We start from the raw sequence: 57743 nt of genomic DNA, 5'->3' as shown, positions 1-57743 counted from the left end.
CTCTCTCTCCTCATAATTTTCTCTCCATCTCTGTGCCCTTGTCTGTCTCTCTGGTGAACGGCAAGGAAGTCCTCTTCTCTAGCCCCTGCTGACTTAAGGAGAACCCCCAGGACATGCCCTGGGATGGGGTGCCCCTGAGCAGCAGGAAGCGCAGGATTGGGGGGCCCGTGCAGCACCACCCCTAACATGAGCCCCCAGCATCTTCCTGTGTGCAGGGAGCCAGGGTGTGAAATGTCACCACCGGGTCCCAAGCTGGTCGTTGTGGTGGACAGATGTGGGTGCAGTGTGCTTGCACCTGTGTCCCTGAGGAAGGGTGTGGGCCGGAGCACCTTAGATTTGGGAGATCTGAGAGGACACCTGGCCCAACCCCTTCATTTTTACATAAAGAAATGACGGCAGTAAGCACTTTGACACACCAGGCAGTACTTGTCTGCTTAACTCTCACACTCTAGGAAATGGGTCTCCTCTTCATCCCCATTCTACAGAAGGGGAAGCTGAGGAACTGAGGCACCTGACCAAGGTCTGGGATTAGAACCAAGGCCATCTGGCTCCAGTATGTTTCCTGAACTGCTGCCCACAGGTCAGCAGAAGCCAAGTCCCCTGCCAGGTTCAGGCCCCTCCCCATCCTTCAGTTCCTGAAAGCCACCTTCAGGCAATGGGTGCAGACCATCTGGCCATGGGTTTTGGAGGCCAGGGAGGTGCCACCTGCCCACTCTCTCCTTGAGTAATGGACAGGGCCCGAGCCTGGGAGGGGTGAGCCTCCCCTTCCCTCAGATGTGTCACCCTCAGGCCGCCCTTCCCTGTTCTGTGTCGCCCCTGACCCTCCATCTCTCTGTTCCAGCGCTGTGTGTCTTGCTGATTCTGTTGGAAGATGGACCCCAGAACACCAGGGGTGAGTCTGCTGGGAGTAACTCAGTCCCCAGCCAGAGTCCCAACCCCCATCTGCACCTCTCAGCCCAGGCAGAGAAAGCCCTGTTGCAGGAGGAAGCTCAGGGTTGCCCTTCTCAACACCCCTCCCCAGCCTCTGGCTCAGCTCTTATCTTCTGACCATGGTCTCCATCCCACAGCCTCTGCCTGTCCCCAGCAGTGCCCTCCATATTCCTCATGTGTCAATGGCACTGCCTGTTACTGTGATCCAGGATTCGAAACTCCATTTGGAAAGAAGAAAGTCAACCACGGGGAGATTTGTGAAGGTACAGAGCCTTGGGGTGGTGGAGGGCTACATGGAGATGGAATGGTGGTTGGTGGCCTCAGCCTTGTTCTCAGATCGTCATGAAGGACAGAGAAAAGAGAAAGAAAAAGATATGAAGGTGTAAAATGAGAAGTGAATAAACATGGCTTCATACAGAGGGAAGAGCTGGGTTTCCAGGACCCTGGAACTGTGGTATCACTAATCAGCGAGCTGGACAAGACACCTTAATGAGCCAATTAGTTAGGAGTCATCTTTATTGTGCGCAGGTGCAGAGCAGATAACCTCTGTCAAATTCTAAACACCCAAGAGAGGAAGCATTCTCTTTTTATATTTTCTCAGGTCCTCGTGTAAGTTATTTTTGCAGACAGCTTGTGACCTTGAGTATATCTCATATCTAGCAAACACCAGTCATATCTGTACAGACACCTGTAATCCTGGGTACATATCTATACCATACCTGGCATCAGTATCAGCGTATCAGTCCCTTATGTTAGATGGCTAACTTATAAGGTTAGACAATTAAGTTTATCTTTTCTATTATTCAAACTAAAATAGTTATTTTTACAGAATAAGAGACCATCTAAAAATAACATAGTTGACTTATAGAGCAAGGGACTATCTAAAAATAGCAGAAAATTTCAAACAGCAGTTTTTCCAAAGGAGGGATCATTACTATGCTTCAGAACCTATGCCTCAGTTTACTCTTCCAGGACTGGGGAGTGGGATACTGAGCTTCCACCCACCCATCACTTTAGCACCTCCTCCTGTATCCAAATCCAGGTGACAGACAGAAAGCTGAGCAGGACAGAGCTGATTTAGTGGGTTTCAGGAATGACTTGCTCCAGCCACATCAGTGCTGCCTGAGAGTCTGAATATTTCCTAAAAGACACTGATTGAGCATCAGGCTTCATGCTAGGTATGGAACCAGGCTCTCTGACCCTTTACCCTATTTTATTCCAGACACTGACGAATGTAAACAACGGGTGATAGTGACCTGTGGAAAAGACGCACGCTGCCATAACACGAAGGGGAGCTACTACTGCACATGCAGACCAGGATATAGGCCTGGTTCTGGGGCAACAAAGTTTAATAATGCAAGTGAGAACACATGTCAAGGTAAGAATGACCTGCATCTTCCATCTCCCCGTCTATGAGGTTTGGAGTCACCAGAGCCATTCCTGCAGTATAGAGGGTGCCAGGCCCTGGATATAGGTGCAGCACCAGGTCTGAGCGGGACAAGTGTGCCTGTGCCTATCCCACTAAAACAGAGAGGTGAGGTGGCCTTTGAGCCAGGATCCAGGTCCTGGTTCTGCACTTTGACAGCTGGGTATGCAACACCAGCCAGGACACTTATTCAGAAACTAGAGGCCTGGTGCATGAATTCGTGCACCAGTGGGGTACCTCGCCCCCTAGCCTGTGGGATTGTGCCAAAACCAGCTCTCTAATATCCCTGACGGGTCCCGGATTATGAGAGGGTGCAGGCCAGACCGAGGGACCCCACCAGTGCACTATTGGGGTCGGGGAGGACACAGGAGGTTGGCCAGCTGGGAAAGGAACAAGGGAGGGCTCCAGGGCGTGTCCAGCCCATCTTCCTCAGTCCCGATCGGCCGGACCACAAGAGCAAGCTCACCTACCAGTTGGAGCATCTGCCCCTGGTGGTCAGTGCACATCATTGCAAGCAGTTGAGGGGCCTTAACATATCATTAGCATATTATGCTTTGATTGGTTGAACAGCCTACTGGTCGACCGGACACTTAGGCTTTTATTATATAGAACTAGAGGCCCGGTGCACAAAAATTTGTGCACTCGGGGGGGGGGGGGGTCCCCCAGCCAGGCCTGTGCCCTCTCGCAGTCTGAGACCCCTTGGGAGATAACAACCTGCTGGCTTAGGCCTGCTCCCGGGTGGCAGAGGGCACGCCCAATCCCTAGGTGCAGCCCCTGGTCAGGCTCGGAGCAGGACTGATTGGGGAGTTGGGGCGCCGCCCCTTGTCATGCACAGAGCAGGGCGGATCGGGAGGTTGCGATGCCACCCTCAGTCACGCTCAGGGTAGGGCTGATTGGGGGGTTGGGGCACCGCCCCCTGTCACACTCAAGGCAGGGTCGATGGGGAGGTTGCAGCGCCACCCCTTGTCATGCACAGAGCAGGGTCGATCAGGGGGTTGGGGCGCTGCCCCCTGTCACTCACAGAGCAGGGCCAATCAGGGGGTTGGGGCACTGCCCCCTGTCACTCACAGAGCAGGGCCCATCAGGGGGGTTGGGGCTCCGTACCCTGTCTCACACAGAGCAGGGTCAATCAGGGGGTTGGGGAGCTCCCCCCCGTCACTCACAGAGTAGGGCCGATAGGGGAGTTGGGGCACCGCCCCCTGTCAGACACAGAGCAGGGCGGATCAGGGGGTTGGGGCGCTGCACCCTGTCACACTCAGGGCAGGGCCAATGGGGAGGTTATTTCTCTACCCTGTCACACACAGAGCAAGGTCCGTGGAGGGGGGTTGGGGCGACACCCTCTATCACCCACAGAGCAGGGCCAATCAGGGGGTTGGGGCACCGCCACTGTCACACTCAGGGCAGGGCCGATGGAGAGGTTATGGCTCTACACTGTCACACACAGAGCAGGGCCCGTTGGGGGTGGGAGGGTTGGGGCGCTGCACCCTGTCACACACAGAGCAGGGCCAATCAGGGGGTTGGTGCACCGCACCCTGTCAAACACAGAGCCGCAGGGCAATCAGGGGATTGGAGAGCTCCCCCCTATCAGGCACAGAGCAGGGCTGATCAGGGGATTGGGGCGCCTTCCCCTGTCATGAACAGAGCAGGGCAGATAGGGAGGTTGTGGCCCCACCCCCTGTCACACACAGAGCCTCAGGGCGATCAGGGGGTTTGATCGCTGCCCCCTGTCACGCTGATCCCAGTTCTGGGAGGCATATTACCCTTTTACTATATAGAATAGAGGCCTGGTGCATGAGTGGGGGCCGGCTGGTTTGCCCTGAAGGGTGTCCTGGATCAGGGTGGGGGTCCCCACTCGGGTGCCTGGCCAGGCTGGGTGAGGGGCTGAGGGCCGTTTTCAGGCTGGCGGGTGACTGAAGCTCCCAACCGCTCCTTTTTTTCTTTTTTTTTTTTTTTTTTCTGGGCCAGCTTTAGCTCTGAGGCCTCGCTGCTGAAAGCAGGTTTCTGGCCTTTACCTTCTGTATTTGATACAATGTTGCGGTCCAGCTGGCTGAAGACCGGCTGACTGAAAGCCGGTTTCTAGGATTTTGTTTAGCTTCTATATTTGCAACATAGTTGCTTAGAGTTGCAGCTGAGAGGCCGGCAAGTGAGGCAGGGAACGTTGGAGTCCGCAGTCACTGGAGCAAGCAAGCCTCCCTGTTCACTTCAGTGCATGGCTGCCGGCCGCCATCTTGGCTGACAGTTAATTTGCATAAGGATATGCTGATTAGCCAATGGGAAGGGTAGCGGTCGTACGCTAATTACCATGTTTCTCTTTTATTAGTGCAGATTACTGGTAATGGTGACATGTGATATTACTGTGATTATGTGTGTGTGTGTGTGTGTGTGTGTGTGTGTGTTTTTTAAAAGAGCACCTAACTTTTACAGATAAAACCAAAAGTAGCTATACCTTTTGTTAACTGTATGACCTTGGACATGTTCTTTACCACTCTGTGCCTCAGTTTACCCATCTGTAAAAGGGAGTGACAATGGTGCTTACCTCCCAAAAATGCTGGGAAAGTATATGTGATCATAGAGCACAACATAGTGGTTTTTAGACTATACTCATTCTTTCTCTTTACTTTTTATCTTTATTGCTGAAAGTATTAACATAAGTCTTATTTTTTCGTCATTAACCTCTACCAGCCCGCACCTGCCTTGCTCCCTCAGGTCCTCACCACCTCATGGTCTGTGTCCACAGGCTATGCATAAGTTCATTGGTTGATCTCTTCCCACCCACCCTCCCCTGCCTTCCTTCTGAGGTTCAACAGTCCATTCCATGCTTCTATATCTCTGAGTCTATTTTTGTTCATTAGCTTTTTTACTTTTGTTTCTCTGACTGGCTTATTTCCCTTAGCACAATACTTTCCAGGTCAATCCATGCTGCTGCAAATGGTAAGAGTTCTTTTTTTCATACAGCCACGTAGTATTCCATTGTGTAAATCAAGCATGTCAAACTCAAAGGCTAACAGCGGCCAAATAAATGAGACAATGCAGCCTGCAGGCCACAAATTGGACAAGATTGGTGTTAATGTACCTAAGTTTTTTTATCCACTCATCTGTTGATGGGCACTTAAGCTGTTTTCAAATCTTAATTATTATAAATTACATTGCTATGAACATAAGATTGCATATATTCTTTCTGATGTGTGTTTTGATTTTCTTAGGATATTTTCCTAGAAGTGGGATCACTGGGTCAAATGGGAGTTCCATTTTTAATTTTTTGAGGAAGCTCCATGCTGTTTTCCACAATGGCTGCAGCAGTCTGCATTCCCCTGAGCAGTGTACTAGGGCTCCCTTTTTCCCTCATCCTCACCAACACTTGGCATTTGTTGATTTGTTGATAATAGCCATTCTGCCAGGTGTGAGGTGACATCTCATTGTCATTTTGATTAGCATCTCTCTGATGATTAGTGATTTTAAGCATTTTTTCATATGTCCTTTGGGTTTCTGTATGTCCACTTTGGAGAAGTATCTATTTACATCCTTTGCCCAATTTAATTGAACTGTTTATCTTCCTTTTGTTAAGTTGCACGAGTTCTCTGTATATTTTGGATATTAACATCTTATCAGATGTGTCATTGGCAAATGTGTTTTCCCATGCAGTGGGCTCTCTTGTTGTTTTGTTGATGGTTTCTTTTGCTCTGCAGAAGCTTTGTATTTTGATATAGTCCCATTTGTTTATTTTCTCCTTAGTCTCCATTGTCCTAGGAGATGTATTGGCAAACATATTGCTACAAGAGATATCTGAGATTTTGATGCCTATAGTTTCTTCTAGGATTTTTATGGTTTCACATCTTGCATTTAAGTATTTTATCCATTTTTAGTTTATTCTTGTGTATGGTGTAAGTTGGTGGTCTAGTTTCTTTTATTACAAGTACGTGTTCAATTTTCCCAACACTATTTATTTTTTTTAAAATATATTTTTATTGATTTCAGAGAGGAAGGAAGAGGGAGAGAGAGAAACATCCATGATGAGAGAGAATCATGGATTGCCTGCTTCCTTCAAGTCTCCCACTGGGGATTGAGCCCACAACCCAGGTATGTGCCCTTGATCAGAATCAAACCTGGGACTTTTCAATTTGCAGGCCAATGCTCTATCCACTGAGCCAAAGTGGTTAGGGCCCAACACTATTTATGAAAGAGACAGTTTTTCCTCCATTGTATTTTCTTACCTCCTCTGTCTAATATTAATTGAGCATAATGGCTTGGGTTGACTTCTGGTTTCTCTGTCTGTTCCATTGATCTATATGCCTGTTCTTGTGCCAGGAACAGGCTGTTTTGAGTATGGTGGCTTTGTAGTATAACCTGATATCTGCTCTTGTGATCCCTCCAACATTGTTCTTTTTTCTCAAGATTGCTGCAGCTATTTTGGGTCTTTTTTGGTTCCATATAAATTTTTGGAGTGTTTGTCCTAGGTCTGTGAAATATGCTGTTGGTATTTTAATAAGCATTGCATTGAATCTATAGATTGCCTTGGGTAGTATGGACATTTTAATGATGTTGATTCTACCAATCCATGAACATGGTAAATTCTTCCACTTGTTTGTTTACATCTTTCTCTAGCTCTTTTTTCAACATCCTGTACTTTTCTGAGTATAGGTCTTTCACCTCCTTGGTTACATTTATTTCTATGTATCTTAATGCTTTTGTTGCTGTAGTAAATGGGTTTATTTTTTTTAGTTTCTCTTTATCAGAGTTCATTATTAGTGTATAAAAAATGCCATGGATTTTGGGATGTTAATTTTGTATTCTGCTACATTTTTTAATTCATTTATTAGATCTAGTAGCTTTTTTGGTGGAGGCTTTAGGGTTTTCTATGTACAGTATTTTGTCATCTGTGAATAATCAGAGTTTTACTACCTCCTTTACAAGTTGGCTGCCTTGTATTTCTTCTTCTTTTCTGATCACTATGGTTAGGACTTCCAGTATTATTTTGAATAAGAGTGGTGAAAGCAGTCATCCCTGTCTTATTCCTATTCTTAGGGGAAATGCTTTTAGTTCTGGCCCCTTGAATATGATGTTGGCTGTAAGTTTGTCATACATGCCTTTTATTATCCTGAGGTATGATCCCTCTATTCCCACATTGCTGAAAGTTTTTATCAAAAAAGGGTGTTGCCGAAACTGGTTTGGCTCAGTGGATAAAGCGTTGGCCTGGTGACTGAAGGGTCCCGGGTTCGATTCCGGTCAAGGGCGTGTGCTTGGGTTGCGGGCACATCCCCAGTGGGAGATGTGCGGGAGGCGGCTGATTGATGTTTCTCTCTCATCGATGTTTCTAATTCTCTATCTCTCTCCTTTCCTCTCTGTAAAAAATCAATAAAATATATTTTTTTTAAAAAAGGGGTGTTGTATTTTGTCAAATGCTTTTCTGCATCAATTGATATAATCATGTGATTTTTGTCTTGCAATCTGTTTATGTGCTGCATGACATTTATATATCTGTGAATACTGTACTGGCCTTGCATTACTGGAATAAATTCTACTGGGTCATGGTGTATGATCTTTTTAATGTATTGCTGAATCTGATACGGAAAAAATTTGTTGAGGATTTTAACCTCTATGTTCATCAGTGAAATTGGCCAGTAATTCTCTTTCTTTGTAGTGTCTTTATCTGGTTTTGGTATTAGGATAATGTTAGCCTCATCAAAAGAGCTTAGAAATGTTCTTTCCTCTTGGATTTTTTGGAATAGTTTGAGGAGTATAGGTGTTATTTCTGCTTTGAACATTGGGAAAACTCCCCTGTGAAACTGTTTCGACCAGCACGTTTGTTTGCTGAAAATTGTTATTGTTATTATTATTTTTGCTTCAATTTCAGAAGTAGTTATCGGCCTATTAAAAATACAACCTTCCTGCCCTAACCGATTTGGCTCAGTGGATAGAGCGTCAGCCTGTGGACTGAAAGGTCCCAGGTTCAATTCCGGCCAAGGGCATGTACCTTGGTTTCGGGCACATCCCCAGTGGGAAGTGTGCAAGAGGCAGCTGATCGATGTTTCTCTCTCATCGATGTTTCCAACTCTCTATCCCTCTCTCTTCTTCTCTGTAAAAAATCAATAAAACATATTTTTTTAAAAAAATACAACATTCCTGATTGAGTTTTGGAAGGTTGTATTTTTCTAGAAATATGTCTATTTCTTCTAGGTTGTCCAGTTAATTGAAATAAAGCCGTTCATAGTGTTTTGTTTTGTTTTACAATCCTATGTATTTTTGTGGGGTCAGTTGTTACTTCATCTCTTTCACTTCTGATTTCGGGTTCTCTCTGTTTCCTGGTGAGTCTGCCTAGAGGTTCATTAGTCTTGTTTTTCCTTTCAAAGAGCCAGCTTTTGGTCTTATTGGTCTTTTGTATTGTTTTTTTGTTTGTTTTACTCTATGTCATTTATTTCCTACTTTCTATTTACTCTCGACTTTTCTTGTTGTTCTCTTTCTAATTCCTTAAGTTGTAGTGTTAGATAACTTATTATGAGCTTTTCTTCTTTGAGAGGTAGGCTTGTAGTGCTATGAACTTTCCTCTCAGTACTTCTTTCACTGTGCCTCATAGATTTTGGATTGTTGTGTGTTCATTTTCATTTGTTTCTAGGATATCTTTCAATTTCTTCTTTGGTAACCAATTCATTGTTTAATAACATGCTGTGTAGCCTGCATGTCTTTGATTGTTTTTTAGTGCTTTTCTGGTAACTGATTTCTAATTTCATGTCATTGTGGTATGAGAAGTTGCTTGATATGATTTTAATCTTCTTGAATTTGTAGAGACTTAGCTTGTGTCCTAACATGTGGTCTACCTTTGAAAATGTCCCTTGTTGCACTTGGGAAGGATGTATATGCTGTAGCTTTGGGGTGGAATGTTCTGAAGATGTCAATTACTCTTATCTGATCGAGTGTGTAACTTAGGATTGCTGTTTTATTGTTGATTATTTTGCCTAGAAGATTTATCAAGTTGTGTCAGTGAGATATTAAAGTTCCCTACTATGATTGTATTGCTGTGATATCTCCCTTGATATCCTCCATAAGTATTTTTAATATATTTGGATGCTCCTGTATTGAGTATATATATGTTTACCAGAGTTATATCCTCTTGTAGTATCAATCCTTTTAGTATTACGAGGTGACTTTACTTATCTCCTGTGATGGGATTCACTTTGAGGTCTCTTTTATCAGATATAAGTATTGCTACCACAGCTTTCTTTTCATTTGCATTTGCCTGAAAAATACTTTTCCATCCCTTCACTTTCAGACTTCATGAATCCTTTGTTCTGAGGTGAGTCTCTTGTAAACAGTGTATATATAGGTCATGTTTTCTTATCCATTCAGCTAACCTTGCCTTCTGATTGGAGCATTTAATCCATTTACATTTAAGGTTATTATTGATAGGTACTCCTTTGTTGCCATTTTTATTCTTTATGCCTGTGTTCCTCCCTCCTTTTCTACTTCTTCTTTTTACAACAGTCCCTTTAGCATTTTGTCTATTGTTAGTTTGATGGTAATAAACTCCTTTAGCCTTTTTTGTCTGGGAAGCTAATAACTTCACCTTCAATTTTGAATGATAGCCTTGCTGATAGAGTGTTCTTGGATTCAGTACCTTGGTTTTTATCACTTAGTATACTTCATGCCATTATCTTCTGGCCTTATGTGTTTCTATTGAGAAATCCATTGATAGTCTAATGGGAGATCCCTTGTAGGTAACTTTCTATTTCTCTCTTTCAGTCTTTAAGATTCTTTTTCTGTCTTTTATATTTGCCCATTTAATTATGATGTGTCTTGAAGTAGGTCGTTTTGGGTTCATTTTGATTGGCACTCTCTGTGCTTCTTGGACTTGTGTGACTTTTTTTCCCAAGTAAGAGATGTTTTCTGTCATTATTTCTTCAAACAGGTTTTCTATTTCATGCTCAGCTTCCTCGCCTTTTGGCACCCCTATTATGCAGATGTTGTTGTTTTTTCATGTTGTCCCAAAGCTTGCTTAAAGTCTCCTGCTTTTTAGTGTAGTATTTTTTTCCAGTTGCTGCTCTGCTTGGGTGTTTTTTTCTACCTTGTCTTCTAACTCACTGATTCTGTCCACAGCTTCTTCTAGTCTACAGTTGAAACCTCCAGGGTGTTCTTTATTGCACTATGTCATTTTTCATTTCCTTTTAATTCTTATTCATGTTGATGTATTTCTCGTTCAGCTCCTTATACTTCTCATTGAGTTGCTAGTAATTCTCATTCAGATAACTGAGCATCCTTATAAACATTACTTTGAATTCTTTATCTGACAAATTACTTGCCTCCATTTAATTTAGTTCCTTTTCTGGTGATCCCTCCTTTTCTTTCATTTAAGGGTTGTTTCCTTGTCTCTACACTTTTTGTGTGTTCATTTATTTCTATGTATTACTAATAAGTCAAACTGCTATACCACCCAGATTTTTTGAGTTGGTCTTATTTAATAGGTGCTTTGTGGGTCCCTGTGGTGCAGTCTCAGGTCTCCTGGGCTGGATGTTCTAGGAAGGCCCCCTAATTTAGGTATTTGAATTCTCCTGTTCTTTTTGAGTCTTGAATGTTATTGTCCCATTCGTGAATAAAGTCTCCTTCCAGGGTGTCTGATTTTGTGACTTACGCCTGACCACATTGTGCCAGCCATTTCGGAGGTGCTGACTGAACAGCACAAAATACAACAAAAGAACAGCACAAAATACAGCATAACACAGGAGAAACAGAACAAGAATGTACACAAGTCCCCTATAGCTCCCAACCAAAGTGACCACCAGAGAAAAGAGAATTTGGAAAGAGAAAATAGAGCATGAGTGATAGAAAAAAAAGAAAGAAAGAAATATGGGGAGAAAACACAACACAACAAACAAAAAACACCAAGAAATGGGTAGAAGTCTCTGTAAATACAGAGCTTAAATAAAGAAATAAGAATAAAGAATTAGAGGAATAGGGGAAGGAAATGGTTTAGAATAAAGGAGGGAGAAAAGAAATGAGAAGACAAGAAAAAAAAATTTGAAAAAGGAAAGAGAGAAGATAGACCTAAATTTAGGAAGTGAAACAATAAATTAGGAGAAAAAGAAAGAGAAAGAGATTTTAAAAAATGAATAGTGAATAAAAAGAAAAGAGAAAGGAAATTGAATAGGAACACGGAAGAGGAAAATTAGATATATGAACAAAACAACAGAGACTAGAATAATAACAAATCCATAAGGAAAAATAAGGAAGATAAATTTTAAAAGAAAGGCAAGAGAAAAACTAAAAAGAATCAAGGAGAATAAAAACAGGAGTAAAAAAGAGAAAAGACGAAGGAAAAAGTTGAGGGTGGGAAGTGAAGTGTCGTTCATTTCAGCTGAGTTTTAATACCGCATGGGAACTGGCTTAGGACCCTACTTTTTTGTTCTGTCTGCCAATACTGGGTTCCTGTTAGGTACTTAGGTGCTAACTATTATCAGGTAGGGTACTGTCTGTTGGCTTTTAGGAACCTGCTTGAAGCTCCAAGCAATGCACCTGTCCACCGATTGTGTCTGTCTCCACAGGCCTTGACTGTAAGCAGGAGGGGCCAATCTGCCCTCTAGAGTAATTTTGTTAGACGCCCAAAGCCGGAGCTGATTCAGCACACTTTCCCTCGATTCCCTGAGTTCCACCTCTTCCCACCTTGGCCTGTCAGCCAGCTGTCAATCTTAATCACTCTAAAGTCTGTTTTTGACAGCGCTTTAGGTGGGGTAGGTGCTCTTTTGCTTTCAGGGAATATGATGAGTGCATTGTCCTGTCCCAGAGCTGCTCTTCCATGAGTGGCCTAAAATATTACTCTGCCCTTGGGACCCTAGAGTCTTTATCATTGTGGTTCCTAGAATAGTGGGGCAGATGGCCCCTCCTCCCATCAGCTTGCTGAGTGCTCCTCAAGACTGTTCTACCCTTAAACTTGACCTCTGCCTTCGCTCCCTCAGTAAAGCTCAAAATTCGGGATGTGGCAGGCTGTACCACGTAGGGCAGGGTTTATTTCTTTACCTGCTCTTTGGGTGTTGGGAGCAGTTAGCTCCTCACAGAAAAAAAAAATGGCCATTTGGAGGTGTATGAATGACCCAATGTAGAACTCCTGGCTACTTTTTTTTAAATCTCCCCGCATTGCTTCCCACCCCAGCTCTCCTCAGGCACCTCAAGGTCTTGCCTCCCTCCCTGTGCCAATGCCTCAGATATGTGGTTGCAAATGAAAACTCCTGTGCTCTGGGTTTAGAGATTTAAAAAAAAAAAAGGCAACCAAACTGCTGCAATCTCTCCCACTAGCTCTGGTCTGCTGGGCCTGGACTCTGCTACTGCCAGCAGCCTTGCTACCTTTCATAGCTGATTGGATGATATGTGTGCCGCAGGTCACGCCACAGGTGTGTGGATCCCAGCCTGTGCTCCCAGCATCTATTTTCTGAGGGAACAGTTCTCCCCATAGCACAATTCTCCCTCCTCTCTCAGCTCCTCTCCACTTGCAACCTCCCCCTTTCTACCTGTCTCCAGGTGTTTACTGTTTTTCCTTGTTATAAGTCACATCCTCAGCTGGACCTCAGTTGGTAATTGCAGGTGAATGTTCTCTAATTTAATTGTATTTCCAGACCAGCCCTGGAATGAGGTGCCCAATGGGTCTGCCTATCCAGCTGCCATTTTCTCCTCCCCTCTCGACTAACACCATCTCTGGGTTGGACATCCCAGGGGACCATACCCCAGGGGTGGCTGCTCAGAGAACAGCTGGCCTGGCCGATCCTCTCACCAGAGACACAGGAGGAGCCAGGCCTCCACACATCACCAGGCTTTGCTCGCTTTCCAGGGGAGCAGGGAAGGGGCTTCAGGCATTCGCAGGGGCAGATGGAGCCAGCAGTGGTCAGGCAGAAGCCTCGACTCACTCAGATAGAGGGGTTAGTGCAGAATACAGAGAGGGGGGGAGGGGGCTGAGCCGGGGTTCCTAGAGGCTCTGAGCAGGGTCCACAGACCCACCCTGCTGAGGACAGAAGAGCCTGAAACCAGGTGTCATCAGAGACCATTGCCCAAGGCTCAGTCCTCTCCCGAGAAGATCAGCCCCCATGCCATGGGGGCCCATACCACTGGGGGACAGAAGACAGAGGTTGAGCCCCTCCTGGCCAGGCACACAAGTCTGTGTCCCTGGTGGGAGAAAAAGGAACCAGATGACAGAAACACCTGCCACTCTTCACCCATCAGCCGCTGCTCCCCGCTCCAAGCACCCAGCCCTTGACGACCACTGGCCAAGCTCACATGTGGATTCTCATCACTCCCTGCCAGTCCAGGGGATGCCTTCAGGGAGATCAGAAGGGGCACCTTCACACCCCAAGACTGCATGGCTGGATGTCAGCCCCACTGCCCTCATGGCCTGGCACCCACTGTCCAGGTGGCCCTGGCCTATCTGGCATCATTTTCACATTCTGGGCCCGGCCTAAAAGCCTTGTCTGCAAGGGGTCAGGCTCAGGGTGGTTCTCGGTCCATCTCCATGGGCTGGAGTCTCAGAAGTCGTGTGGATGGGAGAGCGCTGTCTCAGCAGAGTCACCAGGATTCCAAGGAGAGCTCAGCCCACAGCACCAGCCGGGGGAGTCAGGACAAAGGCCACCAAAACGAGCCTGCTCAGGGCCTGCAGCACTTCTCCCGCACTTGGTTCCAGGAAGGCCCACCCTGGCCTTTGCCCAAGTCCTCAGACTGGGACACAGGTGGCAGTGATGTCCCTGCCCAAGCTGGGAGCTGCCCGGAGATGGGTTGGGATGGGGTGGGTTGTGGAGGGAGTCAGAGGGAGGACTTGGGCTGCTTCTGGCCACATCTGGACAACAGAACATCTAGGCCACTATGCTTACCCATAGGACTCCTCCATATGAATTAGAAAAGGCACCACACACTTGGCAGAAGGCAGTGGGACCTTCCAGATGCTTCCATGGCAGGAAAAGTGGCTGACTCCCAGGCTTGAAGGCTGCCCACGGCTGTAGGAATCCACGACCCTCTCCTTCCCCTTGCAAGTATTGACGAAAGGCAGCCGAACCAAAGAATCTGTAAAAGCTGAAGCAACTGTGTCAACACCCATGGCAGCTACACCTGCACGTGCCTGGCCAGATTTGAGCTCAACCCGCAGGACCTGAAGCTGTGGAAAGGTAGATGCCCGGCAGGATGCTGTGAGAATGGACTGGATGGAGCTGGGAAATGAGCCAACACAGGTCTTGTAGCCCCAGGAGGAAGGAGAAGACTCTCAGGTTTCAAAAATGCCAAGGGCCTGATAACGCTCTGCCTAAGGATTCGCCTCCCCAAAAAGTCCTGCCACAGAGCAGGGCAGTGGCAGGGCCCTCTGGGCCTGGGGTTTCCTTCTGGAGCCCCTGTGAGCACCCCCAGACCCTTCCCTTTCCTCAACTTTCCTTGGGGTGATGACGGTGCCCTTCCTGATCCCCCTGAAGGCATCCCCTGGACTGGCAGGAAATGATAACAATTCCCATGTGAGTTGGGCCAGAGCTGTGACTTCTGGTTCCCAGAAGGAGACCTGGTCCAGCAGTCAGGAAGACGTAGGCAAGAGTTCTTGGTCAGGAAGTTCTGCCCTCATGACTCAGTTTCCCTCCTGGATTTGCCACTTATAAACTGGAGACTATGGTCCCTGCCATGTCCATCTTGTAGGAGGCCACCGTAATGTGCTTTGAGGGTGAAGTTGAAGGTCACCAGGTGGTGGCATGTGTACTAACGGTGGGATCCTCAGGCAATGAGAAGTGGGTGGGGGGAGGGCCTGATGCTCTGGCTTTGTCCTCAGATGTGAATGAATGTACCTCAGGGCAAAAACCCCTGCCACAAGCCTGGCTGGTGTGGCTCAGTAGTTGAATGTAGATCCATGAACCAAGAGGTCAGTGGTTTGATTCCTGGTCAGGGCTCATGACCGGATTGTGGGCTCCATCCCAATAGGGGGTGTGCAGGAGGTTACCAATCAATGTTTCTACTTCTCTATCCCTCTCCCTTCCTCTCTCCCTAAAATCAATAAAAACATATTTTTAAAACACACACACACAAAGAACAGTGCCACAAAACGACCCACTGCCACACACGGAGGGCAGCTATGAGTGCCGCTGCCGCCCAAACTGGAAGCCGATTCCTGGGTCCCCCAATGGCCCACACATCACCGTCTATGAAGGTTCGGAGTTCAGATCCCATAAATGAACCACATCATTTTTCCTTTGCTGAGCCATCTGAAAGAAAGCTGCCATAAGGAGCTTTGACAGGGAAGGGGCAGCACTTTCAGCAATGGTGTGTGCCCAGTGCAGGCAGTGAGGAGAGGGCACCTGGGCCGGGCAGGGCTGAGCATCAGATTCCGTTCCAATAATGGCATGAGCTCAGCTCAGTGCACAGCGGTGCCACAGCCCACAGACTCAGCGCATGGGAGCTATCAGACTGGCAGCCTCCCTGGTTATAAGTCCATCACCGGTCCTCCCCCAGTCCCTTCTGCCCCACAGGTGGGGGCACAGCTTTGGGATGACACTTGCACATGCACAGTCCTGTCCTGTCCACCTTGCAGGAGCGCTCTGAGCTTATGGTGCTTTTACAGTGGAAAATGTCATCACAAGTTTGTATACTGTCGGACTACATGGCTGTTAAGCAGGGTGTAGTGGGGGGTGTCCTCAGTGTACTTTGAGAGAAGGGGCAGGAAGGTTTTGTGTAGGGAGTAGAAGGAGGGCCTGACACTCTCTCTGGTTTATCCTCAGATGTGGATGATTGTCAACCAGGGCAAAACTCCTGCCACAAATCCACCCAATGCCACAACACCAAGGGCAGCTATGACTGCCTCTGCCGCCCTGGCTGGAAGCCGGTTCCTGGGTCCCCCAATGGCCCACACAACACCGTCTGTGAACAAGGTTCGGAGCTAAGATCCCATATTCCCAAAGACACACAGCTGAAGTCACCTGATCACATATTCATGGGGAGCCACACGAACCCAGTGCAATGAATGCTGGGGGTGCCCTGCTGGGCCAGGCATCCATTCTTTGAGACTAAATGGAAGAAGATCTGGGGGTCCTGCAGAACGAGCTGGGGTACCAAGGGAAAGGCTCCTGGGGGCCCCCAGGCAGCAGCTAATTACAAACTGGGACAAAGGTATCTAATATCTCACAACCTGTACCTCTGTGCGGGGCTGACCTGCTGTGGGTCAGGCCTCTGCACACTTCCCATAACCCCTGGGTCTGCCACTCAGGGATGTGCCGTCAGCAGGTGTCATCACCTCCAGCCAAGGCGTGGGGGCGGGGGAGGACTGGACACAGGAAGGGGGTGAGGCATGGAGAGGAGAGGGGCCCTGATTCCTTAATAAACAAAGGACTACTCAGTGTGAAAGTAGGGCCTGACCCTAGATTCTGCCTTCAACACACACACTCACACACACACACACACACACACACACACACTCACACACCTAATGACCTGCTGTTCTGTCCCCTGCAGATATCTCCTTCCCCACCTGGACCTCACCCCCTGAAATCAAGAGCCAGGTGAGTGACTCCAGCTGGGACCAGAAGGCAGGGTCCCTCCACTCAGCCCACCGTCCACCCATTTCCTCACGCTCCCCGACCCATGCATGAAGCCCTCTAAGGCCTCATCTCCTTTCCCCCAGAGTCTCTCTCGCTTCTTTGAAAAAGTCCAGGACCTACACCGAGACTTTAAGTCTGCTTCAGTCCAGGACACCATCCAGGTAAGGACAGGACCCAGGGGAGGCAGGTGGAGGCATCCCATAGAGACCCAAGGAAGCCTTGGTCTGGAAGGAGACCGACCCCAACACAATGGCACCCTGCTCTGAGGCCCCACTGTCCCAGGGTGGGTGGGAAGAGCAGAGCAAGTATTTGTACTCACTGTTAGACTCACGTACACCTACTAACACCTTTCCTCTTGTTCTGGTCACTGAGCTTGCATTGTCCTTGGTAGTCATGACCAGGGGTTGACCTCTGAGTGGCAGATTGCACTAGCAAAGACCCAGGGAATCCCATCTGGTACCAGCTTTGTCCCCAGATAGACAGGCACTAGGGTCTGTTCTCAGAAGCTGAGTGGGCAGGGTCCTCCTGAAGCTTCTCTGGCACAAGATCCACTGGTTCTGTGTCTCCATCCCCCCAGGACATCATAGAGGAGGTGGATAATCTGCTGGAGACCCCGGGGGACCTGATTACCCTACCTCGTTCAGAGAAGTACAGTGTGGCCACTAACCTGCTCACTGGCCAGGAGCAAGTCCTAAGAGAACTGAGCAAGGCCCTGCCCAATGAGACACTGACCTTCAGGACAGCTGCAGGAACAGGCAAGTAACCCTGCCTGCCCTCAGGCTCTGCTCTGTCTGCTCCTCACCTCATTCCTCTTCCCATTGCACTAGAGCTGCGTGATCACACTTGTACCTCCTTGTTACTCTCGTAAACATCTACTTATATAAAAACCATGGGTGGTGTTCATCACATACAGATGAACAGCCGTGACTGACCAGAAGGAAGTCAGTCCTACAGGGGTTGTCTTGGCAAGGGCTGCGCCCTTCCCCAAGCTGTTTCCCGGAGCTGTTTCCTATAAGGGCGGAGTTTGAGGCAGGAACCTGCCCTGGGAGCGTGGAGGCAGATCTTTCTAAAGTGTGCGGGTGCCAGCATGGGGTGAACCTGAGTGGGGCAGCTGAAAGGCTTAGAAAAGACAGACAAGAGAATGAAAGCTGGGTCTGGGTCGGACGCTGCTTCTCTGAGAGACAGCGACCACGCCCATAGCCATGCCTTTATTTTATAGCAGATGCTATGAGGCAAAGTAAGGTCGGGACCAAGATGTTTACAAACATTCTCCTGGGTTTCAATCCTACTCAACTACATGCACCTGAACTCTATCAAGCCCACATCACTCAGGCACTTGGGGCCATGTGTTCGGACTATAGGTTCAAGCTTATAACTATAGCTGTTGGCTATAATTGTGCTGGGAGGGCCCTGCCCTCCAAGCTGGGACTTGCACGTGGCAATGAGAGGGCTGTGCCCTCTCATCAGTCCAAGGCTTGAACCTGTCCAAAACACTGTAGCGGCTCCCCACAATAAAGTTTTAATTCTGTTTCTTTGTTACTAATGTTGTGGCCCCACCCCATAACAAAGAAACAAAGGAAAATTTCCCCATCGAATTTCTGAATAGTATTACTCCTTTGGGAATGCCGTGTCATAAATTAAAATTGAAAGTGGGTGTAATCATCATGCTATTGAGAAATCTCAATAGTAAATGGGGTCTTTGTAATGGTACCAGATTTATTATCAAAAGATTACGACCTAACATCATCAAAGCTGAAGTATTAACAGGATCTGCAGAGAGAGAGGTTGTTCTGATTCCAAGAATTAATTTGTCCCCATCTGACACTGGCCTCCCATTTAAATTGATTCGACAATGGTTTCCTGTGATGCTAGCATTTGTGATGACTATTAATAAATCACAAAGACAAACTCTAGACAGGGTAGGCATGTTCCTACCTGAACCCATTTTTGCACATAGTCAGTTATATGTTGCTTTCTCTCGAGTTTGAAGAGCATGTGATGTTTTAGTTAAAGTTCTAAGTACTTCATCACAAGGGAAATTAATCAAGCACTCTGAAAGTGTTTTCACTCTTAATGTGGTGTACAGGGAGATATTAGAATAAGTTTAATCACTTTATCAGTCATTGTTTGCATCACTGTTGTTTTTATATCATGTTTTTGTTGTTTTCATATCTTGTTTTTGTCGTTTTTATATCATGCCTGTTGTTATATCATTTTGTTACTGTTTATTTACTAATAAATTTATATATGATTTTCATATACATTTTATTAATTTCCTTTCATCTCTCATACTTCTATTATAGAGAAAGGGCAAATAGCAATATTAAAATATCTCTGCTAATTAATTCCCTTTTTAAAAAAATATATATTTTATTGATTTTTTACAGAGAGGAAGGGAGAGGGATAGAGAGTTAGAAACATCGATGAGAGGGAAACATCGATCAGCTGCCTCCTGCACACTCACCACTGGGGATGTGCCTGCAACCAAGGTACATGCCCTTGACCAGAATCGAACCTGGGACCCTTGAGTCCACAGGCCGATGCTCTATCCACTGAGCCAAACTGGTTAGGGCAATTAATTCCCTTTTAATGTGCATGAATTTCATGCACCGGTCTATTAGTATTAAGATAAAAGATCAAAAGAAAATGAAAAAAATTATCAATACTACACATTTTCATTGTAATATAAATTATCAACAGATGAAATAATTATCCTATATAATAAAGAGGTAATATGCAAATTAACCATCACACCCTTGCACAAGATGGCCACCCCCACATCATCACAAGATGGCCACCATAAGATGGCCAGCAGGGAAGGGCAGTTGGGGACAACCAGGCCAGCAGGGGAAGGCAGTTGGGGGCAACCAAGGCTGCAGAGGAGGGAGGGCAGTTGGGGAGGACCAGGCCTGCAGCAGAGGGCAGTTAGTGGTGACTGTGCCAGCAGGGGAGGGCAGTTGGGAGCCATCGGGCTGACAGAGGAGGGCAGTTGGGGGCCATCGGGCTGGCAGGGGAGGGCAGTTGGGAGCCATCAGACTGGCAGAGGAGGGCAGTTGGGAGCCATCAGGCTGACAGAGGACGGCAGTTGGGGGCCATCGGACTGGCAGGGGAGGGCAGTTGGGGGCCATCAGGCCAGCAGGATATCAGTTAGAGGTCAATCAGGCTGGCAGAAAAGCAGTTACCGGGTGATCAGGCAGGTAGGCAGGTGAGTAGTTAGGAGCCAGAAGTCCCAGATTGTGAGAGGGATGTCTGACTGCCGGTTTCGGCCTGATACCACAGGCAGTCGGACATCCCCCAGATTGGAGAGGGTGCAGGCTGGGCTGAGGGATCCCCCACGACCCCAGTGCATGAATTTCATGCACCAGGCCTCTAGTAATAAATAAATTAAGATAAAATAGAAATGGCCTCAAAAGAAAACAAATTATTAAATTTGGAGGAATGCATTTTCATATTATCTGATATTTAAGTGATTTGTTTTTTGAGGTGAATTTCACATAACATAAAATCCACCATTTTAATCAAAGTGTACAATTCAGTTGCATTTAATACATTCAGAGTTATACAGCCATCACCTCTATTTCTTTTCTTCTTAATATGTTTTTGTTGATTTCAGAGAGAGGTAGAGGGAGAAGGAGAGAGAGATAGAAACATCAATGATGAGATAAACCAAAGAACCTATATACTTATATGCATAGCCCATGAGGGTAAGAGCTGGGAGGAGGGGGGTAAAGGAGGGGAAAATGGGAGATATCTGTAATACTCTCAATAATAAAAAGAATATATTTTAAAAAATATATTTTAGCCCTAGCTGGTTACGCTCAGTGGATAGAGTGTTGGCGTGTGGACTGAAGGGTTCCAGGTTTGATTCCAGTCAAGGGCACATGCCTGGTTTGTGGACTTGATCCCCAGTGAGGGTCATGCAGGAGGCAGCCGATCAATGATTCTCTCTCATGGTTGATGATTCTGACTCTCTCTCCCTCTCCTTTCCTCTCTGAAATCAATAAAAATATATTTTGAAAATATATATGTATTTTAATAGTGACTGCCTCCTTTACACCCCATACTGGGGATCGAGCCAGAAAGCTAGGCATGTGCCCTGATCTGGAATCCATCTGTGACCTCCTGGTTCATGGGTTGATGCTCAACCACTGAGCCACACCAGCCAGGCCATCACCTCTATTTCTAAAGTGTTTTTATCACCCCAAAAGTGAACACTGTACCCACTAAGCAGTTACTTCTCATTTTTCCCTCCCCCAGCCCTCAGCAAGCATTTATCTGTTATTTGTCTCTATAATTTAGCTGATTCTGTACATTTTATATAAATAGAATCACACAATACATGACCTTATAGTCTAGCTTCTTTCACCTAGCATAGTTTTCAAGGTCATCCACGTGGTAGCATATATCATATGGTAGAATTCTATTCCATTGCATGTGTACACCACCTTTGGTTTATCCATTCATCCACTTATGGACATTGAATTGTTGCCACCCTTTGACTATTGTGAATAGAGTTACTATGATATTGGTGTGTAAGTTACAAGTTTGAATAACTGTTTCAGTTCTTTGGGTCCATATGTAGGAGTGGAATTGCTGAGTGATATGCTAATTATATGTTCAACATTTAGGAGCCACCAAACTGTTTTCCAAAATGGCTGTGTCCCTCACTCCCAGCAATGTGCGATGATTTTATTCTTTACATGCCCAGCATAACATCTTACTTCCATTTTTTTTTGGTTTTAGTAAAGCCTTCCTAGTGTGTCAGGTGACATCTCATAGGGCAAGCATGTCAAACTCGCGGCCCACAGGCCACCAGTGGCCCACAATGAATATTTTTGCAGCCCAGCCAATATAGTTGTACATAAGACTACAACGTTCGCTAAAGACTGATTACTATAATCATGTTGCATTCATTTCCCTTACGCACCTTGCATGCAGGTGCACCATTTCTCTCCGCTAATACCAGCACCAAATATTTTAGCAGCCGATTGCCAAGTCATTAGTCTTGGACTCACTTGTTTGGTGTGTGCAACAGGAAATATTTCATTTTCAGAGAACAAGAAAAATAGGTTTATTTGCTTTACGCCTATTAATTTGTGCAGTTATTCAATGTCTGGTAAGTTATGTTCAAGGAAAAATATTAATTTTTATTAAATTGTTCTATTATTTTATGTTAATGATTACTCATTTATTACAGCCCTTTGTATTCAGCATGTCCCTATCAAAATGAAGTGATAGTGAAAATAAATGAAAAATTGGTGACAAACATCAAAATTTCCAAGAAAAGTGGGAATTGGAATATTTTTTCTCTGGAGTAAAAATAATCTGCTTGATATGTAATAGTGCTATTATACATTGAAAATTGAAGCTTTTGGTGTGTTTTTTTCAGCCCATATAAACTTAAACCTTGTTTATTTGGCCCGTGTTAGCCTTTGAGTTTGACATGCTTGCATTAGGGTTTTGCTTGCATTTTCCTAATAACTAGTGATATTTAATATCTTTTCAAGGGATTGTTGAACATTTGTGTATCTTTTTGGGGTAAATGTTTATTCAAGTCCTTTGCCTATTTTTTAATTGGGCTGTTTGGCTTTTCGTTGTTTTGTTTTAAGTGTTCTATATATATTTGCTAGTAGACCCTTATGAGATATGTGATTTGCTAATATGTTTTTCCATCCTATAGATTCTTTTCACTTTCTTCATAGTCTTTTTACTTTAATAAATAGATGCGTGAAATTTTGATAAAGCCCATTTTATTTATTATTTTCAATTGTTGTACATTTTGTGTCATATCTAAGTATTGATTGCCAAATCCCAGGTCATGGAGGTTTACTCCTGTGTGTTCTATTAATTTCTATTTTTATTTTGGTTTTAATATTTTTATTGATTTTTTTAGAGCGAGAGGAAAGGAGAGAGATAGAGAGATAGAAACATCAATGAGAGAGAAACATAATTGATTGGCTACCTCCTGCACACATGCCACAGGAGATAGAACCTGCAACCCAGGCATGTGCCCTGTCCCGGAATCGAACAGGAGGGGGAGGAGGGTGCCTCTTGGTTCCTGGGCCGATGCTCAATCACTGAACTACAGGGGCTGTGCCTGACTGCTCTATTTTTAGCTCTTAAATGTAGGTCTTTGACCCATTTTGACCCGATTTTTGTGTATTGTGTGAGGTGTGAGTCCATCTTCCTTTTTTCACTTGTGCAGAGCCAGATGTCCCAGCACCATTTATGGGAGAGACTATTCTTTCCCTCATTGAAGGATTCTGTTGAAAATCGGTTAACCATAAATAAATGGGTTCATTTCTGGAATCTCAGTTTTATTTTGAGGGTATACTTGTCTACACATACGGCAGTACCATACTGCTCTGGTTACTGTATACCAGTAATAAATTTTGAAATCAGAAAGTGTGAGTTCTCCAACTTTGTTTTTCATTTTGTTTGGGTATTGGGGCCTCTTGCAATACCATATGAATTTTGGGATGAGCTTTTCCATTTTTTAAAAAATATATATGCTTTTGGAATATTGTTAGTATTGCATTGAGTCTTTAGATCACTTTTGGGAATATTGCCATGTTTAGAATAGTAAACCTTCCAATTCATTATCACAGGATACCTTTCCATTTATTTAGGGTTTTTTATTTAGCAATATTTTATAGTTTTCAGTGGATAAGTCTTGAACCTTCTTGGATAACTTTATTCCTGTTATTTTGTTGAAGATTTTTCCTTATATGTTCATAAGAGTTAATGGTCTATACTTTTTTTTTCCTTTTGACGTCTTTTTCTAGTTTGGTTTTTAGAGTAATTGTGGCCTCATAAAATTATTCAATTATCCTTTTCATTCTATCTTTTCGGAGTGTACAAGAATTTGTGTTAACTCTTCCTTAAGTGGTTAGTAGAATTCAGTCCGAACGTTTCATTTAGAAAGTTTTGATTAGAGATTCGATCTCCTTACTTGTGACCAGTCTGTTCACACTCTAGATCTTCAGTTACTTTTATAGTTTATGGGTCTGTGGGAATTTGTTTATTTCATTCAGGTTATATAATTTGTCGTTACTCTGATAATCCTTTGAAAATTCAGATTGGTTTATATATATATATAATTCTTATGTATACAAAATATGTGTCTTATTATAACATATATATGGCATTATTTGGTATACCTATAATAATATTACAAATAACATTTGGTATATAGTGTAACATCCTATCTAATAATAGACAAACATGGTAATTGACCATACCTTCACTATGCCTCCCATTGGCTAATCAGGGTAATATGCAAATTAACCTCCAGCCTGCCCCAGAGCGGGATACAGGCCTGCCGTGTGTGGCCCAGGGCATGGGGCAGTGCGATCCCAAGCAACCGCCCGCCCCAGCGCAGGATCCGGGCCTGCCCTTTGCAGGCCGGGGTGGGGGGTGGGCGACCCAGCACAAGATCTGGGCCTCCCATCTTCAACCAGGGGAGACAGGGCAGACACCAGGGTATTGGGCGTGCAATCTGCCACCAGGGGAGCGGGCCTAACCCAGCAGGTGGTTATTTCCTGAGGGGTCCCAGACTGTGACAGGGCACAGGTTGGGCTGAGGGACCCCCGCCCTGCCAGTGCACAAATTTTTGTGCACCGGGCTTCTAGTAATATATATAAAAAATATCTATACATTAAAATGGAATTATAGCTATAAGTGCTGGCACAGTTACTAATCTCACTCCCTTATATAACTCCCACAACTCATAGAACTGTCCCTGGAGGTGAAGAAGAAAGGAGACAAGAATGTCACCCTGAGCATTAATCAGGCAAAGATGCTGGTGAACTGGGATGTGGTGCAGGACTCAGGTGGCTCAGGTAACGACTGATACGGAGAGAAGGTCAATGAGGCTTTAGAGTGGAACAAGACACCCAAGGATGTAACAAACAGAGAGATAAATATTAAAGGGAAGTATGGGCTGTGGTGGTTCAAAGGAGAAAATGCATCACAGAAGGAAGGGGGCCTTTGGGACAGCCTAAGATTTCAACCTTGTCCTTGTCCTGTAGGCCCTGCTGTGGTGGGCCTTGTCTCCTCTCCAGGGATGGGCAAGTTGCTGGTTGAGGCCCCCCTGTTCCTGGAAACTGAGAAGAAGTCAGTTCTGAATGAGACACACAAGGGCCTGCTGCAGGAAGTCTCCCCTATCCTGCTCTCAGATGTCATATCCGCCTTTGTGAGCAATACGGACACTCAGAACCTCAGCTCCCCAGTCACCTTTGTCTTCAAGCATGTGAGTGCTGGTGAAACGGGCTGTGGGTGTGGAGGAGGCCTGAGTCCTGGACACAGTCTTGGCGTTCAGGGGCTCTCCCATGGGTGCATCATCTCCCCAGGAAAGCCCATCACAAGCAGAATTTGGGTCAGCATTTCTGAGCACCAGAACCACCAACTTACACCTTGCCCTGTTCCTACAGACAGTGACCCCGAGGCCAAGGCAGAAGGTGTTCTGTGTCTTCTGGGAGCCTGGCCAGAATGGAAGTGGTCATTGGTCCACCAAAGGCTGCTGGATGGTGGGCACCGGAGACACCAGCACCACCTGCCAATGCAGCCACCTCAGCAGCTTTGCCGTGCTCATGGCCCACTATGATGTGCAGGTGAGAGCCTTGAGAAGGGACTTTGTTCGGTGTCTATTGCTATGTAATAAACTCCCATGCATGTTGCACCTAAAATAACATAATTTATTATTCTGAAATTTATGTGAGTCAATAAATAAACATGGTGCACCTGGGTTGTCCCATCAGGGTCATACACAAGCATCTCATCTGAGGATTGCTGTCCTCCATTTCCTTTATCATATTCACATTTCTGTTTTTCTCTCTCCCCATCCCTCATTTTCTCTCACACATATTTACACTAAAATTAATTTTTTAAGTTCTCTGTATGGACTTAAGATGATTTGAAAAAACAGGCAGGAAAAAATTTAATCTTTAAAAAAGAAGAGCTCTAGCCAGTTTGGCTCAGAGGATGGAGCATCAGCATGCAGACTGAAAGGTCCGGGGTTTGATTCTGATCAAGGGCACAAGCCCGTATTACAGGAGCAATCCCTGGTAGGGGTTGTGCAGGAGGCAGCGATCAATGATTCTCCCTCATCATTGATGTTTCTATCTCTCTCTCTCTCCCTCTCCCTTCCTTAAAATCAATACAAATACATATTTTAAAATAAATAATAAAAATTAGGCTGGAAATATTCATTTTAAGCTACCACCATCATCAGTACTACTCTTTCTTTAACCAAGGATCTAAATCAGTAAGAAACAGGTGTTGCAGGGATGAGGTGAGTAAGTCCAATGTGGGGAGTTGATCCCTGGACATCGAGTCTCCGGATACAGACTCTGTCACACAGTATCACATCATGAGGATGGAGGATGGTGCTCAACAGGGAACCGTGTGTCTCTGTGACTGTCACATGATAACCTACAAGCTTAGTCATGAAGGAAAATCAACCCTATGATTTCCAGGGCTTGGTCCTGAATGAGGACTCTCTTATCCCTCAATGTTTACAGGATCTGAATGAATCAGTCCAGAACCCCCTAGAATTCTAACAGTGTCCATAAACATCACAAATTTACCTGGCTCCTCCACTCCAAATTTTGTTGAACTCTGCCCAAACTGAAATGGTAGAAGAGTGATTAACCCAGATTAGGAGAGTGTGACTGCTCTCTCCTCTTTGCTGGGTCCCAGGATGATGATCCTGCCCTGGCTGTGATCACCTACGTGGGGCTGAGCCTCTCTCTGCTGTGCCTCCTCCTGGCGGCCCTCACCTTCCTGCTGTGCAAAGCCATCCAGAACACCAGCACCTCACTCCACCTGCATCTCTCGGTCTGCCTCTTCCTGGCCCACCTGCTCTTCCTCACGGCCATCGACAGAACTGAGCCTAAGGTACTGACACTGTCCCAAAGGAAGCATGCCCTGACCATGGAATGAGGAGTACACTTGCATTGGACACCTTAATAAAATGACTTTGGGTTTGGGGAAGGTTAGAGGGGTAAGTAGCCAATTTCCCATTGACTGACCCAACTAGAAATCACACCTTCTTTTGACAATTCCTTCATATACAGCAGAGTTCTCCCAAATGCCAAGGTATAGGAGAGGTCCTGGGGCCATGCTCCACCCTGACAATCCCACCTGGTGACTCACTCCTCCCCAGGTGCTGTGCGCCATCATCGCGGGTGCCTTACACTATCTCTACCTGGCCTCCTTCACCTGGATGCTGCTGGAGGGCCTGCACCTCTTTCTCACCACACGCAACCTGACCGTGGTCAACTACTCTAGTGTGAGCAGGTTCATGAAGAAGTTCATGCTTCTTGTGGGCTATGGAGTCCCAGCTGTGATTGTGGCCATTTCTGCAGCATCCAGGCCTCACCTTTATGGAACAAATACTCGGTAAGGGCAAATTCCCGTGTGTTTTTTTTCTTCTTCCCCATGAGCGTGGCTTTGTGGAACCAACATAGCATTCTGATTATGACAGATCATATGAATAGAGACAATAAGTGATGAATCTTAGGGCATCTTTCTGATGCCTATATAATAAAAGGCTAATATGTAAATCAACCAAACAGTGGGGCTACCAGTAGCTATGATGCACACTGACCACCAGGAGGCAGATGCTCAATACAGGAGCTGCACCCTGGTGGTCAATGCACTCCCACTGACCTCTCCTGCCTTCATGGCAGCACAAAGGACCCCTCAGGAGATGTCCGACTGACGGCTTAGGGGAGTGGGCCTAAACCAGCAGTCAGTCGTCCCCTGAGTGCTCCCGGACTGTGAGTGACCCCCCTCCTCCAGTGCACAAATGTCATGCACTGGGCCTCTAGTTTATAATAATGAAGAAGAATGTCTCTAAAACTCTCCTTGAAATAACAAAGGTGTCATGAAAAAGGTGCTTAGGACAACATTATAAACAATTTAATCTACCTCATATAGTACAGGTTGTCCCTAATTTATGTTTGGAAAAACAGAACTGATTTAAATAATCTGAACTATAGATTGTAACATAGTTGAGATCTACATGGTGCTTACTCTCTGCCAGACACTTTTTAAAATATTTATTTCAGAGAGAAAGGGAGAGGGAGAGAGAGAAACATCAATGATGACAGAGAAACATCAATCATTGATTGCCTGCCTCCTGCACACCCCACACTGGGAATTGAGCCCACAAACCGAGAATCGAACTGTGACCTTCTGACTGGTAATCAAACCATGACCTTCTGGTTTATAGGTTGATGCTCAACCACTGAGCCATGCTGGCTGGACTGAGCCAGGCACTTTTGTATCTCTTTTTAAAAAAATATGTTTCTATTGATTTTTAGAGACAGAGGAAGGGAAAGAGAGAGATAGAAACATGGATGGGCTTCCTCCTGTGTGCCCCATACTGGGAATGGAGTCCACAACCCAGGCATATGTCCTGACTAGGAATCAAACCAGCAACCTCTCAGTGCATAGGATGATGTTCAATCCACTGAGCCATACCAGCCAGGCTGTGCCAGGCATTTTTCTAACCATTTTTATCTTAGTTAATGCAATTCATCTTCACACCAATACTGTGAACTAGACACTGTGATTTGACCCATTTTACACATAAGTCAATCGAGGCACAAAGAATTTAAAAAAATGCCCAAAGGGGCACAGCTAGTAAGTAGCAGAGCTGGGATTCAAATCAAGGGAGTCATTCTCCAGAGCTTGCACTCTTTTATTTTCAGCTGTTTATACTAGGCTTAATGTGTTCAAGGTTCATCATGTTGTAGCAAGTATCATGACCTGTAGGCTATGGAGTCCCATCTGTGATTGTGGCCATTTCTGCAGCTTCCAGACCTCACCTAGAATTGTTGTTGTTGCTGGTATTGTTGTTTTGTAAATAATATTCCATTATACAGATATGTCACATTTTTTATCCATCCAACAGATGATAAATACTTTGTTTCTATTTTTTTACTACGATGAAAAATGCTGCTATAAATATATAAGTACAAGTTAAAATATTTTTAATTGTATTTATTGGGGTGACATTGGTTAACAACATTATATATGTTTTAAGTGTACAGTTCTATAATACATAATCTGTATATTGCATTGTGTGTTTACCATCCAAAGTCAAATCTCCTTCCATCAACCTATATTTCCCCCTCTACCCTCTACTATCTCCTCCCACCCCTCTTTCCCTCTGGTAACCAGCATAATGTTGTCTGTGTCTGTGATTTTTTTGTTTGTTTGCTTGCCTTGTTTGTTCATTTCTTACTTTCAGTTTTGTATCTTACATATGAGTGAAATCATAGGATTCTTGATTTATTTCTGCCTGAATTGTATCGCTTAGCATGATATTCTCAAGATCCATCTATTTTGTGCAAAGACAGAACTTCATGTTTCCTTATAGTGGAATAGTATTCCATTGTATATAATAAGAACATCTTCTTTATCCAACCATCTATCAAAGGACACTTTGGTGGTTTCCATGTCTTGTCCATCATGAATAATGCTGCAATGAACATAGCCATGCGTATATATTTGTGTATGAATGTTTCAAAAATTTCAGATAGATATCCAGAGGCTACCCACTGAATGGGAGAAGGTACTTTCAAACAACACTTCTGATAAGGGGTTAATATCTAAAATATATAACGAACTCATACAATTCAACAACAACAATCCAAATAAAAAATGGGCAGAGGACCTGAATAGACATTTCTCTCAAGAAGACATACAAATGAGGGCGTTGAGCCCTGGCCGGTTTGGCTCAGTGGATAGAGCGTCAGCCCAAGGACTGAAGTGCCCCAGGTTCAATTCTGGTCAAGGGCTCCTACCTTGGTTGCAAGTTCCCCAACCTTGATTGGAGTAATTGTCAGAGTTTTGAAATGGTTGGTCTTAGTTGTTTTGCTTAAGCATTTGTTGTTTTTTGAAGGAGAGCAAGTCTGCACACTTACATTCAGGAAGTCAGTCTCGCAGAAGCTGCACTCTTACCCACAACATGCTGCTCAAACTTACGTGCGCCTGCATCAGCTCAACTCTAGAGAGATTCCTTCCTGGACACATCAGTTCTTTCCTGCTTACATTTTTCTCAGTGTATATTTCAATGTCCTACTACACTCTCCATTGACCTGAGATGTCCTCTGTACAGGCGAAGGCAAAAGAAGGTTTACAATTGTTGGTATGGAAAATAATACAATAATTAATAAATAATTGAACCAAGAATAAACTGTTTCACATACTCACAACTGTAAGCCTACTTTTGCCCACCCCTGTTTTTTACCCTCATGTGGATCAAGAGTGAATTCTGTCACTGTTTATCAGTAAAACCTTAAGCAACAGACTTAAGCCCTTTACACTTCAGTTACAAACCTGTAAACATAAGAGACCTTCTGTGTTGCACTGTTGTTAAAATTAAATGGAACAACTCAACAACAAAAGACAATCCAATTTAAAAATAGACAAAAGAAAAAGAGGACCTATGTAATATTTTCAACAATAGAGATTTAAATAGCCCAGCGGGTGTGGCTCAGTGGTTGAGTGTTGACTAAGAACAAGGAGGTACTGGGTTCAATTCCCATGTCAGGGCACGTGCCCAGGTTGCAGGCTCAATCAATCTTCAGTGTGCGGCGTGCAGGAAGCAGCTGATGGATAATTCTTTCTCATCATGGATGTTTCTATCTCTCTCTCCCGCTCCTTTCCTCTCTAAAATCAATTTAAATTTTTTTAAAGATTTAAATAAATAAAATAAGTAAAACATAAATAAATGAAAATGGACAGATCTGAATAGACATTCCTCCCAAGATAATGTAAATGACCAGTCAATGTATGAAACGTTGCTCAACATTATCAGTCATAAGGAAAATAAAAATCCGAAACATTAAAATGAGATGTCACTTCACAGCAATTAGATTAAAGGGTTAAAATAAAAACAGAGCCCTAGTCGGTTTGGCTCAGTAAATAGAGCATGGGCTTGCAGACTAAAGTATCCTGGGTTGAATCAGGTCAAGGGCAGGTACCTTGGTTGCGGGCTCCTCCCAGGCACTGGTTTGGCGCACATGCAGAAGGCAACCATTCGATGTGTTTCTCACACATCGAAGTTTCTCTCGGTTTTTCCCTTTTCTCTTCCACTATCCTTAAAAAAATTAATGGAAAAATATCCACGGGTGAGTAATAACAACAAAAATAATATAAGAATTTTTTTAAAAGATTATGCAGCCATTAAAACATGCTGCAACATGGATGAACCTTGATTGAAAACATGCTAGGTTACAGAATACAGTCATAAAATACCACATATTGTACGATTCCATTTATGTCCAAAATAGGCAAATCCATAGAGACAGAAAGTAGATTAATGATGCTGTGATGCTACGGTGGGCTGTGGGGTGCATGGAAGCAGGAATGAGGAGTGACTGCTAGTATGAATGAGTTTCTTTTAGAGGAGTTGGAAATGTTCTAAAGTTAGATTGTGGTGATGATAGCACAACACTATGAATTTTTTTTTGAAATATATTTTTATTGATTTCAGAGAGGAAGGGAGAGGTAGAGAGAGATAGAAACATCAATGAGGAGAGAGAATCATTGATTGTTTGCCTTTTGCACACCCCCTACTGGGGATCAAGACTGCAACCCAGGCATGTGCCCTTGACCAGAATCAAACCCAGGACCTTTCAGTCCCCAGGCTGATGCTCTATCCACTGATCCAAACAAGCTAGGGCAACTCTATGAATATTTAAGGTCACTGAACTGTACAGTTTAATTGGGTGAATGTTATGATATGTGAGCTACCTCTCAAAAAAGCCATAATTTAAAAAACTCCGCCCTAGCTGCTTTGACTCAGAGGATAGAGCGTTAGCTTCCAATTTGCGTTTTGTTGTTGCAGTGTGCCTCATTGTGTGTCTGTGAGATGTGTGGGATTGAAGGCCATGTGTACTTTCTTCATGATGGTATCTTCAGAGGCAACCACAGAGCCTATCACAGAAGAGACACTCAATGTTTGTTGATGAATGAATTAATGCATGAGTTTGCATAATTGTTCTACATTTCTAAGGAAAAATGCATTTTTAATTCTCTCTCTTTCTTAGCTGCTGGCTCCACCCAGAAAAGAAACTTATATGGGCTTTCCTTGGACCAGTCTGCGCCATTATCTTTGTGAGTGATGACATCAGAGCATCCTTAACACTCACCTGAGGGTCATTAGACTTATAAGGAGGCGGGAGGATGACATGAGCAAGAATGTCCCTGGGTTGTCTTGGGTTTGCTTTGGTTTTCTAAGACTCCTCCCAAAACTACAAGCTCTAACACTGCCACTAAATATGAAAACTACTTAAATGTGGAATTTCTGTTGGACGGGCTAGACTAGAGATAACAAACTAAAATGTTATTCACTAAACCTTGTGTGTTTTCCTGAAGGTCAATCTAGTTTTCTTTCTGATGACCCTCTGGATTTTGAAAAGCAAACTCTCTTCACTGAACAGTGATGTGTCCACCCTCAAGAATACAAGGTAAAATGGAGAAGAGGGTGACAACCCCACAGACATGTGTGGTCCCAAGAGCAAATCCATGTGCCTCAGCAGCCCTGGCGTCCCTTCTCGGGGTCTTCTGAGGGAACCCAGAGTAAAAAGATGCAGCTGACCTCCAATGGCAGCCAGCTTGGATTCAGTGGAGGGCTTCTGACTTCCTGGCCACAGTGTTCTGTCTCTAATCCCATCTTGTAACTCCCTCAGCAACAGGAGGAATTGACATTGGTTGATAAACACTCTTTGGCCTTTTGTCAGCAGTCCTACAGCAAAAGTACAAAGAAACTGTGTTCACTTAGAAAAATCTGCGACTCCTCCCACAACCCAGTCTACACTTCCATACCCACTCTCAGTCAGGCTCCTTCTCACCCCTCTCCAGTATCCTTTCTACATTTTGGATGTCATTATTCCGCTGTATTAGTCATTGGAATAGCCTGTGACCTTTATGAAAATGGAAATCTTGCCTCTGTAACTTTTAATGAGCAGGTCCCAGCACACAGCCTGATGTACAGAACACACATGATGTTTGTTAGATAAAATTAGGCATCACCATGAAGCATTATAGAATTTTTTTTTGAACTTATATTATGAAGTGTCACAACCCTACTCAATTCAATCCAAATGCCATCCTGGACCCAAATAGCATTTCTATTGTGGAGAATCATTGACAGTGAAGGTCAAAGCTGAACACAAGCCTGTCTGTGAACTCATCACCCACAGGGGAAGGCAGGAGCATTCACTGGGTGGAGATGAGAATGGCCTTGATTCTGTTGTTCTGTGTGTATATGGGCCTCTCTTCTCCTCCTACTAAGGATGCTGACATTTAAAGCGATAGCTCAACTCTTCATCTTGGGCTGCACGTGGTGTCTGGGAATCCTGCAGGTGGATCCAGCTACTCACGCCATGGCCTATCTGTTCACCATCATCAACAGCCTGCAGGGCGTCTTCATCTTCCTGGTGTACTGTCTCCTCAGCCAGCAGGTACCACTGTCCACCTCCCACCCAGGACTCTTTCCATTCACACTCCTCTCAGTGAGCTGACTCAGAGCATGCTTTGTCTCTGCAGGTCCGGGGGCAATACAGGAAATGCTGGAAGGGGGTCAGGAAAGTCAAAACAGAGTCTGAGCAGTACACCTTCTCCAGCGCAATCCAGTCAGATGCCCCTAAACACAGTGTGGTAAGGTCATGTATTCCTCCCAGAGCGCTTCACTAACTGATAGAGTACCTCATGCCCAACACACTGGATAACCTGGGTATATAGCAGGTGATGCCCTAGGATGGCTCCCACTGAATTTACTCTTTGATTCCTTAACCATTAGCAATGGTCTCACTTAGAAAATATATATTTTGCTCTTACTCCTGAGGAACAGTGTTCATGTTGACTTTTCACATTAGCACTCTTATTGAACACCTGCCCTGTGCCATGCATGGTTAGCTAAATAAGCAAGAGTCAATGATCTGAAGCAGAGATGCCTGTTGCACTCAGACCCACATTATCTTACCCTTTATCCATCTCTATCCCGTAGTCACTCAGCACTATGCAAGAAAAAGGCAAAAATGGGGGAAATGATGTACATGTTTAAGAAATAAAAGGAAATAAGTGTTAGCTAGCATTTTAGACTTAAGGAGGCTGCTTGATATGTTCGGCACCCTCCATCCACTGTAAAACCAGGAAGGAAAAGCCATCATTGCATCAGATAATTCATGGCAATAATTACTAAGAACCACCGGTGGTTTAGATTTACCAAGTTCTTTTTAAAAAAATTCTTAGACATAGACAGTTCTTTTACTTACAGTTTCTCACCTCTTCTCCCACCTTCCATTAAACGCCTTGCATCTTCTTCCCCATTATAGGAGCCTACTATGCCCGCCTACTGTGGCTCAGTTGTTGAGTATTGACCCATCAACCAAGAGGTCCCTGGTTCAATTCCTGGTCAGGGCACACTCCTGAGTTGTGGGTTTGATCCCCAATAAGGAGCATGCAGGAGTCAGAGGATAAATGTTTCTTGTTCTCTATCCTCTACCTTCTTCACTCTCTCAAATAATAAAAACATATTTTAAAATAAATTTTTAAAAAAGAAGTCTAGTATACTCCCAGGAAGTTCTGTATAACTTTCACCTGTTCACTCATCTTCCACAAACACTGGTTTCACAGTTGAATCTTCTATCCCCTTTCCCTTTCTCAGCAAATATTCATACCATATATTCCACAGAGAAAATCTGAGTAATTGCAATGACTCTGTGAACTGCATCCCCTCAGCCACGCATGCATTAGCATGCACCTTCTCCACATTGCCATATCATTCACACCATTTCGCTTCTCTTTGAAGACAACATTCACCTTCACTTTGAATCCCATCATTCTTGCCTTATCAATTCTTCTTACACTATTGTTCACACATTCTCTCTCCTCCCTCTTTGTCTTTCTCCCACCCTTATCCCCTTCATTCTTCCCTACCTTCTCAAAAGCATTCTTCCCAATGTTGTAGCAACATGTTTGATTTTTTTCCATGTTACAAACATGTACCACTTGGCCTACCATTTCCTTCTAGTTACCAGTGAAGAGTTGACTTTTCTTTGTCGCTCTTTCCTTGTCTTAAATTCATTCCCTCAATTCATGTATTTTGGCTTCTTTCCCAAATCATTCCATCAAAGCAAATATCTCTTAGGTTTACAATGATCTCCATGCCCCTAAAATTTTTCCAGAAACTTCTTAACTATTTATCACTCTTTCTCATGAAACACTCCATCCTTATCCTGTCTAGAATCTATTCACATGCCCCTCCTCCATGTCTTTCTCCATTATCTCTAGCTTTTCTCTTTGTTTCTTTTATAGCTTCAACCAATTTAAATTCTCATTAAATTCTTTCTTCCTAGGCAATAGAATTCATTCCTTAGGATCAGTCACCATATAGATGCAAATGATGGCCACATACGTTTCTCTAGCTCTGAGAACTAGAGGAGTATTTCCAGTTACTTGACATCTTTGATATTACCAAGGCACCTTGAACTCAGCCTTCCAATTTATGACTCACCATCTTCACCCTAATCCCATCCTTTTCCATGGTGTCTGTCCCTCTCTAACTGGCACTACATCCATTCCCTTGCACAAGTTTGAAACCTAAATGTTACTCCACAGTTACCTTATTTCCCCCTACAACCTAGCCATTATACAGCCCTACTGTTCTTATCTTCTCAGTATATCCCTCATGTGCCCATTGACGCAGTCTCCATCACTCGCTCCTGAACCAGGCTGCCATCTTCACATCTGAACCACTGCAATTCCCTTCTGACCAACTATCCCTTCCTACTCTTGTCTCCTTCCAATTCCTCTGTACACAGACGTCAGAGAGATTCCTTCAAAACACAAATGAAATCATGCCACTCCTGTGTTACACCTGTTACATGTACTTTCTCTTGTGTTCAGTTCTGAATAATTTCCTGAAGTACAGTATTTATAAACTTCTTGTTGAATTTGGGGTGATATTGGTTTAAAAAAAGACAGGTTTCAAGTGTGCAGCTCAATAAAACATCATCTGCACAATGCATCCTGTGCTCACCGCCCAAAGCAAAGTCTCTCTGCATCCATGTATCCTCCTTTGCCCACCTCCACCTCTCCTCACCCACCTTTCTCCCTTGCTATCACCATACTTTTGTCCATGTTTATATGTCATATGTATCTATTTTTTTTGCTTAATCTTTCACCTTTTTTCACCCAGCTCCCCAAAACCCCTCCATTCTGACAGCTGTCAATCTGTTCTAAGTATCTATGCTTCTGTTTCTATTTTGCTAAATTAGTTTGTTCATTAGATTCCACATATAAGTGAAATCATATGGTCGTTGTATTCTTTATTTTTAAATATATTTTATTGATTTTTTACAGAGAGGAAGGGAGAGGGATAGAGAGCTAGAAACATCGATGAGAGAGAAACATTGACCAGCTGCCTCCTGCACACCTCCTACTGGGGATGTGCCCGCAACCAAGGTATATGCCCTTGACCGGAATCAAACCTGGGACCTTTCAGTCCGCAGGCCGACGCTCTATCCACCGAGCCAAACCGGTTTGGCATGGTCGTTGTATTCTTATTTCACTTTGCATAATAATATCCAGGTCCATCCGTGCTGTCATAAAGGATAAGATTTCATATATATATATATCTCCACATAGTATTCCATTGTGTAAATGTACCAACAGCTTTTTTATCTATTCATCTACTGTTGGACACTTTGGCTGCTTCCAAATCTTGGCTATCTATATATATAAACAGCCAGGGGCCATCACATCCGAAATCGAACTGAGAACCAAACAGGCTGAGTGGGGCGACAAGGCCAACAGGGGGTTAGTGAGGGACAACCAAAAGACTGAACCAGGCTGGCTGGGGGCACAGTAGGGGGGACCAGGCCAGCATGGGGGGCCAGTTCAGGGCACAGGCCGGCAAGGGGGAGGCAGTTGGGAGAGAACAAGGGGGAGGGTAGTTGGAGGCAACCAGACAGGCAGGGGGGCATTTGGGGGCAACCAGGCTGGCTGAAAGGGGCTGTTGGGCATGACCAGGCCGGCAGGGGGACAGGAAGGGGCAACCATGCTGGCCAGGGTGGCATTTAGGGGCAACCAGTCTGGCATGGGGAGGGACAGTTGGGGGTGACAAGGTTGACAAGGGGGTCAGTTGGGGGCAACCAGGCTGGCAATGGGGAGGCCATGAGGGGCAATCAGGTCAGCAGGCAGAGGCGGTTAGGGGTGATCAGGCTGGCAGGGGGACCAGTAAGGGGTGATCAGGCAGGCAGGCAGGTGAACAGTTAGGAGCCAGTGGTCCTGGATTGTGAGAGGGATATCCAACTGCCAGTTTGGGCCCAATCCTAAGGATCAGGGCCAAACTGGCAGTCGCACATCCCCCAAGGGGTCCCAGATTGGAGAGGGTACAGGCTGGGCTGAGAGGACCCTCCCCTCTTGCACGAATTTCATGCACCAGGCCTCTAGTTGTATACAATACTGCAATGAACATAGGGCTGCACACATTCTTTTGAATTAGTGTTTTGGATTTCCCTATATATGTTCCCAGAAGTGGAATCTCTGGGTCATATGATAGTTCCATTGTTATTGTTGTTGTTGTTGTTGTTTTCTGTTACTCACCCAAGAGCATGCTTAGAGAAAGAGGGAAAGAGAGAGAGAGAGAGACAGAGAGAGTTATGAGGATGAAACACTCGCTGCCTCCCATACTCTCCCTGACTAGGGATAGAAGCCACAACCCACATATGTGCCCTAATGAGGAATCAAACCACAACCTTTCACTGTCTGGGACAATGCTTCAACTAACTGAGCCACACTTGGCCAGGGCCCATTTTCAATTTTTTGAGGGAACTTCGTACTGTTTTCTACAGTAGCTGCACCATTTGTTCTTCATTTCCTCTGTGCTAAAGTGTGGAAGGGCCAATGGGCAGAGAGTGTGTGCTGGTCCAATCCATCCCCTTTGTTCTCAGTGCATCCCAACTTGTGGCACTTTCCCATTGGTGCTCATTCTCAGGCGTGAAGAAACTCACTCTCAGGCAGACCCTCAAAAGGTTAGAATGTTGGCGGTACAATTCAGTCATCGCCTGTGGCAAGATGGTGCCATGAATTTTCCTACCGGCTTCAATGCAGCTGGTGTCATACTCAATTGGGTGCAGGATCCTCTCAAGCGATTTCTGGATTTTTCACAAAGGAAATGGATTCATGTATTGTTGATGAATTGATGTGTCCATGAGGGGAAGGAAGTCTGAGCTTCCTATTCTGCAATCTTGCTGGCATTACCTTAATCTCCCTCCTTTGAGTAAGGACACAAGTCATATTGGGTTAGAGCTCACCCTAGTGTCCTTATTTTAATTTAAAACCTCTTTTAAAACCCTTTGTTAAGTAGAGTCATGTTGTGAGGTCCTGGAGGTTAGGATTTCAACATATGAATTTTTAGGGGATATAATTCAACCAATAACAATGCTATAACATGAATGACCCTCTAAAACATTAGGCTAAGTAAAAAAAAAAAAAATTCAGATATAATAGGTTATATATTGGACAATTCTATTTATATGAAATATCCAGTATGGGTAAATCTGTGGAGACAGACAGTAGATTGGATGTTGCCAGGAGCTTGGAGAGGATGATGGGAAATTACTACCTAATGAACATGGAGTCTTCTTTGAGGTGATAAAAATATTTTAGAAATAGATAGAGGGGATAAGTGCATATAGCAAAGGTACTAAATGCCACTGAATCAGACACTTTAAAATGATTTAATTTATGTTATGTGAATTTCATCTATTAAATAATTTTATAAATTTTATATTAAGTGAAAGTGTGTTTGTGTGCGTATGTGTGTATAAAGAGATAAAACAATGTGACACAAGAATAATTGGTTGAAGGTACATGAATGTTTCTTTAAATTTCCAGAAAAACTGAGAAAAGACTTGAATATTTATTTATTTATTTATTTATTTATAAGCCATTTCCATCATTTCAGTTTTATCTCTTCCCCAGGTAAAAGATGATGGAACAAAAGCAGAATGGAGAAAATCAAGTTAATTCTAAAAAAAACTAAAGGTGGCCGAAGCCGGTTTGGCTCAGTGGATAGAGCGTCGGCCTGCGGACTGAAAGGTCCCAGGTTCGATTCCGGTCAAGGGCATGTACCTGGGTTGCGGACACATCCCCAGTGGGAGATGTGCAGGAGGCAGCTGATTGATGTTTCTCTCTCATAGATGTTTCTGGCTCTCTATCTCTCTTCCTTCCTCTCTGTAAAAAATCAATAAAATATATATTTTTTAAAAAAATAAAAAAGAAATAAAAGAAATAAAGGTGAGTGATTAAAGAAAAACAGGTTAAATCATGTGATTTTGATCCTTTTCTGTCTGACTTATTTCACTTATTTCCTAATACTCTCAGAATTGATGTTTCAAATGGCAATATTTAATCTTTTCTATGACTGAATAGTATTCCATTGCATATATGTACCACCACATCTTCTTTATAAATTCATCCATCAATGGACACGTGTTGTTTACATATCTTGACTATTGTAAATAGTACAATGAACATAGGGGTATACATATCTTTTTTTAACTGGTTTTTTATGCTCTTCAGATAGATACTCAGAAGAAAAATTGCTGAATTATATCAAATTATATATAATGTTAACATTATAACATATAATGTTATTAACCAATGCTATCTCAATAAGAAAGAAAGAAAGAAAGAAAGAAAGAAAGAAAGAAAGAGAAAGAGAGAAAGAAAGAAAGAGAAAGAGAGAGAGAGAGAGAGAAAGAAAGAAAGAGAGACAAAGAGAGAGAGAGAGAGAGAGAGAGAAGAAGAAAGAAAGAAAGAAAGAAAGAAAGAAAGAAAGAAAGAAAGAAAGAAAGAAAGAAAGAAAGAAAGACAAAAAACAAGGGTATATTCCACAGACTATCTCCCTGGTTAAACTTTTCGCAGTAGAATGCAGTTGTTGTTGGTTTTATTTTGTTTTTGTTTTGTTTTGGTTTTTTGTTGTGGTTTTTTTTTTGGGGGGGGGGGGGGGAATAATGTCTGAACTTTTAAAAATGTGTGTATCTCTCAATATAATATTTTCTGGCCCATGATTACACAGAAAAAGTTTATACCTCGAGCTAAATACACGATTTCAAATAAAACAATATGTAGAAAAAGTGCCCCAAGTGAAAACAAAGTAATGTGTGTGTCTCAGATATTGCTGGTGCTAAGAGAGGTCATCATAACATCACACTCGATGTCAGTCATTTCCTACTACAGTGGGTTCGTCCTGAACTTGTTTCCTCGGGACTTTCTACATTTTGCCAAAAGCAAAGGTTATTTTCTACAATGAGTCAGTCCTCCAAAAGTTGAGGGAGTAAAAAGAACATCTTGGAAATGTGACCAATGGAGTAGAAATATGACTTCTTACCAAAATAGTGTTAGCAACTATGTTCATTTGGCAGTCAAAAGGAAGCAATGTTTTAAGTAGTTTATATCCTAACATGGTATTTTATTACTGACACATAAATCTTTAATTGGTTTTAGCTATACTTCAGGAAATTGTTGGAGAGTTATAATACAATCTTTCCCATCCTATATAATGAAAGCCTGATATGCTAAGTGTCTGGTCTGCCATTCAACCAATCAAAGCATAATATGCTAATGATATGTTAAGGTCACTCAACTGTTCGCTGTGACGTGCACTGACCACCAGGGGGCAGATGCTCCAACCAGTAGGTTAGCTTGCTGCTGAGGTCAGGCTGATCCAGACTGGGCAACATGGGCTGGAAATGCCCTGGAGCCTTCCCACGGTTCCTCCCCTGCTGGCCAACCTCTCACATCTCTCCCCAGCCCTGATACTGCTCTGGTGGGGTCCCTCAGCCTGGCCTGCACCCTCTCACAATCCAGGACCCCTTGGGGGATGTAGGATAGCTGGTTTGGGCCCGATCCCACAAGCCAGGTCAAGGGAAGCCCACTAGTGCACAAATTTGTGCACCAGGCCTCTAATTTAAAATAATGGACTATAGAGTCAAAATGGACAGTTTCATGTGCATCTGCTTTTTAGAAATAACTGACATTAAACAGTAAATACCTGAATTGAGAAAATGTTAGTGTGGATAGCATATGGAAATGGCATAAATATGAAGGTGTATGCAAAAAATTAATAATTGAGGCACATATCTAGAGTACTAACAATTTCTTTACCATCTTTTTCTCTTACCCTATTCTTTAGAACAACACGACTCAGTCACAAATAACTTTATGTGGCTTGTTCCATTCATCCATCCATCCATCCATCATCTTTGAAGCAAGTCAACATGCCAGGTGTTGAGTATCATCACTGCCCACTTCTCCATATCTTAATTTTTCTTTCCAAATCTCTGCCTGCTCCAGCCCTTCCTGTGCAATACACATTGCTATGTCCATGTACCAGTTACACAAAAATGAATATAGCAGTTTCCTTGCCATCAAGGTGGTCAAAGTCCATGGCAGTGTTACTCAAAATGTGGTGCATGAACTGCTATTTGCTCTGAAGGTGAAAAAAAAACCTTGGGATAGACTGGAAATCAAAAACATCACTAAGCATTAGTTTTACTGACATTTATTCCATAACAATAAAGGAAGCAGTGTGTTGTGTAACTTTCTGGTGCAAGCTCCTGCTCTCCATGCAGACTGTCACCACTGCTCTGAGTACTGGTCTAGAGTCTTCTTGCAAATTAGATTTCATGACAAATGTCAAAACCGATTGATAAGGCCTAGCTGTATGGTTCTGTTAATGTTAAAGAGAGAGACAACGGAGTTGGTCTCAGAGACATTTTGAAAATGCTACCCAGCTGGCTTTGAAGATGGAAAAAGGAACATGAGCCAAGGGATGCTGGGAACCAGCAACGCTAACAGGCATTAGAAACAGATCCTCTACTGAGCCTCTAGAAAAACCATAGCCTACACACCCCTGGATATTAGTCAGTGAGACTCATTTCAAGCTTCTGACAGCCACACTGTAAGAGTATATGTTTGTTTTAACCAACTGGTGTGGGAATACTTTACAGCAGCTATAGGATTCTAATAGAGAGATTTATTCAATAAAATTTGTCTGAGGAAACTGAGTTTAAGCCTCTTCATTCATTACGTCCCTTGGGTACGGGAACTTTTTGTTAAAAACACACATGCAGTAGAAAATAAATTTAAACTAGATTTTCAATTGGTACAGTGAAGGATTCACTGCATAAATGTAAACTGACTGTACTGCCTCTGTGGCATTAACATTTAAGGTACAATGGGTGACCTCTATTTCTCCTTCTACATAACTATAGTGACTTTTTTCTCAGCACCCTATATCTTTGCCTGGAAGTTGGCCAGTCCTCGATTTATATTCCACAAGAACATGACAGAATTTCTCATTAAAAGTAGAGAATGCATGACCACTGGGGGAAAAGGCTGAGTGTGGGATAGGAATTCCTACTAATTGTTAAAAGAAAGGAAATGGGTAACCAATCCAAGAACATATGCTTCCTTGCCAATAATTAAATAGTTCAAAATAAAACTATTTAGTATTCCTCTTTAGCCTTATTAAGTAATATTTTCTCATATTAATACCCAGCACGATGGGAGATACTGCAATGAATGTCTCAGGAACTGCTCTGCAAGGTGCCATCTACCTCCACTGGTCAGGATTTTTTGAATAAACATTCTCAAGTGTACACCATCATCGAAATTTAATGCAAACACTCCCCATCCACTGCACTGTTCTTCCCACCTAATACCCAATTACCTCCTCCCTGAAAAACGAATCTCAGATACATTTTCATTTTGCTGCAATCACTTTATGTATCTCACTCATTCTACAGTGTCAGTCAACTGCATATGCATACCCATCACTTAATTGTCAACTGTGGCCCTTGTAGTTCAAATCAATCAAACACATCTTTCTTAATGTGTTCAATAAATTACAAATTGTTACTTAACCAAGAATGCAGACAGAGTGATCTCTTGTCTCTGGGCTAGGCTGTTTGTGCTCTCAGATGACTCAGGTAAAAGCTGACAGGTTCCATCCTCTCCGACCCTCTCCTGATGTACCTACTGGCCTCCCACACTCATTGGGTCTCTGAGAGGAAGGTCTCCGTGTGGAAGTCTGAATTGCTCCCTGGATGGTTGCTGATGGAAACTGAAGCTCTGCCCCACAAGAGACAGCAGGACGGAGTAAAGCATCCATTTCAGAGCCAGTTTAGGGGTCAAAACCAACAGCCATTCCCTGTCCCCCAGCGTTGTATAGGCTGAGGACTGCACAGGGAGGATATTTACAGCTTATCAGGCACATTTCCCTCATGTTTTTCCAACATCTAAGCACATGATTTCACTCTGGGCCTCTGGAAAAACAAAGGAAATTTTTCCTAATGATTCTCTGATCGCAAAAGGCCAGGTTGGAAGTCGTTAATTCAGTTTGTATAATTCTTTGTTTTAACCTCACATGCTTTCTATTCCCCTATCCCATCCCTGACCACGTTTTCTTGAATGTCTGATTGGGGTGGGTCACTGACCTGATATCTCTGGAAAATTTCTATTCTCCTCTTCAACAAGGCAGAACTATGCTCCTTTGGTATGCAATCCAGAGCTCCACAATCTTTGGCTTCCTGACACATTTGTCAAAATCATTAGGGATTTTATACTTATATCACATGTTAAGAGCCGTCATTTAGTACCTCATGATGTATTCATTACCAAGGCCAGTATGGCTTGTGGAATTGGCATGGAAGAAGGGACAGTTGAACACTCAGAGGTTCAGGAAAATAAGCCTTTATTCAATGCAGCGCTGCTGGTTCAGGGGACTCAAAGATCCAGATCCTGAACAACTTAGACGATGAGATTTTCTCCTTATATATTTCTGAGTTTCTTTGTTTCCTAACTCCCAAGCTTCTGTGGTGGACTTTCACAGCCCCTCCTGAGTCAGTCAGAATGGTTAATTTAGATTGTATCTAATGTCTATCCTGGATGGTGCCAGTGACCTCCCTCTAGTTAAGCTGTTATGTCCTGGGTTTGTGTCCCTTGTAAATTGAGAGTATTTAGGTAAATAGGTCTTGCAAGACCAGATAATTAAGGAAGGGGCAGTGACTTGATTATGGGCTAACAGGATTGTGCGTTAGGGATACTGATTAACTAGGTACAGAGTCAGGCTGCTAGTCTCCTGCATTCTTTCACAAATGGAGTTAATTATCGGCTAGCAAGAGTGTGCATTAGAAGGCAGGTTACTGGCACAAATTCAGATTTCTACCCCTTCACCACCCCAAAAAAAATGTCTTATGTTCCCCATCAGCTCAGTTGGTTGAGCATCATCCAGTGCACTGAGAGGATGTTGGTTTGATTCCTGTCAGAACATATGCCCCGGGTGTGGGTTCGATCCCCAGTAGGGAGCATACAGGATGCAGCCAATTGATGTTTCTCTATCATCGATGTTTCTCTGTCTCTCTCTCTCTCTCTGAAAAAAATCAATAAAAACATATTTTTAAAATATTAATTAATTATAAGAGATATTGTTATGCCACATGACTTGAGCTAAGCATTTTATAAGAATTGTCTGATTTAATTTTTAGAAAAGCTCATTCTCTATTCCCCATTGCAGGAATAGCGCTCAAATGAGTTTACTGATCTGCTCAGAGGTCAAACTGTTAAGAGATGGGGTTTTGATTGGAATTCTGTCAGGATGCCTCTAGCTCTCACTGTGGGGCTGTGGTTCTCCACCATACTGTGCCTCAGGTGTATTTAGCAATATCTGAAGGCTGCTTGCGGCCGGGGAAAGGAAATCGGTGGTACACTTACACAATGGAATACTATGTAGCTGTATAAAAGAAGGATCTCTTACTCTTTGAGCCAGCATGGAGGGACCTGGAGATTAGTATGCTAATAAAGATAAGCCAGACTGGAGAAGGAAATATATGACATCCTATCTAATAAAAGAGTGGTATGCAAATTGACCATCACTCCAACACATATGGCCGCCCCCATGTGGTCAAAGATGGCTGCCCCCATGTGGACACAAGATGGCTAGCAGGGGAGGGTAGTTGGGGGCGACCAGGCCAGCAGGGGAGGGCAGTTGGGGGGGCCCAAGCCTGCAGGGGAGGGCAGTTGGGGGCGACCAGTCCAGCAGGGGAGGGCAGTTGGGGGGGTCCAGGCCTGCTGGGGGAGGGCAATTGGGGGAAACCAGGCCAGCAGGGGAGGGCAGTTGGGGGCAACCCGGCCAGCAGGGGAGGGCAGTTAAGTGTCAATCAGGCTGGCAGGGGAGTGGTTAGGGGGCAATCAGGCAGGCAGGCAGACGAGCAGTTGGAAGCCAGCAGTCCTGAATTGTGAGAGGGATGTCTGACTGCCCACTTAGGCCCATTCCCACATCGGGCAGTTGGACATCCCTGAGGGGTCCCAGATTGGAGAGAATGCAGACTGGGCTGAGGGACATACTCTCCCTGCACTTCCGCCCCCACACCCCCCCCCCCCCCATGCACGAATTTCGTGCACCGGGTCTCTGGTATATTATATGACAATACCCAACACAAGTAATTATCCTGCCTCAATTGACTGCATGTAAAGGTGAGAACACCTAGTCCAGACCAGCACTTATCCAACTTCGTTGTGCATATGAGTCACCCAGGAGTCTAGTTCAAATGCAGAATCTGAATGATCAGGTCCCGGTGGGCTTGAGATTCTGAGAATCACACAATCACCCATGTGATGTTGATGCTGCAGTTTCTGATCAGAGGACCACTCTTTGAGTAGAAGGCTGTGGTTCTCTGTTAGTATCAGGTGCAGGTAGTTTTAGATTTTCCGAACAACAACAAAATCATAGTTGCATGTAATTTTTGTAAAAATAGGGTATTGCCCTGACTTGTTTGGCTCAGTGGATAGAGCGTCAGCCTGCGGACCCAAGGGTCCCAGGTTCAATTCTGGTCAAGGGCATGTACCTTTGTTGTGGGCACACCCCCAATAGAGAGTGTGCAGGAGGCAGCTGATCGGTGTTTCTCTCTCATCAATCTTTCTAACTCTCTATCCTTCTCCCTTCCTCTCTGTAAAAAAAATCAATGAAATATATATTTAAAAATAGGATATTTAATAATTTGAGAGGGTGTTCTAAATTCATTGTTTATTTACTTTATTTAAGGATTCTTGAAGAATATAATATGATGTAGTCCTGAAAATGCCTCCTTTAATTCTTTTATATAGGGTCCTTGAGAGACCAAATAATATATAGTAGTCAGGATGAACATGTCCAAAACATGCTAGCATCCTAGCACCAAGAAATTGTAATATGTCATTTTTCATAGCACAGGACAATTAACGTAGTAAATGAGATATATTTGCTAATCAGCGGACTTTAAAATAAAATTGGCCAGAAATAAAAAACAAAAATAAACAAAAAGCAGAGGAGGTTGGGCAGATGAGAGGAGATCAACCAATGAACTTGTATGCATATATGCATAACCCATGGACACAGTCAATAGGGGGGTGCAGAGATGGGGTGGGGGACAGGGACAGTCTAGAAGGGGTCAATGGGGGGGAAGGGGACATATGTAATACTTTCAATAATAAAGTTTTTAAAAAAACAAATGGGACTAAATCAAACCAAAAAGCTTTGCCCAGCACAAAACAACAACAGCAAAAACAAAAATACCAACAAGACAAAAAAGCAACCTACCAAATGCAAGAAGATATTTGCAAATGATATAGCTGGTAAGGGTTTCATGCAAACTATAGAAAGAATTCATACAACTCAACATAAAAAACAAACAATTCGGTTAGAAAATGGACAGCTACAGAAGAGACCCTGTGCCCCTTTTCCCTGAAAGAATTCAGAGTCAAAAATTCATAAGGGGAAAATACAACAGGACAGGACAAATACAGTTCAACAAGACACCTTCCATTTAAAGCTAATTTCACAGATATGAGATGATTATACGAAATGAGACATGTAGTAAGAGTAGGACCACAGTTGTTTAATGATTATTCACCTACTAACTACAGATAAGAGGTTTTCTTACAGACCCTGGGAAACAGAAGGACATGTTACAAGGAGATCAGGCCCTGGAGACAAGGTATCCTGGGGCCCAGATCAAGGATGGAACCTATCTGAAGGGAGAGAGCGTTCCAGGACTAATCTTTGCAAGGACAATGAAAGAAGGCAGACTCTGGGAATTCACTAGCTTTAGATCTCTTCCCCATCCACTATCTCTATGTAAGAGTTTGTTTAAAATTAAATGTTAGAGCAGAATTTCCAGGGTGAGTGACTGCTCTCTCCATACTGCTACCATGATTGAAATAAATGCTCATAAATTTCTTTCAATAATAAATATATGGTTTGATTTGGCTCAAGTAATGACAGGGGTCCTTGGACCCACTGTATCTGGTATTGTAACCAGACAAACAATAGGTCCGTGTTGCCTGTCACTACATGAGCCAATTAATCACAGACAGGGTTGAATCATATTTGATCATTTATTCCAATATTGCTGGCAGTATGGGAGAGCAGCAGGTTATGGATAAAAATCTGCTCTGCTGCCCACCATATGCCAGCTGCTTATATAGGTAGAATTACAAAGGAAAAGTAGGCAAAAGGGCAGTTTATAGATATGCAAAAGGACTAGGGCAGTGGTCAGCAAACTCATTAATCAACAGAGCCAAATATCAACAGTACAACCATTGAAATTTCTTTTGAGAGCCAAATTTTTTAAACTTAAACTATATAGGTAGGTACATTCAACTTTAAATTCACGGTTTTCGTCTTCCGTTTTTCTTTGCTTCTTCTTTGTAGCCATCTCAAACAGGGCACCTAAAAAAATGTTTCATTTTATAATAATAAAGCCACCAACACAAAAGAATTACAAGTCTTAAATTGATGATAAAAATACCTGTAGGATTTGCAGCTGGTTGGAAAAATACAGGTAACTTTATGCTTCGAGTAGGTACTTTGTCACCCGCGCATTATTTGCGGACACGACTAGCACTAACCACTGCACATAAGACTGCTGACTGACTGGCTCACTCAACTCATGCAGGAATGGAGCACCCCTCCCCCGCGCTGCATATCCCGTGGCCTGCCTGTGCCAAGCCTCCCATCGCCCCACCAATCAACACCCCCACTTCTTCTAATGCCACTTCTTCAAAATAGACTCGCCCAGGCCGAAAACCGACTTCTCCGCATGGGCCACGAAGTTTCAGTCACACTGTACGAGCGTGCCCACACGTAGTATTTTCTGGAAGAGCCACACTCAAGGGGCCAAAGAGCCACATGTGACTCGCAAACTGAGGTTTGCCTACCCCTGGACTAGGGGTCTTCAAAGGGCTTAGTGGTATGCAAGGTCTGGGTTTACATAGGGAAATAGCCAAAGGGAGTTGCAAAATTAACATAAAAGCAGGCTGGAGATAGACAAAGGCCTGCAGGTCTGCAAAAAAAGGCTGGGATCTTCAAAGGGCTGGCGATTCTGGTTTCTGTAACAAATCTTTGTTAATCTTTTCATGATGATAGGCAGCTCCAAATGGGAAGGAAGGGCTGCATCTCCAGGTCAGCTCCAGCCAGGGTGGAATGTGCCTTCTTTAATCAGAATAAAACAGTCATGGCTAACAGAGCAGGATTACTATTTCTTACAATACTAGCTGGTTCCCAACATTCTATTGCTGCCCCCTTTTAGTACCACAATAATGTATTTCAGCTAAAATCCAAGCTCTGCTTAACATTTAATAGTTGGCTAATGTAGCAGGTTTAATAGTTCACGTGATGAAGAAAAATAAATATCTACTGTTATTTTCACAAAATTAGTAATACTAGAGAAATAATTGAAGTCCAAGTGTGTGGGTTCCCTAAGACTTTGAACCAGCTCTTGCTGTTTATCCTTCATGATCTTGACCATCAAGCACCAACTCTGGGTAATGCTGCATCCCTTCAGCTTAGCCAGAATGCAATGGCAGCTGTTATGCTAGTTTTTACCAATGTCTGGATATCAGATTTGTTAGCCTGCTTAAAGAAACATGTCTCTGTTCTTGGATTGGTAGAATCAACATCATTAAAATGTCCATACTACCCAAAGCAATCTATAAATTCAATGCACTTCCCATTAAAATACCAATGGCCTACTTCAAAGATCTAGAACGAACTCTCCAAAAATTCATCTGGAATAAAAAAAGACCCCGAATAGCTGCGGCGATCCTGAGAAAGAACAAAGTAGGTGGGATCTCAATGCCAGATATCAAGCTGTATTACAAAGCCACTGTTCTCAAAACTGCCTGGTACTGGCACAAGAACAGACATATAGATCAATGGAATAGAATAGAGAGTCCAGAAATTAGCCCGACCCAATATGCTCAATTAATATTTGACAAAGGAGGCAAGAACATACAATGGAGCCAAGATAGTCTCTTCAATAAATGGTGTTGGGAAAATTGGACAGATATATGCAAGAAAATGAAACTAGACCACCAACTTACACCATACACAAGAATAAACTCAAAATGGATAAAGGACTTAAATGTACGACAGGAAACCATAAAAATTCTAGAAGAATCCAAAGGCAACAAAATCTCAGACATATGTCAAAGCAATTTCTTCACTGATACAGCTCCTAGAGCAGTTGAAACTAAAGAGAAAATGAACAAATGGGACTACATCAAAATAAAAAGCTTCTGCACAGCAAAAGAAACCATCAGCAAAACAACAAGAAAACCCACTGCGTGGGAAAACATATTTGCCAACGTCATATCTGATAGGACCTAATCTCCAAAATTTATAGGGAACTCATACAACTTAACAAAAAGAAGATAAACAATCCAATCAAAAAATGGGCAAAGGATCTAAATAGACACCTTTCAAAAGAGGACATTCAGAAAGCCAAGAGACATATGAAAACATGCTCAAAGTCACTAATCATACGAGAGATGCAAGTCAAAACAACAATGAGATACCATCTCACACCTGTCAGACTGACTATCATCAACAAATCAACAAACGACAAGTGCTGGAGAGGATGTAGAGAAAAAGGAACACTTGTGCACTGCTGGTGGGAATGCAGACTGGTGCAGCCACTATGGAAGACAGTATGGAGTTTCCTCAAAAAGCTGGAAATGGAACTCCCATTTGACCCTGTGATCCCACTTCTAAGAATATATCCCAAGAAACCAGAAACACCAATCAGAAAGGATATGTGCACCCATATGTTCATAGCAGCACAATTCACCATAGCTAAGATCTGGAAACAGCCTAAGTGCCCATCAGTAGATGAATGGATTAGAAAGCGGTGGTACATCTACACGATGGAATACTATGCTGCTGTAAAAAAAGAAGGAACTCTTACCATTTGCAACAGCATGGATGAAACTGGAGAGCATTATGCTAAGTGAAATAAGCGAGTCAATGAAGAAAAAATACCACATGATCTCACTCATTCATGGATAATAAAGACCATTACAAACTTTTGAACAATAATAGATACAGAGGCAGAGCTGCCTCAAACTGATTGTCAAACTGCAGTGGGAAGGCCAGAGAGGGTTGCGGGGCAGAAGGGAGGGGAGTAAGAGGTCAACCAAAGGACTTGTATGCATGCATATAAGCATAACTAATGGACATAAGACACTGGGGGGTAAGGGAGGGCAGGGGATTGTCAAGGCGGGGGGTGGGGGAAGGACATATATGTAATACCCTTTGTAATACTTATTATAATATTTTTTTAAAAAAATATAAAAAAAAGAAACATGTCTCTTTATACTATATTCTTTTTCAATTTTAATTGAAAGTCTAACTTACTCTACTCCAGGCTTATGAGCTAAGACTAACTTGAAAAACTGTTGTTTTGCTTAAGTTATGATGGACTGAAATTTATATCACAACTGGTGAAACTCTCAGACAACATGTAATACCTTATTTACAACATAATACTGCACAGACTCTTAAGCTCCTCTTCCTCCTCTTCCTCCTCCTCCTCCTCCTCTTCCTCCTCCTGGTCCTCTTCCTCCTCTTCCTCCTCCTTCTCCTCAAGTGTCCATAACAGCAGTGGAGTGTGAAATCTTCAGGGGCTTGGAGTAGTTTGTCACCAGCTTTCAATTCCTTTGAAGTGTCTGTTTTTTAATATTAAAATATCAAGGGTTTTTGCATACAACTCCATGATATGTTCATGTTTGTTTTGACTTTTCAAAATATTTTACATTGTCAGGTAAATTATGTAACTTTTCCTTCCAGATATATTTTCCTTCTTCAAATGTTTCTTTTTTTAAATTTGTTTTTATTTTTAAGACTATTACAGATGTCTGACAACTCTCCTCCTCCCCCCGACCCTCTGCACCAGGGTGGGGGTGGAGGACAGTGCCATCACCCACTTGTGACTTTTAAAAATTGGGGTGAGATTCATAATGACATGAAATTTATCATTTAAAAGTGAATAACTCAGTGGTATTCAGCACATTTACATGCTGGGTGGCCACCACCTCTATCAGCACTTCATTCATTTTGGTGGCTAAATACTATTCCATTGTGTGGATGGATCGCATTTTGTTCAGCCATTCATGTGTCAATGGACCCTGGCTTGTTTGCACCTTTTGGCGACTGGGAATCTCCCTGCAACGAACATGGTGTACAAGTATTTGTTGGAGTCCTTGCTCTCAGTCATTTTAGGTATTTACCTAAGAGTGGAGTTGCTAGGTCATAGGGGAACTCTGTTTAACTTTTTAAGGAAGTGCCAAAATGTTGTATACAGCTGGTGAAGCGAGACCCCAATCTGATAGAGTGCTGGGGGTGGGTTTACTCTTACTGAAGCCCCTGGCTCTCAGAATACATCACATCTTTCTGAGACTGGTCATGACCGTCAGCACCATTGCCCAAGACCCCAAAAACCTGTGATAGAGGGGGAGTTCAGCTGGGGAAACTGAGGCATGAAGAGAGGTTGACTTGGGCACTCAGCCTAAACCCCCTCCCTTCCCCACCTGGCACACATTCTGGGAACCCCTTGCAGGGTCCCGTGGGTGCAGGAGCCCATCATCACTGGGCACTGCAGGCCACCACTCCCAGGAGCCCTTGCAGAATGGGGAAGAGGCTGTGAGCTTTGATAAAGAGACCAAATCATTACTGAGTGTTATCAGCTCTGTACTGCACAGCTTCCTGTTGGCCTCTGTCAGTTCCTCCACTGCCCACCACCTCCCCACGCCCCGCTCCCAGCTGATCCCCTTCCCCACTGGGGCCATTCCCAGCCTGGGCACCTCTTTCCATCTCTCTTTCCTCTTCTTCCTCTGTAACCACTTCTCATTAGAGACTTAAAACATTTTAAAAGTTCCCAAAAAAAGTTTTAAGGGTCTCAAGTTCAGAAATCAATTTCCCATGACCAGTCCTAGCCAGTTTGGCTCAGTGGATAGAGTGTCATCCTATGTACTGAAGGGTCCCAGGTCTGATTTCAGTCTAGGCCACATGCCCACGTTATGGGCTCCATCCCCAGTGTGGGGCGTGCATGGAGCAACCAATCAATAATTCTCTCTCATCATTGCTGTTTCTATCTCTCTCTCCCTCTCCCTTCCTCTCTGAAATCAATAAAAATATTTTGGGCTTCTTGCATGTTTATTTTCATTTGTTTCCAGGGAGTTTTTTATTTCTTGATATCATTAGTAACCCATTCATTGTTTAATAGCATGCTATTTATCCTCCATTTGTTTTAATGTTACTGAGAGGTTTTTATTGAAGTTGATTTCTAGCTTCATGCCATTGCAATCCAAAATGATGATTGATATGATTTCAATCTTCTTGAAACTGTAGAGTTGTTTTTTGTCATAACACATGGTATATCTTTGAGAATGTTTCATGTGCACTTGAGAAGAATGTATATTCTGCAGCTTTTGGATGAAATATTCTGTAATATCAATTAAATCCATCTGATCTAGTGTGTCATTAAGGTCACTGTTTCCTTTTTAATTTTTTGTCTGGAAGATCTATCCAGTGTAGTCAGTGGGTGTTAAAGTCCCCTACTATGATTGCATTGCTGTCTATCTCTGCCTAAGTCCTCCAAGTGTTTTTTATATATTTAGGTGCTCCTATATTGGGTGCATATATGTTTACCAGGGTTATATCCTCTAGTTGGATTGATCCCTTTATTATTACTAGTACAGTAGGTCATCCGGTTATGTGGGAGATCCTTCCTACAGCCTGACATAATGCAATTTTCGCCATAAGTCAGAACCCACCCACATAAGCACCTACGTCACTCCCATGGAGCACATGCACAGCAGTAATGAAGTGAAACAGTAAAAAAAAAAAAACCAATTAAAAGAAAGATAACAATTCCTGACCTTTACTTGTGGTAAATAAATAATAAAAAACATAAAGCACATATGTACATACATCAGAACTTTTTTTATATATAAACTAGAGGTACGGTACACAAAAATGTGTGCACTCGGGGGGGGGGTGCCTCAGCCCAGCCTGTGCCCTCTCACAATCTGGGACCCCTCGGGGGATGACCACCTGCTGGCTTAGGTCGGCTCCCCAGGGGATTGGGCCTAAGCTGGCAATCAGACATCCCTCTGGCAGCCCAGCAGCCCTCGGGGGATGTCCACTTGCCAGTGGGGAGCAGACCTAAGCTGCAATCGGACATCCTTAGCACTGCTGCGGAGGCAGGAGAGGCTCCCACCACCACTGCTATACTGGTAGCCATCAGCCTGGCTTGTGGCTGAGCAGAGCTCCCCCATGTGGGAGTGCACTGACCACCAGAGGACAGCACCTGCATTGAGCGTCTGCCCCCTGATGATCAGTGTGTGTCATAGTGACCACTCATTCCCAGTCTTTCTGCTGTTAGGGTCAGTTTGCATATTACCCTTTTACTATATAGGATAGAGGCCTGGTGCACAGGTGGGGGCCGGCTGGTTTGCCCCGAAGGGTGTTCCGGATCAGGGTGGGGGTCTTGCTGGGGTGCCTGGCCAGCCTGGATGAGGGGCTGATGGCTGTTTGAAGCTGGTCACACCCCTTTCAGGGTTGGGGTCCCCATTGGGGTGCCTGGCCAGCCTGGGTGAGGATTGAGGGCCGTTTTCAGGCTGGCCTGCTGACTGAAGTTCCCAGCCAGCCTCTCCTTTTCTTTTTTTTTTTTATTCTGGAATTTATTTACCTTCTATAATTGAAACTCTGTTGCCTTCACTGGCACCCCCAGCTCTGAGGCCGTGGCCAGCTGAAAGCAGGTATCTGGGGTTTGTTTAGCTTCTATAATTGAAACTTTTTGCTTTTGGAGCTGTTGCTTTCAGAGCTCAGAGCCGGGCCGGGGCAGGCGGGGAACCTTAGCTTCCTCCATCACTGGAGCAAGCAAGCCTCCTGCTCACTTCAGCTGTGTGGCTGCTGGCTGCCATCTTTGTTGGCAGTTAATTTGCATATCTCGCTGATTAGCCAATGGGAAGCGTAGCAGATGTACAGTTAATTAACCTTTTTGTCTTTTATTAGATAGGATAAATGGGAGATGGTGATATAACCATAAAACCATGTACGTAAAGTCCAATGTAACCCGAAGACTGGCCTGTATGTAGTATCATTCTCTGTCTCTTGGTATGACTTTTGTTTTGAAGGATAGCTTCTCAGATATAAATATTGTTTCCCCTGCTTTTATATTGCATGAAATATATTTTTCCATGTCTTCACTTTCATTCTGTGAGTCTTTTGTTCTATGTTGAGTCTCTTGTAGACAGTATATTTAGGCTTCATATTTTCTTAACCATTCAGCTAACGTATATTTTTTTATTGAAGCACATAATCTATTTACATTTAAGGTTACTATTTCTAGGTATTTGTTCATTGCCACTTTTATTCTTTATGCCTGTTCTTCTCTCTCTCTTTCTTCATCTTCTTACAGCAGTCCCTTTAACATTTCTTGCAATGCTGGTTTGTCTTAATAAACCGGAATCGAACCTGGGACCCTTCAGTCCCCAGGCCGACACTCTTTCCAGTGAGCCAAACCGGCTAGGGCAGCGGTCAGCAAACCATGGTGCATGAGCCACATGCAGCTCTTTGGCCCCTTGAGTGTGATTCTTCCACAAAATACCACATGCGAGCACGCACGTACAGTGTGACTGAAACTTCGTGGCCCATGCGGAGAAGTCGGTTTTTGGCCTGGGCGAGTCTATTTTGAAGAAGTGGCATTAGAAGAAGTGAGGGTGTCGGTCGGTGGGGCGACTGGAGACTCGGCACAGGCAGGCCGCGGGATATGCAGTGTGGGGGAGGCATGCGCGATTCCTGCATGAGTTGAGTGAGCCAGTCAGTCAGCAGTCTCATGTGCAGTGGTTATTGCTAGTGGCGTCTGCAAATCACGCTCAGGTGACAAAAGTACCTACTCGAAGCATAAAGTTACCTGTATTTTTCCAACCAGCTGCAAATCCTACAGGTATTTTTGTCATCAGTTTAAGACTTGTAATTCTTTTGTGTTGGTGGCTTTATTATTATAAAATGAAACATTTTTGTAGGTGCCCTGTTTGAGATGGCTACAAAGAAGAAGCAAAGAAAAACGGAAGATGAAAACCGTGAATTTAAAGTTGAATGTACCTACCTATATAGTTTAAGTTTTAAAAATTTGGATCTCAAAAGAAATTTCAATGGTTGTACTGTTGATATTTGGCTCTGTTGACTAATGAGTTTGCCGACGACCACTGGGCTAGAGCAATGTATACACAATTGAACAGCTGACAGCTCAATTTTGAAAATGAAATATATTTTATTGAACACTCCCTTTATAATTATTCAAAGTGTGTGTATACATTTTTTTTAGGGGGGGGACACCCTATATTTAAGAGTTCCCTCAGCAGTGCCAGGGAACTACAAACATGGCCCAGCTCAGTGCTGCCTCCCAACTCCCTGGGCTGGGCTGGGCTGGGCTGGGCTGGGCTGGGCTGGGTGGGGGTCAGGACTCAGGAGGATGCCAGCTGGGGCTGGGCAGGGTCTGACCAGGAGTATGTGGTCAAGTGGATTCTGAAAACCTGGCCTGGGGGGAACCCAGGTGTCCAGCCTGCAGGAGGAGATAAAGGGTCCATTGTCCTGCCTGACCCTGGGTCTGGGGTCAGGGCTGGACAGCAGCCTCCCATCCTCTTTCCTCACTCTCTGGGGCTTCCTGCTTGGGGACAGCTGTCTGACCTCACAATAGCTGTGCTGCCCTCTGGAGGTTTCCTCTTATGTCCCCCTCCATCTGGAGACCCCAACTGACCCTCGCCTCACCTGGGGCTTGGAAGGGTGCTGAGTGTGGGCTGGTGGCACAGGAAGGGGCCCAGGACATTGAGGTCCCCTCGTCTTCCACACAGTGGGGGGAATTGCAGAGAGGACAGTCATCCTAACAGCCACGGTTGAGGTTGGTCATCTGGGCAGTTGACCAGGAAGCTACAGTTTCACGCTCCTCAGGGAACCACTGTCCATTGCCTGCAGATCACTCCACTGGGGGAGGGATGGAGCAAAGGGGGAGAGAGGCATCTGCGCAGTGAAGTCAGGTGAAGAGGGAAGGTGGTCGCCTGTCAGTCTAGCCTGGGGAACAATGGATTGGCTAGCAGGGGTGGGGACATCGGGCCCTCAAAATCATTTGGTCTGGCCCTGCCAAGGCATTAGGGGTGAGGAAATTAAATGTTTGACCAAATATAGCAGGCTAATTTTTAAGTTGATAATTTTGTATGGCCTGTGAATGATGTTATAAATATCCAAATGGCCCTTGGCAGGTAAAAGGTTCTCACCCCTGGGCCAGGGGATGGAAACACACACAATGTGAGAAGGTTCAAATCCCCAGAGTCCTCTGTCTCTTCTTCTTGTGCTCCCTGTTGGTCTGTGACCTGCACTCACCCCTGTGTTCCAGTGCTTTCACCCATAGCATGGACCTTAAGCAGCCTCACGGCCCATGACTGGACTGGATTGGGTTTTAATAGGGAACAGACCTCAATTCTGGCCCTGCAGAAGACAAGCTTGGACTTCTTCCATGCCAGATGGACAGAGATGGGACCTTGGAGCGGAACCTGCTTAAGTTTTCATTCAATAAAGCTTCCCGGGAAACCCCATCTCCCCCTGCGGCTTCAGCAAATCTTTTCCTTGCAGCACCCCAAGAACTCCACTTCCACTGATAACCGTGGGATAGTCTGAAATAAAAACTTTTAAACTAAAAACTAGTTATGGAAAGTAGTCAAGTCTTAGACTTGTATCTTCCTTGACCAAGGCCAATCTTTACCTTCACTGAGCTTGTCTATTGTCTTTTTGCATCTATCTAACATACCTTTGCAATGTCAGGGTAATTTCCTTTTTTCTAGACCCTCAGGGCACATCTCCCACCTGGACAAGAGACCACAGAACCCCTCACTGTTATTGTTACCATGTGAATTGTGAACTCTTACCTCTCCTGTACCCACATGCATAAAGGAGTCCGTGTCTGTTCCTTTTACTTTTTATCCAATCCCAAAGATCTCTGCGCTTGTCTCCCTGATCTACCACCAGTGGATTTCTTGTAACCCCTTTAGGCCTCTTCCTTTGATAGTGATGTAAGAAATAAGGTGCGAAACTGCCATTCTTGGGAGAATTTTCTCAATCTGTTGTGATTTTGCTTCGAGGCAGTTGCTGTCAGTTTGGCTCAAATAAACTCATAAAAAGTCTGTACAGGTTTGAATGTTTCTTCAGTTGACAGAGGGGAACAGAGTGTGGGGACAGGAGCCAGGGCACCAACATGGGAGATGATGGGAGGGTGGGGGCAAAAGAGAAGTGAGAGGATTTGGGGTGTAGTGAAGTCAGAGCCATCGGGCTTGCTGACTGGCCAGGTGATAGTGGTGGTAGCAGGATATTCCTCTTCAGGCCTCCCCCAAGCTTGCAGCAACATCTCAGTGCATTTCCCAGTATGTTACCCAGTTCTTCCTCACCCTGCTGCGTG

At 44.0% G+C, this 57743-nt stretch overlaps 1 protein-coding gene across 1 annotated transcript; it reads left to right on the top strand.

The window, feature by feature from the left end:
• The first annotated feature begins 655 nt into the window (after positions 1-655).
• LOC139011464 (adhesion G protein-coupled receptor E2-like) lies at positions 656-39116 on the top strand. Its single transcript, XM_070416998.1, has 18 exons — positions 656-698; positions 842-892; positions 1068-1193; positions 2153-2308; positions 16069-16218; positions 16799-16845; positions 16968-17045; positions 17462-17639; positions 24618-24725; positions 24915-25145; positions 25321-25496; positions 26584-26781; positions 27050-27285; positions 31950-32016; positions 32278-32369; positions 33197-33365; positions 33451-33561; positions 38893-39116. Exons 1-18 carry the CDS (start codon positions 656-658, stop codon positions 38935-38937), a joined length of 2262 nt encoding a protein of 753 aa, XP_070273099.1. The 3' UTR covers positions 38938-39116.
• Positions 39117-57743: the final 18627 nt, after the last annotated feature.

This window comes from Myotis yumanensis, unplaced genomic scaffold, assembly GCF_028538775.1.
Source record: "Myotis yumanensis isolate MYYU_CA2020_CCGP unplaced genomic scaffold, mMyoYum1.0.hap1 SCAF_5, whole genome shotgun sequence".
Taxonomy (NCBI): Eukaryota; Metazoa; Chordata; class Mammalia; order Chiroptera; family Vespertilionidae; genus Myotis; species Myotis yumanensis.
The sequence above is the reverse complement of the archived record's forward strand: the minus strand, read 5'-3'. Positions and strand labels throughout refer to the sequence as shown.

Excerpts from the sequence above, each read along its gene's own strand:
- LOC139011464 (XM_070416998.1), top strand. The coding sequence starts at position 656 with ATGGGTGCAGACCATCTGGCCATGGGTTTTGGAGGCCAGGGAG. Across the intron at positions 17,046-17,461 it reads CAGTCCAGGACACCATCCAG|GACATCATAGAGGAGGTGGA; the intron begins GTAAGGACAGGA and ends CCATCCCCCCAG. Across the intron at positions 24,726-24,914 it reads GCAGGACTCAGGTGGCTCAG|GCCCTGCTGTGGTGGGCCTT; the intron begins GTAACGACTGAT and ends CTTGTCCTGTAG.